At 37.2% G+C, this 72,089-nt stretch overlaps 2 protein-coding genes across 3 annotated transcripts; both read right to left on the reverse strand.

The window, feature by feature from the left end:
• Positions 1–17,075: 17,075 nt before the first annotated feature.
• Positions 17,076–40,192, reverse strand: LOC131434560 (nonsense-mediated mRNA decay factor SMG9). Of its 2 annotated transcripts, XM_058601385.1 has the most exons (6): positions 40,074–40,150; positions 35,853–35,960; positions 17,964–18,426; positions 17,713–17,899; positions 17,415–17,644; positions 17,076–17,359 (listed from the first exon to the last, which is right to left on the reverse strand). In XM_058601385.1, exons 2-6 carry the CDS (start codon positions 35,859–35,861, stop codon positions 17,100–17,102), a joined length of 1,149 nt encoding a protein of 382 aa, XP_058457368.1. In that variant the 5' UTR covers positions 35,862–35,960; positions 40,074–40,150; the 3' UTR covers positions 17,076–17,099. The 2 variants fall into 2 exon arrangements, with proteins under 2 accessions (XP_058457368.1, XP_058457367.1); XM_058601384.1 differs by lacking the exon at positions 35,853–35,960 and having other exon boundaries at positions 40,074–40,192.
• A 10,019-nt stretch (positions 40,193–50,211) lies between these two features.
• On the reverse strand, positions 50,212–50,742 carry LOC131433988 (uncharacterized). The gene has a single exon (XM_058600608.1). The coding sequence runs from the start codon at positions 50,740–50,742 to the stop codon at positions 50,212–50,214; it is 531 nt and encodes a 176-aa protein (XP_058456591.1).
• Positions 50,743–72,089: the final 21,347 nt, after the last annotated feature.

Below are 72,089 nucleotides of genomic sequence, written 5' to 3' on the forward strand. Positions count from 1 at the left end.
TTGTTCGGACCGAATCTCACAATTTCTACAAATCCTGTTCAACCTGTAGTTTCGGAACCGAAAGTAATATCCACAACAAATTAAAGAATTCAGTATGAAACTGTAAGACTTTTCTTTTGAACCTATAAGTTTGTGAAAATCGATTTGGCCATCTCCAAGATAAGTAAGTGAGATCCTTTTTGCAGTTTTTGATCAGTATTTCCAATTCCTCCGAAACCGGATTCAAATAAACGGAATAGCCGAAGTTGGTTCGTTTACTATGACTTACTATGACCTACAAATTGGAACAGTTTTGAACGTAGTTAAACCTATATTTACTATCTCATACTCTATTTCGATTAAACCAATTAAACGAAATCTAACAAACGAAACGAACCTGCGTTTCTGTTACTTCTGCATATGTAAGTCAAGCTAAACAGCATAAAACATGTGTTAAAAGGATTATTATTATTATTATTATTATTATCATTATTATCATCATTATTATTATAATTATAATTATAATTATTAGTATAATTATTATTATTACTATTATTATTATTATTCTTATTCTAATCCTTATTCTTATTCTTATTATTATTATTATTATTATTTTCCCTTTATGGGCTACTCTGGCCGAGGGGGGTGGTTACAACGATCCGCACTTTCCATACCGGACGAACTAGGCTATGGTGCCCAAATAAACACTAGTAACGAAGGAGGAAACCGGCCTATCATTGATAGGTTCCCTCCAGCATGTAACCCAAGCGACAGATTCCTTTACGGTTATCAATTTGCAACGAAAGATACGAATATCTTCTATTGCAAGTTCACCAGAGAATTTGTCATTTGGGCAGGAAGTGTGTGCTTCACCCTGTAACCAGTCAATCATTGAGTCGTGGGTCTGAATCGTGTTGGTATTTTGTCATCCTATCAACTGCTTTTGTGACTTAAATGTCCTTGTCGATGGAACTTTGCAAAATTTTGCATTGTATCCGCTTCGGTCTTGGCCCTGCTTTCATATATAGTCTTTTATGTCTGAAGCGGTACTTACGATTATTACTTTAAATTTCCCAAATAGGTGTAGATAAGTTTGGTCTTCTAACACTATCCAATCTAATTTATTCTGATTGTTTCTATCTTTGTCGATGATACCTAACCTTTCCTTTTCTTCAACGCATTTTTTTTGGCTCTCGCGATTTATGACTATGCCGGATACCTGCTAATATCTCAATGTAATAAACTATAAGTGGTATCCGTATTATTTGCACGACTAAAAATGACCCAACATTTTGAAGTATTTCTGTACTCAAACACTTACACATATAAACACATACACACACCAAGAAGTGCGATTAAAATCTTTTTGTTAAAGACAATTGATTACCTGTTTCATGTATAATCCATCATTTTCATAAATTCCTAATAATTCATTTCCTTTTTTTTTATTCTAAGTTTATTTTGATTAGTGATTTTTGTTCTTTTTTTCTTGTAACATCAACTTAAATGTTGGTTGTTATTAGTTCTCCCAATCTTCTGCGATTAAGCTGCTCCCTGAACTGTCTTGGTCAGAATCACTGGTCATTTCATATTCAGATTCTACAATTTTGTCATATAGTGTTTTCGATAATGTTTTTAATCTTGATTTGTTTTGCGCTGCTTCCTGCCATTCAACAATAGATATAGAACTTCGTTCGATGTCTTGACGGATGCATGTACGCCATGTATAGGCAGGTCTACCTCTTTTTTTACCCAACGGAATTTTATGCTCTAATGCAGTTTTTAGAATGCTATCGTTTTCACTTCTGAGTATGTGACCGTAGAAATTTATGCGCGCAATTCTCATTTTATTATTTATGGTATGACCTTTCAACCAATTAGGTGCAATGTTTGGATTTTCTGATTGGTCTTCATTGCTTTCTGATCGGGATTCCTGCTCCTCAATTCCATCCTCATTTATTCCATCAGTACTCATGCTGCGTAGCGTGAGAAGCATTTCATTTTCCATCCGTCTAAGTGAATTACGGTTTATTTTCAGAATTGTTGCTACCTCCATCGAGTAAGTAGCCACTGGTGTGATTAGTGAGTGGTATAATTGTTTTACTGTCGTCCATTTTAGAGTATGCCGTTTCAAGAAGGAGCAAAGGTGAAAGAATGCTTTGTAGGCCTTTTTTATTCTTTCCGAAGTAGTGGCATTTCTGGTCAAACTACTGGTGATATAAGCGCCCAAATGACGTAGTATGGTGACTACTGGTAATTCGTATTTTCCAAATTTTTTCCAGTTTTTCATGCGCAATATTGTTTACAACAAATGGATCCCTATATAAAACCTTAGTTTTTTTAACGTTGATTTCTAGTCCGATTGATAATAGTAGCGGTTCCAAAATTTCCAGCAGTCGTTCGACATCTTCATCATTATTGCAAATGAAAATAAGGTCGTCCGCATACCCCATTATGCATGGTATTTTAATTCGATGACCTTGTTTTAGCTTTACTTCAGGCATAAATTCTTGAACCGATAATAAAACATGATGGAGCATGTAGACATCCTTGTTTGATTCCTCTTGTTTTAATCCTTGTTGTTCTTTGATTGAACCATTGCAACGTTGTTGTCTCATTGATACATGCGGAGATGATACGGTTAATGAGTGCCTTTGAAACTCCCATGGACATCATTATTGCTGCTGCTTTAGATGTATCTATCTGATCAAACGCTTGTTTCAGGTCCAAAGATACTAATACTGTTTTGCATCCTTTCCTCCACCTCTCGTCTAAGATGCGACGTATAACGAAAATTTTATCTGTAGCACTCCTCTTGTGTTGGAAAGCCATTTGGTAACCAGGAATTGGATCTACTTGACTCTCTAGACGTGTTAATAAGATTTTCGCGTATATTTTGTAGGCGATGGAACATAAAGTTATACGTCTGTAATCATTAGTGTTTTTTGGATTTGGAATTTTCGGAATTGGGATTTGCATAGTTTCAGTCCAAGATTTAGGTACTGCGTTTGTTCTGAAAACTGCATTTATTATTTCTGTCAACTCGTGTGTGAGTGACTCGGATCCATATTTTAAAAATTCACTATGAATTGCATCTATCCCTGGGGCGCTGTTGTTTTTCATTGACCATATAATTCTGTTAATTTCTTCTGAGGATGGATTCGGTCCAGCGTTTCTTCCGTCGTCTTCGTTTAATAGATATTTGTTTGGCTGGTGAGCCTGTGCTGGTTAGATGAGATGCCGCAGCTTCTAATATGGCGCTTTTGACATTGTTCCATTTTTCATCAATCCCAGAAATCTCTTTTACACTATTGTTAGTAAGCCTTTGGTCCAATTCGTTCTGAAATTATTTTCGATCAGCTTCATTCATTTTCAAAGCATTTAAGTCAAATCTTAGTCTTTTGGAGGGGTTGCCAATTTTTTGTGTCTGACTGATGGGTATTGTTTTACTTTTTAATGTACATGAAATCATTTTGTGATCACTTTTCAACATAGGTAGGAAGTATGCCCTAATTATTGGAATCATAAGGAAATCCATTTTTGACATTAGTACGTGGTCTAATAGTGATGTTGTTTTTCCGTTTGTCCATGTGTATTGAACAGATTGTGATTTGCTGAATGTTAGGTAGTTTTGTAATTGCAATCCGTGCATAAAATGTTTTAGACTTATTCCATTCTGGTTGCAATAGTCATGCATCAAACTCCTACCCACAATTTTAGTATCATCATCGATCAGGTCTTTTGACCCAATATGAGCATTGAAGTCCCCCATGATTATAGTGTTTCTGTTCGAGTCCGCTTGCGTGTTGAGGAGGAATCTTGAAATGATTCCGAATTCATGTTGTGTGTCACTTCTCATGTATGTTGATATAAACATAATATTTTTACCAAATATATTCACTATATATGAACATGAGTTATCACTAATTTTGAAGAATTTACTTTGTTTATACACCGTTTTCGCCACTACGACAGCTGTTCCACCACCAATTCTGGCTTGGCCTTCGTGAGCTGTGTTCACATTGAACCAGTAGTAATTGTTGGTTTCAATGCAGCATTCTGCCATTCTTGTCTCTTGCAGAGCGATTAGTAAAAACCCTTCTTTAGCAAAATGTTCGTCCATGTCTCTACGCTTTGATTCTACTGAAGATCCCCTTGAGTTCCAGCTAAGTATTTTGAATTCTTTGTTGTTATCGTTCATTTGTACAGAAATATGTTGTCTCTCAGAGCAGTTACTTAGTTGTGATGAATTTACAACTATTTTATTTTGCAAGTCTATAATTCTTTCAACCGGTGGGAGAAATTTTTGCGTGTAATTCTCAGGATTGCCTTTATCAGAAAGGATGACGTGCATATTTGGCGTGCTCATTCTTTGAATGACACTGTAATAATGGTTTCGTAATGAATTTCTGGTATCTCTTCCGTAGCTTCTGTATGCAATTCTCAGGACTCTGATTCGTTAAATGAGATAGTTGAGGCGTTTTCATTATATACAATAATCTTTCTGTTCAGTGTTTTTGCTGCTGCTGATATCGTTTCCTCTCCACCCCATTCGTTAGTTTATCCTAGTCGGTTCAAAAACCAGGCCTTCCGAATGCTCATGCGTGCAAAAATGCGACAGCGAGAGCGCACCGATAATGTGTGTGTCGCATATTTATCCTGTGAGCGTGAGCACTGACTCAAAGAGCAAACCAAAAGCAAGTAAGAGACGCGTAGCGGGCACATAGAAACGGGATGTGCTGCTTGAAATTTCAGAGCATCGCATTTTCTTCTGCGCGCGACTCGTGCGCTTTGGTCTCACGAGACAGCGCACGAGATTTTTTATGAGCGCAGCTTGTGTGCTATGTGAGCCACAGTAAAAGCTGCTGTTATTATTATTTGTTCGTGCCTAGAGCGGTTCGTGCGACTTGTGTCCTATCCTAAAGGAAGAGATGAAGAGGATGAAAATAACGTACAAACCACTCGTAGATCGCATGAAGCGAGCGCGCCGCGCTATCTCATGCGACGAGAGCGCTTGAGCCTCGCTCTTGGCAGAATGCGATGAGACTTTACAACGAAGCGTGCATCAGTTTCTGGTGCGGTATGTAAATGTGCCAAAGAGTTCTCTTGAGAGCGGCAAAAGTACGTCGCATGCGCGTGGTTGTCTTATGAGAATGAGAATTTATTTGTCTCAGCGCAAAATAAAGAGCGCGCGTGCATAAGGCCTGTCAAAAACTCGTGAATCTTGTGATCAATGTCTATTATTGAATTTGATTACCGATTCTCGCATATACTGTTCGTTAAAGATATTTTATAGTCATCAATATTATTTTTAATATGTTCAACAACTTGTCTACGTAACTTCTTTATTTTGGAATGGTCCTTGGATCCAATTTCTGTTTTGTACATTTGGTGTACTATTGCAGCGAATAGACAGTGACCATCTCCAGATATTTTTTTAATTAACACTACTCCTCCACTTCATGTGCTCCATTTTTTGTAATTATTATATAGTTTCCCTTTTATTATGTTATCGCTAATTTGGATGTATAGAGATTTGAAATTCATTAGCTTAATCTTAAAAGTCTCTTGATTATGGACATATTTAATTTCACCTCTCCACAAAGCGGGAGGTTACAATAGTGGAGAGATAATAGCAATAAAAATAACGCTCATGATGATAATAATAATAATAATAATAATAATAATATCAATAATTATAATAAAAGTCATAACAATAATAATAATAAAAGTGATTTAAAAAAATAGTGTTGCACTCACCTTTCTCCTTCAGCACACCACAACTTACCGAAAGTTAGGTTGTTACCTAACATATTCATCCTTCATCACTATTGTGGTACATTCTAGGGGTCTTCCTTCTCACATCTTCTTGGCCTTGAATCCTCGATGACAATCCTCTGCTTCAGCAGTCTCATTTAATTTAGTTTTTCATGATGCACATAAAATAAAATCAGATGTTAGTGCTTTCGTTAAATTATATAATGTAAGGGTGCGCATTTAACACTAGCTTGCTCAATAAAGTCACACTATGTACACAATGGATGGATTGCTTAAAATTCTGTGATCTTTATTTAACTCTATAAGTACTAAGGCACTCTGCACCAGCTTTTAGTTATTCTGTCAGTTTTTTTGTTTTGACTTTCTTTCATTCAATCATTTTGAATGCTTTTGAGCAATTTAGGTTTATACTAATTTTTGGGCCTTCTTGTGTTGAGCACGCATCCAGGAAACAAGAACTACATGTATTTTGTGAAGAAATACTAGGTGTGATTGGATGAAATGGTCCACGTGAACCGTTCTCTTCCAGAAACACACATCTCACACTCTTAGTTAGAAGGTGACATCTGTGTCCAAGTTGGAGAAATCTAAGTACATTCAAACATTTCCCGATTTGAGAGTGTATTTACACCTAATTAATCAGTTACGCCGTCGTGACAATTTGTAAGCATTACCGATACCAAACCGGATCGGAAAGGTTTGAAAGTTCCTAAACGGTTCATAAGATATCAATTTACTCCTATTCCTGATAACAATAGTCCTCCTTTTAGAATTAAATTCACCAAGTTCAGAACGAATATGATATATTAACATTAATCCCAACTGGATCAAGATAATTCAAATTGGTGACCAATTCCAGGCATAAGAATGCTCGAAACCACCTAATGACCTATTGTCAATTTCAAGCAGTATTAGTCCTGTCCACTCCGAGATCGATCCAGATAACATAACAATTTTCATCTTTTTACATTTATAAGCGAACGATCGATCAATCTCGGTATGGTCCGACTTTGTCAATACGAAGTATAAATTGACTCCCACCCCCATCCACCAAAGGGGGGTACGCGCCCTGTAGCTCATCATCCAAAGCCTAGGGATTATTATTATTATTACTATTATTATTATTATTACTATTATTATTATTATCATTATTATTATTATTATTATTATTAATATTATAATATACACTTTCGGTGCTCTCGGAACAGGAAAAGCGGGGACCAGTTGTGCCGAATTAAGTTTTCATGCCCACAAACTAACAAGCTCTGCAAACTAGAAGAATTTATCGGACAGTTTTATGGGATTTTTACCTGTTTTTAACCATCGTTCGTGCAAAAATACTAATAAAATTGGTAATTTTCCACTTATCACGCTTTAGTTCCGAAACCGGAAGTCGGATCCTGATAAAATGTTCCACAAATGTTTAGGATATTATAAGACCTTTCATTCGAATCTTAGTTTGCAAAAATCGGTTGAGTTGTTCCGGAGATAATTGAGTGTAAACTTTTTCTCAAATTTTCACATATTACCATATAACTCCGGAACCGGAAGTCACATTCAAATGAAATTCAATAGCGCTCCGCTTTCTCACTTTCTCCGGGAGGACACACTTACCCTTTTGTTTTTTTTTCGACGAAATAGATTCAAAATAGACCAACCAGAAGGAAAACCAAGGCTCTCGTAGTATGAAAAGTGGCACAAACACAAGAAAATCCAGTTTACGTTTTTATTAACAATAGTTTACATAATCGGGAAAGGGAGAGGGGAAGGAATTCGTTGCGGCCGTGCAGCAACAATGAAGAGTCCTTCAACTCCATGCGAGGGGTAAGAGTAAATCTCGTCCTTTACCTGTAGTATTGTAGTGGTACAACTTCGTAATCGGATGCGATCCTATCTGGCCAGCAGTGGTTCGTGGACTTACAAACATCCTTCGAGAATCTTTCCTTTTCGTCATGATTAGTACCGACGTCTTTCGTGCTGGCTACCGGAGCGGCAACACATCGGATTTTGGAGCTCAAGCAAGCGGGGGTGAACCCGCCGGACCTCACCCGAATCCTCACCTCCAAAACTTTGGTTACCTTCCTGCCGGTGCATGTGGTGCGGCGATAGCGTGAACTCGGCGACCACCAGCACGGAGCTTCGTCAACTCCGATATCTTTACTTTCCGGACAAGTGCGGATCTTCCGTAAGTGCAGTTTCCACTGATTATTTCTTCCAAAAGAAGAACGGAATGATTTTGCCCACGCGGTATTTTTTTGTCTTTTTATCACGCATTTTTCACGACTGCCCGATGATATCTCCTCTTACTCTCCTAATCGCCATGCTCTCCCTTTCGCATTTTTTTTTCTCTCTTTTCCAGAACTCGAAAAGGTTCGGCCATCATTTTAGATTGATTTCGTATGACGTAGAGATGTGTATCGTGTGAAGGATGTGGATTAAGTTAAATTGTACAAGGGAGCGTAAAAAGAAGGGGAGGATGTTTGGATGATATCAGTCATATAATTCTTTTTATTTTTGGTAAAGCTCTAATGGCCACATTATATAAGTTTAACGTTATTTATTCTAGTAGAACTTAATAATTTATTCTGAAAGTTTGGCTTCCATAACTGGGTTTGCAGGTAATTTATAATTCAATTACTCAATGGTTTCCGCTTGGTCGGTAACAATTTAAAAGCATGATAATTTTCTGAATGTCTTCCAATTCACTGACGATAAAATCCTTATGTCCTCGATTTTAAAGGACGAATATCTCACCTTTTTCCACTATTGTCTGAGCAACGCTTATCGAATCGAGACATACGGCTTACGGGAGAGAAACATCGAAATATTTTTCAACGATGTTGCATTACTCTTGGGATCTATGTGTTAATGATTCTACGCAGATGATTATCTAGCCATTCGTAGTGTCGAGGATTGCCAACGACTGCAAGATTTGCTAACAAGGTTCGCAAATTGGTGCAAGGAAAATAAACTTATTATCAATGTAACCAAATGCCAAGTTATAACATTCCATCGGATTCTACGTCCTAACATTTTCGACTATAACATTGAAGGAACAATTTTGTCTAGAGTGACTCAGGTGAGTGATCTTGGTGTACAACTGGATGCCAAACTGACGTTTGATATCCAACGGTCGCTACTTATTTCGAAAGCTTCCCGACGGCTGGGATTCATCTCTAAGATTGCCAAAGACTTCAAAGATCCGCTATGCTTAAAGGCTTTATATTGCTCACTCGTCCGTCCGATTCTGGAAAATGCTTCAGTAATGTGGTGTCCGTATCAAATATCGTGGAGCCTTAGACTTGAACGTGTTCAGAAACGCTTTGTTTGCAGGCATTACGACATTGGCCTTGGAGAGATCCAGTAAATCCACCATATCCGAACAGATGCCAATTATTGGAAATCGATAATTTACAGCGCCGGAGAAACATTCAAAAAGCATTGACCACTGCCAAAATAATAAACGGGGAGATTGATGCTCCAAATTGCGCAGCAAAATTAGTTTTCGAGTACCAAGCAGATCATTGCGATATACGACTCTACTTTTTTTAAATAACTATTCATTGGAATATGAGTTAAAATTAAATAATTAAGATTGGGAATTAAGGGTGTTCAGCCACAAGTGGTGACTTTTCAGCCCTATTCTATATATGATTTGGTTATTACCATGAGGACATTATTTGCTTCCGCAATTCTGAGATTTTTGTATAGGGAAATTCTAAACCTACTTGTATTGTGTAATGGGGAAAAGGAACTTATATACTAACTTACTAACTAATACAGAGAGCGAATCGATTCAATTGAAGATTGCATCGATTGTTGTCGGAATTTGCTTATAATATTATGTGACATTACATCTAATGGTTCTATATTTGTGAGTCTGTGTACCTCATTTGTACTAAACCAGGGAGGACGCTTCAAAATCATTTTCAGAATTTTATTCTGAATCATAACACTTGGGTTGAAATATGATCATATTTCAGTAAGACTTCATTTTCAATGGGACTCACAACGTTCAAATTAAATTGTGGACACTCTCGAACTGCTGAGCAAGTTTTTGAGCTTTTTCGCCATTCGTAAGAAGTATTTGATTTCCTTCCTTGAGAGCAGGAATTGGTTTCTGAGGTTTCTTAAGAACCTTAGAAAGTTTCCAGAAAGGTTTAGAATAAGGTTTAATTTGTTCAACTTCTTTAGAGAAATTTTCATTTCGCAAAAAAGTAAATCTATGTTTAATTTCTTTTTGTAAATCCTTAACTATGTTTTTCATAGCAGGATCACGAGAACGTTGATATTGTCGTCGACGAACATTCTTCAACCGAATGAGCAGTTGAAGATTGTCATCGATGATAGGAGAATTTAATTTAGTTGGAGCTTTGGGAACTGAAAGATTTCTAGCTTCGATAATGTAATGATTCAAATTATCAATTGCTGTGTCGATGTCCGCAGAATTTTCTAAGATAGTTTCATGATCCACATGATTTTCAATGTGAGATCTGTAATCCAACCAATTAGCTCTATGATAGTTGAATATAGAACTAATTGGATTAATTATAGCTTCGTTGGAAAGTCTGAATGTTACATGAAGATGATCTGAGTCAAAGTCAGCATGTGTAATCGGTTCACTACAAATGTGACTTTGATCCGTTAGAACCAGATCAATTGTAGACGGGTTTTTCACGGAAGGGAAACAAGTAGGATTACTGGGATGAAGGACTGTGAAGTAACCAGCTGAGAGTTGATTATGAAGTATTTTACCATTACTGTTATTTTGCCTACAATTCCACTGGACATGCTTAGCATTTAAGTCCCCTATTACGAAAAATTTCGATCGATATCTTGTAAGTTTTTGCAAATCGCCTTTAAAGAAATTTAATTGTTCGCCGGTGCATTGGAATGGCAAATATGCTCCAGCGATGAAATAAATTCCTTGAATGGTTTCAACTTCGATTCCCAAGCTTTCAATAACTTTAGTATTGAAAGAAGGTAAAATTCGATGTTTAATTTGCCGTTGGACAAAAATGGCAACTCCACCTCCCATTCCAGTAAACCTGTCAAATCGATGAACCACATAATGTGGATTACTTTTCAATTTGACATTTGGTTTAATAAAAGTTTCTGTCACAATGGCAATATGGATTTTGTGAACTTCGAGAAAATTATAAAATTCATCTTCACTTGATTTCAAAGATCGAGCATTCCAATTCAAAATATTCAAATATTTATTTAACATCACTGTTAAATTTCAAATTTATAAAATATTATTTGCAAATTGCCATCCGATTTGAAATGCTTCAAAAAGTGATGAAGTCGAATTCATTTGGATGATCATTTGAAAAAGTTGATCTTGTAGGTAGATCATTTTATTTTCAGTTATATCGCCTAAATCGACTTCATTTAAAGAAGCGAATGGCATTGAAGGAATATTTATAGGTAGACTGCCATTAGAAGAAGATGATTTAACCGGTCTACATATTAATAAATTGTTTTCGTTAGAAGATGAACTGCAAGGCGGTCCTGTTTTGATTATTTACCTTAGAAGAAATAGGTGCTAGATTTCTACCTAATATACCAGCATAACTGACATTAGAAGAAGATGATGACGAGATCGATCTACCTGTCAATAAATTGTTTTCGTTAGAAGACGAATTGGCAGGCGTACCTGTTTTTTGTGGCATTCGTAACGGTTTTTCGATTTTCAGGTATGTTCTGTAAATTTAAGGTCGTTGATTTGACTTGTTGTCTAAGCGAACGAGCGTTTAAATTTTTTTCCATGACAGGACATTTCAAATAATTGGATTTATGATTTCCATTGCAATTTGAACATGAAATTTTATCAGTGGTTTCATTCATTGGACAAACGTCTTTCGAATGCGATTTACCACAATTCAAACACCGTATATCCATATGACAATTTTTGGTTCCATGACCGAAGCCTTGGCAACGACGATATTGCGTTGGCTTCCATAACTGGGTTAGCAGGTAATTTATAATTCAATTACTCAATGGTTTCCGCTTGGTCGGTAACAATTTAAAAGCATGATAATTTTCTGAATGTCTTCCAATTCACTGACGATAAAATCCTTATGTCCTCGATTTTAAAGGACGAATATCTCACCTTTTTCCACTATTGTCTGAGCAACGCTTATCGAAGCGAGACATACGGCTTACGGGAGAGAAACATCGAAATATTTTTCAACGATGTTGCATTACTCTTGCGATCTGGGTGTTAATGATTCTACGCAGATGATTATCTAGCCATTCGTAGTGTCGAGGATTGCCAACGACTGCAAGATTTGCTAACAAGGTTCGCAAATTGGTGCAAGGAAAATAAACTTATTATCAATGTAACCAAATGCCAAAATGCTTCAGTAATCTGGTGTCCGTATCAAATATCGTGGAGCCTTAGACTTGAACGTGTTCAGAAACGCTTTGTTTGCAGGCATTACGACATTTGCCTTGGAGAGATCCAGTAAATCCACCATATCCGAACAGATGCCAATTATTGGAAATCGATAATTTACAGCGCCGGAGAAACATTCAAAAAGCATTGACCACTGCCAAAATTATAAACGGGGAGATTGATGCTCCAAATTGCGCAGCAAAATTAGTTTTCGAGTACCAAGCAGATCATTGCGATATACGACTCTACTTTTTTTTTAATAACTATTTATTGGAATATGAGTTAAAATTAAATTATGAAGATTTAAATTGGGTGTTCAGCCACAAGTGGTGACTTTTCAGCCATATTCTATATATGATTTGGTTATTACCATGAGGACATTATTTGCTTATATCCGCAATTCTGAGATTTTTGTATAGGGAAATTCTAAACCTACTTCTATTGTGTAATGGGGAAAAGGAACTTATATACTAACTTACTAACTAATACAGAGAGCGAATCGATTCAATTGAAGATTGCATCGATTTTTGTCGGAATTTGCTTATAATATTATGTGACATTACATCTAATGGTTCTATATTTGTGAGTCTGTGTACCTCATTTGTACTAAACCAGGGAGGACGCTTCAAAATCATTTTCAGAATTTTATTCTGAATCCTTTGAAGCGTTTTCTTCCTGGTGGAACAACAACTTGACCAAATTAGTACTGCATAAAGCATGGCTGGTCTGAAAATTTGTTTATAAATTAACAATTTGTTTTTTAGACAAAGCTTAGAATTTCTGTTTATAAGAGAATATAAGCATTTAATATATTTATTACACTTTGCCTGGATTCCTTCAATGTGATCCTTGAAAGTGAGTTTTATGTCATACGTTAAACCTAAGTATTTAGCTTGATCAGACCATGTCAATTCCAATCCATTCAATTTGAGAATGTGATTATTGTTTGGTTTAAGAAAAGAAGCTCTTGGCTTGTGAGGAAAGATAATTAATTGCGTTTTTGCTGCATTTGGTTTAATTTTCCATTTTGACAGGAAATATTTAAACTTCTTTGTAGGCGACTGCAGATCACTCTTAGATTTCTACCTGTGGCAAACAGACTTGTGTCGTCACAGAATAGCAATTTCTGACAACCAACGGGTAGATTTGGAAGATCAGAAGTGAAAATATTATACAAGATTGGAGCTACGCTCGAACGCTGCGGAACACCGGCTCGTACGGGTAGCAATTCAAATTTACACTTCTGATAGCTAAACTGAAGAGTACGATCAGTTAAATAATTTTGAATCATTTTGATCAAATAAATAGGAAACTGAAAATCAGACATTTTTGCTATTAAACCTTTGTGCCAAACACTGTCGAATGCTTTTTCTATGTGAACTCCAGTGGATAACACAGAAGATTTATTTGATTTTATCATGTTCGTTACTCTGACAAGTTGATGAGTAGTTGAATGTTCATGACGAAATCCAAACTGCTCTGGTAAAAAAATTGAATTCTTATTTATATGAGACATCATTCTCAACAAGACAATTTTTTCGAAAAGTTTACTGATAGAAGAAAGTAAGCTAATTGGTCGATAACTTGATGTTTCTGCTGGGTTTTTATCAGGTTTGAGGCTAGGAATTACTTTAGCGTTTTTCCATCTTTTTGGGAAGTAAGCTAATGAAAAACACTTGTTGAAAATTTTAACCAGGAGTCTCAAGGCAACATCGGGAAGATTTTTAATAAGAATATTAAAAATTCCATCATTACCAGGAGCCTTCATGTTTTTGAGTTTCCTAATAATTGATTTAATTTCATCAAAATTCGTCTCAATAATGTCATCGTGTGATAACACTTGGGTTGAAATATGATCATATTTCAGTGAGACTTCATTTTCAATAGGACTCACAACGTTCAAATTAAAATTGTGGACACTCTCGAACTGCTGAGCAAGTTTTTGAGCTTTTTCGCCATTCGTAAGAAGTATTTGATTTCCTTCCTTGAGAGCAGGAATTGGTTTCTGAGGTTTCTTAAGAACCTTAGAAAGTTTCCAGAAAGGTTTAGAATAATGTTTATTTGTTCAACTTCTTTAGAGAAATTTTCATTTCGCAAAAAAGTAAATCTATGTTTAATTTCTTTTTGTAAATCCTTAACTATGTTTTTCATAGCAGGATCACGAGAACGTTGATATTGTCGTCGACGAACATTCTTCAACCGAATGAGCAGTTGAAGATTGTCATCGATGATAGGAGAATTTAATTTAGTTGGAGCTTTGGGAACTGAAAGATTTCTAGCTTCGATAATGTAATGATTCAAATTATCAATTGCTGTGTCGATGTCCGCAGAATTTTCTAGAATAGTTTCATGATCCACATGATTTTCAATGTGAGATCTGTAATCCAACCAATTAGCTCTATGATAGTTGAATATAGAACTAATTGGATTAATTATAGCTTCGTTGGAAAGTCTGAATGTTACAGGAAGATGATCTGAGTCAAAGTCAGCATGTGTAATCGGTTCACTACAAATGTGACTTTGATCCGTTAGAACCAGATCAATTGTAGACGGGTTTTTCACGGAAGGGAAACAAGTAGGATTACTGGGATGAAGGACTGTGAAGTAACCAGCTGAGAGTTGATTATGAAGTATTTTACCATTACTGTTATTTTGCCTACAATTCCACTGGACATGCTTAGCATTTAAGTCCCCTATTACGAAAAATTTCGATCGATATCTTGTAAGTTTTTGCAAATCGCCTTTAAAGAAATTTAATTGTTCGCCGGTGCATTGGAATGGCAAATATGCTCCAGCGATGAAATAAATTCCTCGAATGGTTTCAACCTCGATTCCCAAGCTTTCAATAACTTTAGTATTGAAAGAAGGTAAAATTCGATGTTTAATTTGCCGTTGGACAAAAATGGCAAATCCACCACCCATTCCAGTAAACTTGTCAAATCGATGAACCACATAATGTGTATAACTTTTCAATTTGACATTTGGTTTAATAAAAGTTTCTGTTACAATGGCAATATGGATTTTGTGAACTTCGAGAAAATTATAAAATTCATCTTCACTCGATTTCAAAGATCGAGCATTCCAATTCAAAATATTCAAATAATTATTTAACATCACTGTTAAACTTCAAATTCATTAAAATATTATTTGCAAATTGCCATCCGATTTGAAGAAGATGATTTAACCGGTCTACCTATTAATAAATTGTTTTCGTTAGAAGACGAATTGGCAGGCGTACCTGTTTTTTGTTTTAAATTCGAAGAAATAGGTGCCTTAGAAGAATTAGGCGTGGCATTCGTAACGGTTTTTTGATTTTCAGGTATGTTCTGTAAATTTAAGGTCGTTGATTTGACTTGTTGTCTAAGCGAACGAGCGTTTAAAATTTTTTCCATGACAGGACATTTCAAATAATTGGATTTATGATTTCCATTGCAATGTGAACATGAAAATTTATCAGTGGTTTCATTCATTGGACAAACTTCTTTTGAATGCGATTTACCACAATTCAAACACCGTATATCCATATGACAATTTTTGGTTCCATGACCGAAGCCTTGGCAACGACGACATTGCGTTAAGTTTGCAATACGATTATGCCGTTTATAATGTTCCCAATGAATTTTAATGTGGGAAATGAAACGTTTTCTAAAGTTTTCAAATTGTTTACATCACTTCGATTGAAGTGTATAAGGTAAAGTTCATGGGAAATTCCAGAGCGTGGTTTAAAAGTACCATTCGCTCTTTTTTTCATAAGTATTACTTGGGAAGGGGCAAAACCAAGCAATTCTTTTATTTCATTTTTATTTTAATCAATACTTTGATCATTTGATAAGCCTTTCAAGACAGCCTTGAAGGGTCTTTCTGATTTTATATCATATGAATAAAATTTATGAAGTTTCTCGGACAAATATCGAATAAGTCGTTCGTAATCTTCCAATCCATCAACCAAGACTCGACATTCTCCTCTTCGTCCGATTTGAAATGAGACTTTTACTTCTGGGAGAAAAGTAGAAAGCTCAGTACGGAATGCTTTGAAGTCGGAAATCATCACCGTCAGTGGTGGCATAGATTGTTGTTTCTTCCCAGAACGACAAGTGTCCATTTTGGGAATTTTTGAAGAATTTTCTTCTATGTCGCTACAATCGGATTCAGGAAGAATCTCGTAAATATTGGTAGACGGCATAGGATCAACGGAAGGGAAATCCGTCCGTTGTCTTTTATTTTTACATTCAGATTCTATAAGATCGTGAATGTTATTAGAAAAATGTTGAATAACGGATTGTGATTTATTCCGTGTTGAATTATTTTTAGCCTTAGGCTTGTTGCCTTTCCGATTGGACGCAGAAATTTTTGAAATGAATGGAATTTTGAATAATAGTTCTTTGAATAGCTAGCCTTCAAAAAGGCTGATTAATTTCTTAGTCACTCTAATATCACTCTTTGTATCACTTAGTCACTCTAATATCACTCTTTGTATAGCCTTGAGAAAGGCTGACTAATTGTTAGTCTTTAAAAAGACTGTTAGTGATTCAGGTAGCCTTGAAAAAGACTGAAGCCTTGAATCAATGAAACTCTAGGTAGCCAGAAAAAAATTCCAGGAGCCAAGAGCTATATGCGTGTGGTGCGAACGACTGTTCAACACCGACTGATACGACTCTACTTCAAAACGTATTTCACAGGACTATATTTGAAAGTAACGAACCTATAACTGCGTGCACACGAGCTTTGACTTCTGTTGAAACAATTTTTGAGTTTTATGAGGATATAAGATATACCACTAGAAATATTCATGTCAATCTTTAGAAAAATCGTAATTTTGTGATATTTATAGTTCGCTTTTTGATAAGAGAATCGTCTGTCATAATTCAAATCTATGAGATCGAAGAGAAAATCTTGACAAAAAATCAAAACATACAAATGAAAAATAGTACGTAACACTTTACTAGAAATCTATGAAATTCATATGTTTTTCTTTAGCTGCATTTTCAACCACGTTGACGTGATTATGTAAATTGTATTTTTCTTTTAAGTTGTCATACTTTCTTATGAAATAGTTGTTGCTGTAACTTTCCAATATTTTGGTTACTATTTGAAACCATACTTTCTCATTAAATGTTTCCTGGCCTCTGACAGTGTCATGTATTGGTGCAAGGAATACACACTCACGCAATTTCTGCACATTTGTAGTAACATATAAATTATCTGTAAAACGAAATGTTTGAGATTTTTACGAAAATAAACGAAATTATGGTTATACCAGGGTTTAATTTTGGAATTTGTAGAATATTAACTTGTGAATCACACATGTTACTAAAAATTTGAAGTTTAGAATCTTTGAAAAGAGTTTTGTAATATATTTCAAATAGCTCATTTCTTTCGGTTGTAATATCCTTTCGATTACACTTGTTGTTTATAAAGATAATACTCGGTTTCAAGTAAGACTCATATTTGTTTTTTTGGATCATCATCTCTGCACTGAGAAGCAACCTGAATAAAAAAATATAACATGAAAAATGATTGGTGTCTTTTGTTTATCGCCGGCTTTGTTTCTATACCTTATGAAGTTAATGTTTAAAAAATCTTCCTGCAGCACCAGCACAATGTGACAGACATTTAAAAGCATGATAATTTTCTGAATGTCTTCCAATTCACTGACGATAAAATCCTTATGTCCTCGATTTGAAAGCACAGGTGAACTGTCCAATAAGATAACTCTATCTTCGGTTATGTGCATACGAATTGCTGATAACAAATGATGTAGGCAATGTAAAATTGTATATTTGTAAGCTCTTTTTAAAAAATTTACCAAAATCATCCGGATCTTGTGTTAATATACTGTTCACAGAGAATACTTCGTCTGAGACATTGGAAGTACCTGCAGCTAGCATATTTAAAATGCTAGACTTTCCTGTAGATTGCATACCAATTGAACCAATAACGATAAAATCTGAGTTCGTCTCTTGTAAATAGTCTAGTGCCCGTACATTTAATGTAAGACTATCTGTTATAATAGCGATACATTTCATCATGTCATTGTGCATCGAATGTGAACTTTCATGTGTTCGCCAATGTGGTAGTTGCTCTTTTTGTTGGCGTGATACTGTCTTTGGAAGATATGTTTTAGCGGCTATAGTGAAGACCGGTTCAGATTTAGATGGAATATCTTCTTTCTTCTTTACTTTCAGTAGAATTCTAGGTTGGGAGTCGTAATTTTCCTTGCTCGACTTGTAATGGGTCTCATTAGTACTGGGGACTGTTCCTCTCTGCAACTGATAAAATAAATGGTATTTAAAAAAATCTGCCGAATCTAAAAATGTTTACTATCTATATAAGATTGAATTCAAACTTTAAGCGACCCATACACGTTCAGTTTTCCGGACAGTATGTGACGTCGTGAACGATATTAAATAAAGTGACTGAAGAGTTCATCCGGCCAAACGAGCGGTTTTTTGACAGAAGCTTGCATATTTGTTTCGTCCGATCAACTGATCAGTTCTTCAGGTTTCACACGAACATGCCATAACCTTGTCTAATTCACTGAATGAACATTATTTGATGACTAGCGGTCCTTTGTTCATGCTAATTTGAAATGTAAACAAACCACAGGTACATGTAAAACATGAACTTTATTAATCACGAGTTCATTTATGCCGTCATCCTGTAAAACCTGATTAAGTTTTGCACGAACATGACGTAACCTTACAAAAATGAACAAAATTAACTAATTTCTACAGCTATAAGTGGTTTATTTATGTGATCATTCTAATTTGAATACGTATTAATAGATATATAAACAAACCACTAATAGCTGTCAAAAGATGAACTTGATTCATCGACAGTTCATTCGTGCCGTCATCTTGCCAAACCTAACTGGAAATGTCAACAAATCCCCGTTACATGTCAAACATGTTTTTTATTCATCACGAGTTCATTTGTGATGCCATCTTGCAAAACCTAATTGGGTTTTGCACGAACATAACATAACCTCACAAAAATGAACAAAATGAATCAATTTTAACAGCTATCAGTGGTTTGTTTATGTGTTCATTGCGTTCATTCTAATTTGAATACGTGTTAATAGATACGTAAACAAACCACTGATAGCTGTCAAAAGATGAACTTGATTCATCGACAGTTCTTTGGTAGTTTATTCGAGTGGTCATCGTGCAAAACCTAATTAGATTTTTTATCGTGACGTCACAAATGAACAAGAATTCATCCTTGACAGTTCAGCGGTACTGTACAAACAAGTTTAAACAAAACCGAGGAACACATCTCAAACAATCATCTTTACACTGCACAACTAGCCACTTTTATTCAATAAATATCTGAAACGAATCGTTTACAAATGATATGAAACTTTTTTCAGGCGATATGGACCGTGAACGTTCTCATCCGTTTGTCAACAGACAAACAAAAAAGTCTGTTTACAAACAGTACCGCTGAATTGTCAAAATGTGTTCATCAGATTGAGGTTAGCAGTGACGGTAAAAAACCTAATTAGATTTTTCATCGCGACGTCACATATGAACAAGCATTTATCCTTGCCAGTTCAGCGGTACTGTTTACAAACAAGCTTAAAAAAAACATTCAAACAATCAATCACATCTAGCCACTTTTATTTAATAAATCCCTGAAACGAGCCATATCGAATTGTTTGCAAATGTTTTGAAACTATATTTAGGCGATATGGATCGTAAACGGTCGCATCCGTTTGTCAACAGACAAACAAAAAAACGTCTGTTTACAAACAGTACCGCTGAGTGACAGTAAAAGTGACGGTAAAAAACCTAATAAAAACTATGTAAAAGTTAGTAACGTCTTCATGCTCAACACGGAAATCTGAATTGTGTTTGCATTACACATTTTTAGAAATGTCACATGTCAAACAAACGCTTAAAAAATATGTGTGCGGCCCGGCAGAATTTCGCTAGGTCCGGCAGTCCGCCAAGTAGCTCTAGGCCCGTCTAGGTATCCCTATAGTCACCAATAAAGTTCTTATTTGACAGCTGACGGTGGTTTGTTTATATTCCCAATATGATTTTGCACGAGAATGACAACCTCACAAAATGTTATCCTTGTATAATTCCGTTGTGTTCCGTCATTCCAGTGAAAACAAACCACCGACAGCTGTCAAAGATGAATTTAATTCATCGACAGTTCATTTGTGTCATCACCGTGCAAAACCTAATGGAATGATACAACAATAAAAAGGAACATGATCAATTTTTGCACGAACATGACCTAACCTCACAAAATACAATTAATCGACATAAATCGACAGCTAACGGTTGTTTGTTTACGTTTTCATTATTATTTGAATTAGACTTTTTATCGTGACGTGGCAAATTAACAAGCATTCATCCTTGACAATCCAGTGGTTCTGTTTACGAACAAGTATAAAATAATTCGAGGAACACATCTCAATCACCTTTACGCTTCGCAAATAGCTACTTGTATATAATAAATCTTTAAAACAAACCGAATTGAATCATCAACAAATATTTTTAAACTCTATTTAAGCGAATGGACCGTGAGCAATTCCATCCGTCTGTCAACAAACAAAAAAAAACCTGTTTTAATCCACCTAGTGGTGTAATGATGCCTTTCTCATTTATATAATACTGTGGTATTTTTTTCAAATGTTTCGCTTCGATTTTTGAAAGAAACCAAGAGATTGTTTGTGCATTAACTAGTATAACATACAGAATGAGTGTGCTTTGCTCGCCTAGGTCTTCCTTAAGAAAACGAAGTGGGTTTCCTATTATATGCACAAGTAAAAATCCATTGTCGATACCATGATTAAAAATCATGAAATCATGAATGATGTCTATCATGAATAATAGTCATGATTTCATGAGCAAAATGGTTGGTATCATGCACAATAACACATCTTTCTTGAAAAATTTCATGGTATCAATCATATTGCTTATGAAATTTCATGAGAAGGCATGGTTCATGACTTCATGATTAAAAAATCATGGTACCGGTAATAGATTTTTATCCGTGTGTAATTCCTGCACCGGAACCCGAGAACCAGTATCGAAGTCGGTTTGTACGGCCACCAACTAACATGACGTACAAACTCTACTAATTTTTATTCAAATTTTGAAGTTTTTTATACGATTTCGACACCGTACTCTAAACGACATTTTAAATTTTTATTGAACCCGAAAATATGCTGTAATTTTTGGTAGGACTATAAGACGTAACTTTTCATTTGATCCTAAGATTGGAAATATCGGTTCTGCAAACTCTGAGAAAAGTGAGTGAGATCCAATTTTGAGCATATGACTATCTTCTCCCGCCGTTAACCGAAAACCGGGAACCCGTATAGCCAGAATTGGTTTGTTTAGCTGCTTACTGATAATGGCTATCAATTTGTGAAGTTTTGAGTCCAGTGTAGAATGTTTTTTGCGTATTTTGTTTCACCGGTTTAAGTGACGGTGTAGAACATTGAACATACCTTACCCTATAGCTCCAGAACCGGAAATCGGATACGGATGAAATTCAGGAACTCCGTATAGCACCGTAAGACCTTTAATTTGAATTTAAGTTTGTGGAAATCGGTCAAATCATCGCTGAAAAAAAGTGAGTGAGAATCACTTTAGAATATATGACCACTATTTCCGGTGCTTCCGGATCCGAAGACCGGGAACCAGGATAGCCGAAATCGGTTTGTTTAGTTGCCTACTGATAATGGCTATCGATTTGTGGAGTTTTGAGTCCAGTTTAAAAAAAAAATTGCGGATTTTGTTTCGTCGGTTTAAGTGAACGGTGAGCAATATTGAGCAAACTTTACCCTATAACTCTGGAACCGGTTTTTGTTTCGCCGGTTTAAGTGACGGTGTACAATATTGAACACTTTACCCTATAACTCCGGAACCGGAATTCGGATCCGAAAGAAATTCAGGAACTCCGTATGGCACCGTAAGATCTTTCATTTAAGTTTAAATTTGTGGAAATCGGTCAAACCATCACTGCAAAAAGTGAGTGAGATTCACTTTAGAATATATGACCACTATTTCCGGTGCTTCCGAAACCGAAGACCGGGAACCAGGATAGCCGAAATCGATTTGTTTAGTTGCCTACTGACAATGGCTATCGATTTGTGGAGTTTTGAGTCGTTTAGAAAAAAATTTGCGGTTTTTGTTTCGCCGGTTTAAGTGAACGGTGTACAATATTGAACACACTTTACCCTATAACTCTGGAACCGGAAATCACATCCGGAAGAAATACAGGAATTCTGTATGGCACCATGAGACCTTTCATTTGAATCTGAGAAAAGTGAGTGAAATCCACTTTGGAATATATGACCACTATTTTCCAAGGCACCATGAGACCTTTCATTTGAATCTGAGAAAAGTGAGTGAAATCCACTTTGGAATATATGACTACTATTTTCCAAGGCACCGTGAAACCTTTCATTTGAATTTGAGAAAAGAGAGTGAAATTAACTTTGGAATATATGACCACTATTTTCGGTGCATCCGAAACCGGAACCGGGAACCAGGATAGCCGAAATCGGTGTGTTTAGTTGCCTACTGATAGTGGCTATCGGTTAGTGGAGTTTTGAGTCTAGTTTAAAATTTTTTTTGCGGTTTTTGTTTCGCTGGTTTAAGTGACGGTGTACAGTTTTGAAGACACTTTACCCTATAACTCCGGAACCGGAAGTAGGATCCGGATGAAATTCAGGAACTGCGTGTGGTACGTGGGACCTTTCATATGAATCTAAGTTTGTGGAAATCGGTCAAACCATCGCTGAAAAAAGTGAGTGAGATCCACTTTAGAATATATGACCACTATATCCGGTGCTTCCGGAACAAAAGATCGGGAACCAGGATAGCCGGAATCGGTTTGTTCAGTTGCCTACTGATAATGGTTATCGATTTGTGGAGTTTTGAGTCCAGTTTAAAGAAAAATTTGCGATTTTTGTTTCGCCGGTTTAAGGAAGGGTAAGGTCTAAATGATGAAAAAAAGGTGGGTGGGTAAAGTCAGAGACATAACTGGTTGTCGTGTATACGAGAACAACTGACATGTTCCTTAACACTTCCAAATATCAATTAGTTGATCAATTGTATGAATTATGCAAGCATTCCCCTTTTTCACATTTTTTGCAAAAACAAAGAAGGCTTCACTTGATCTCGATTACTTTGAATTTCACACAGCGAAAAGTGCACAAATCTAATCAAACAGTTCTAGATTTGCACTAAACTGAGGATTTTTACCTTCGATTTGCGAAGAAATCCTAATAGTTCTTTAGAAAACTTTTAGAGCCATTGGAACGACTGATTTTGTATGATGCTCTCCTAACGGCTTTAAAAATAGCAGCATATAAAATTTTATAGTCGATTATTTCATTTCGTATTTGCATTTCATTGAAAGAAACTATCAGGATGCTGTACGGGATTCATTCATGCCTTTCAGAAGGACCAAATTGTGGAACTCACTATGATATTAAGCACTGTTCGGAACATTTTTCTCGAACGAATTGTTGTACAGCAGCAGATATTTTGTTCTCTTCCTCAGAACGCGTTCTGATTGGCTGATGTTGACATGGGTCAAATGAGACAGGTTTTTCAATAATGTACTATTGAAATACTTCAATGCTATTGCTATACAAGTTTAAGTTGAAAAATTTCAATTCTATTGGTGATTAGATTATATAAATCCTTTCACAGATCACTGAGCTATGAGCTTTCAAAATACTATTGTGATCATATTTTCGATAGCATGTAGCAAAAATTATGTTGATTAGTTAGATACAACAAGAGATATTCACGATCAAAAACTTATCACTCTCTCAGAGGGTACTTTTTGAAAAGGCGCCCCATAGTAAAGTAAGTCGTATTCACGACAAAATCATCATTTTTGCGATTTTTTTCCAGAATTATCGTTCAACAAAATAAATTCAAATGTTTTGCATGATAAAAAGCATCATTCGAACAACATTTTGTAATATTTTTGTGGAAAAGTACTGAGAAATAAGTCAGTGAAGAGGTATTTTCGAGAAGGCTTCTTAAAAATCATGGTTTGCGGTGTCCACTGTATCTCAACGAGGACTAATCAGAAGTGAACGAATGAATGCAGCATAGTTAGAGTAGAAGTTTTTCTAGACCCCAACGTTTCTGTTTGATTTTGTTTTATTTTTTAAATTTGTGGGTGTTGTTCAAAGTGAAAACTACTATTTTTCACGTTAAAATCCACCATTTTGTAGCTGTAAAACCCCGCATAGTAACAAAAAACGAAAAGGAAAACGTTGGAGTCTGGTTTTTTATATGTAGAAAGTGTGTGCAAAATTTGAAAAAAATTGGTGCAGCAGTTTTGGAATGACGATGGACACGGACTTTCAAAACCTGCTGTGCAGGAAAACGCGTTTAAAGATTTTTGTCTATAAAATCAATGGAAACATTTAATTACTCCAGGGAGCTCGATCATATTTTCAATAGATCATATTTTTTATTTTATAATTTATTACAACGAAACATTTCAAGAATGAGCTCTTGCTTCTTCGTAGAATAAGATAGCCATAGATGAAGGTCCATAACTTCCAGAGTTTCGTTCCAATAGGCTTGAAAATTTCACAGAATATGACCACTATTTCTGGTGCTTCCGGATCCGAAGACCGGGAACCAGGATAGCCGAAATTGGTTTGTTTAGTTGCCTACTGACAATGGCTATCGATTTGTGGAGTTTTGAGTCCAGTTTAGAAAAAATTTTGCGGTATTTGTTTCGCCGGTTTGTGACGGTGTACAATATTGAACACTCTTTACCCTATAACTCCGGAACCCGGAATCGGATCCGGATGAAATTCGGGAACTACGTATGGCACCGTAAGATCTTTCATTTAAATTTAAGTTTGTGGAAATCGGTCAAAACCATCGCTGAAAAAAGTGAGTGAGATTCACTTTAGAATATATGACCACTATTTCCGGTGGCCGATAGCCGAAATCAATTTGTTTAGTTGCTTACTGACAATGGTTATCGATTTGTGGAATTTTGAATCCAGTTTAAAAAAGGCGGGTGGGTAATGTCAGAGACATAACTGAATGTCGTGAATACGAAAACAACTGACATGTTCCTTAACACTTCCGAATATCAATTAGTTGATCAATTGTATGAATTATGCAAGCATTCCCCTTTTTCACATTTTTCGCAAAAACAAAGAAGGCTTCACTTGATCTAGATTACTGTGAATTTGACACAGCGAAAAGTGCAAAAATCAAACCAAACAGTTCTAGATTTGTACTAAACTGAGGATATTTCCCTTCGATTTGCGAGCAAGAAATCCTAACAGTTCTTTAGAAAACTTTTAGAGCCATTAGAACGACTGATTTTGTGTAATGCTCTCCACCGTTGCTTTTTCACCAATGCAAATGATGCAGCTGTGACGTAATCGCTCTTGTCGGAAGCGAAACTAGTTTTACAAACGACACAAAATACATTTGCTCGCAGTGGCGATAGAATTCAAACTGATCCAATTTTTGTTCTGAGGCTTGTTTTTACCTGATTTCGTTTGTAGCTTTTTCCTAATGGCTATAAGAATAGCCGCATACAGAATTTTAATGTCGATTATTTCATTTCGGATTTGCATAATTTTGTTTTATTTTTTTTATTCATTTGCATAATTTATAGAAAGAAACTATTAATATGCTGTAGGGATACGTTTCTAGCATTCAGAAGGACCAAATTGAGGAACTCACTACGATATTCAACACTTTTCGGAACATTTTTCTCGAACGATTTGTTGTACAGCAGCAGATATTTTGTTCTCTTCCTCAGAACGCGTTCTGATTGGCTGGTGTTGACATGGGTCAAATGAGACAGGTTTTTCAATAGTGTACTATTGAAATACTTCAATGCTTTTGCAATACGCGTTTAGGTTGAAAAATTTCGATTCTATAGGTGGTTAGATTAAATAAATCCTTTCACAGATCACTGAACTATGAGCTTTAAAAATACGAGCGAGGCAAACGCGCCTTATGGATTATCCCTTTTGATACTCGTTTATACCACAGTTTTTCAGAAAAGTTTAATTTTGAATTATTTGATTATTTGTGTCACACAACTGAAAATTTTATCATAAAATTGTGATCATATTTCCGATGGGGTGTAGCAAAAATAATGTTGATTCGTATATTCACGATCAAAAACTTATCACTCTCTCAGAGGGTACATTTTGAAAAGGCGCCCCAAGTCGTATTCACGACAAAAAAGTACGAGTGTGTAATGTCAGAGACATAACTGGATGTCGTGAATACGAATAAAACTGACACTCTTTCTTTATACTTTCGAATATTAATTAGTAGCAATTCTAGAACTACCATTTCGAAACTGAAATCAGTTCCGGAATATAGTTCCAGAACCCAGTTTCAGAATGCGAATGGGAGTTGCTACCTGAGTGTTTGAGGTTTTCACCACGCAAAAGGTGCACTCTCCGTCGCTGCTGGTTGATGACATCACTCCCTCGATGACCGGAAAGCGAATGAGAGTTGTTACCTGTGCGTTTGAGGTTTTAACCACGCAGAAGGTGCACTCTCCGTCGCTGCTGGTTGATGACATCACTCCCTCGACAACCGGAAAGCAAATGAGAACTGCGACCTGAGCGTTTGAGGTTTTAACCACGCAGAACGTGCATTCTCCGTCGCTGTTGGTTGATGATATCGCTCCCTCGACGGCCGGAAAGCAAATGATAAATCATTCTGCGACGTCTGGCTCCATCGAACGCACAAGAAGAAATGATCGATTTTCGACCACGGCTCCCCTTTTATACGCATTCCGATGAGGATATTTTCCTGACTACCTCAAAATCGTCGTCCTTGCACGAAAAAACCAAGCAAAAGTAAAGAGTTTTCCGCGTTGTTTTCAAATTTTGAGAAAACCTAATTTTTGAGTTGTTTGTGGTTATCTCACACTGTTCAAAATATTATCCTAAATTCCTGATCATATTTTTGATGAAATAGTGAAAGAATTATGTTGCTGCCGTCAATACAAGTCGAGATATTCACGATTAAGTTCTGCCCATTCTTCCATAAGGCTAATTTTGAAAAGGCACCCCATAGTAAAGTAAGTCATGTTCACGACAAAACTTTATTATCAATTTACTAAAGTGACTTTTGGCCATTTCAAAAAATGTGTTCGGTTACCGGCATCTCAAGAAAATTCGCTAAAATGGATAAATATAAGTAAAGATTGCAATTGTTCAAAGAAAATAACGAAATTTATTCTTTTCGGAGGCGTTTTGGACAAAAGTCATTGTCTGATGGTGACTGCACCTAGGCTTTTTTTGGCCGATGATTTGGATGGTGGCAGCTTTGGAGTTGATTTGGGCGGTCTTTCATGTTAGTCGGATCATCTGCTGTATGAGTATCTAGATGTTTTGTCAAAACTTTGGCTTGCTTTGTCTCTGTGCAACTATGCATACCACTGACAAAATTTTCACGATTTGTCGAAAAAATAGGGTACCGGTAACTGAAATCAGTAGACATTTTGAAAATGCAAAAAAAACTTTGGTTACGAAAATTTTGATAGCATCCGGTATTAAATCACGAAATAGATCAATCTCATCTCAAAAATATTCAATTCAGTCATCTTTTCGATTGATGCTCTTCAATTTATGATGCCATAAAAAAGTCAGAAAAAAAACTTTTGAGTTGATTTTCACGCAATTAAAATTTGTCTTGAGCGCGGCGGAAAGTACAAGCGTCTGTTTACTTTGGTATTCGGCACATAAAGAACGTGCTGCTATTACTCACACATGACATTTGTTGGAGTGACGCTATCTGCTTTCTGTCAGAAGTTACGGTGGGGTGCCGGCAACCGAACATCTTACCCTACTTTCTGATGTACGGAAAATGTTACAGTGAAAATTAAATTGCTTACAATTTTGTGATTTTGAAAGAAGTTAAACAGATTTCAGCAAAAACATTTTTTTTGGCTTCATCATCTTTTTGCTCGTCAAGCTTTCCATTCTCGGATATAAGAGTTTTAAGTTAGATCACAGGATGATCTGATTTAATCTTTTTAATTTCAGTTTCAATACAATTTATCGCCTCCTGTTTTCCTTTTGTTTATTCTGAATGTTTTTCTTTTCCTCCTCATTTTTATTCTTTTATTTGGAGCAGGGAAAAGCCCACTGGAGTAAGTTCTGCAGCCGTAAAACCTCGTCATCTCTTACATCAATATATTACAATCATCCAAACGATACATTTCCTCAAATCTAGTTCTTCTACAGCAACTAAATCTAATGAGACAATAACAAGAGGAACGATTTCTTGATAATAATACGTGATAAATGGAAGTCACAAAAATTGAAACATTTCTTAAACATGCGGCACATGCTAGCAATGCAATGCGCTCGTTATATCCATAATTAGTTAAAGCATAGGGAATCCGCAAAAAAAAATAGGATCAAAGACTACGACGGCAAATGTCTAATTACAGTAGCTCGGAGTAATCGATTCGCGACTGGAGTAGGTCTGCCACAAAACTAACCTTACAAACACCGCGACTGACAGATAATAAATGGAGACCAATCAGTTTGCAGCGGTCGTGGCCACTCGGTAAGTTTAACGGATATCTCTATGGAAGACGTCGGACGGATTTGCGTTAAATCGCATCAATGCGTTTGATAGCGTTCTGGTAATAAGATGTCCAGATAACAGCAGTATATTCGAGAGTTGAGTGAACGCAATACGGAGCTTCAAGCAATGTACATCAGAGAATTCTTTAGTAACGCGGAAAATAAATCCTATCAGCTTAGAGTCTTTCAAAATAGTAAAATCTATGTGCTCAGTGAAATTTAACTTGGAATCTAGGGGAACACCCAGGTCCTTAACAGACCATGCGCATCCGAGAACAGTTAATGAAATATTATAGTAGAACTTGAATACTTTTTGCGACTAAAAGAGATGACGCAGCATTTAGAGGCAATTAAAATCATTTTGTTGATTTTACACCAATTAATTAAATTATCTAACTGTTCTTGTAGGCAGTGTTGATGATTGCCGATTATTTTTACAGAAGCTGCTCGATATTTTTCTATATTGTACATAATATTTTCAATCCGATAAAAGATGCTACAAGAACTCGTGTTTTTCAATGCATGAACCGTGAGAGAATTTTTCTACATTTCTTCACTCCACTTCATACTCTGAGTATTTCACGGCCCTTAAAAATTTACAGTCTGATGATGATGAATATACTAGGTTGCAATATTTCAAAACCCTTGTGTGGAGCATTTACTACATTTTCATAAACACAACTTATACAAAGGTTATATGCACATAGTTAGAATAAGCGGATATATTAAAATGATACTATCGCAATCATCAACTCGCTCTGTATTGGTTGGCTTCCTATATATTTCGAGTTTTTGGCTCCGGTATAATAAGAACATCTAAGAAATGTAAACTGTTGTTTGTCTCCCTCTCGCAGGTGAATTTTATGTTCCTATGTAAATTGTTGATTGTATCCAACAAATTTTCCAAGTCGATTATGATTAGATCCAAAAAATTAATGACGGACCTTATAGGAAACAAAGATCCGACCCCCTTCCAGAAATTATCAAAAAAATAGATAAAACTCTCATGGAATGTAACCCTAACTTCGATATCAATCTCAGCCGCCTCAAAGTTCCTAACCCTTCATTACCATAAATCGAAGGATTACCTAAAGTCCATAAACCTAGGAATAAAATAAGGGAAATCATCTCTTCAGTAGGAGCCTCTACCCAAAAAATCTCCAAATGGCTAGTGGAAGAATTCAAAAATATGCCGAAAAAGTTTTTTAGTAGATCCATTCCCAATACACAAGAATTCGCTACTCAACTTCTGAACTCAGGTGAAATCGAAGATGACAAAATAATGGTATCTTTCGATGTAGCCTCCTTATTCCCAAGTGTCCTGGTGAAGGACTCAATCAATCTGTTGGAAGATTGGTTAGTTAAACAAAAGAGTAGTAGTTTATGGAAATGCAAAGTAAGGTCTTACCTTACTCTAACCCGGCTTTGCATGGATGTAAATTATTTCAAATTCAGAGGGGAATTTTATAAACAATTACAAGGGGCCCTAATGGGTAATCCGCTCTCCCCATTTTTATGCGAATTATTTATGGCAAACATATCCACTTAAATCAAAATTAAAACCCTTTGGCTTGGGTTTAGTGTTCAGTAGCTCTAGCAACCAGTTGAAAACTGTACTAGGATCTACTAAAGATCCTACTGACAAATTGAAAAAATCGGGGGTATACAAAATTTCATGTTCTCATTGTGATAAATTATACATTGGACAAGGAGATAATTAGATATCCGTTTCAAGGAACACATAGCGGAAATAGGGAAAGCATCCAAGGATCTGGAACGGGGTTTATCACACCATTTCAAGCCGAAAGTAGCTGAGCATGCCTTTTCCGAAAACCATGATTTCACTACAAATGACATAAAAATTTTAAGACAAATTTCCAACCCATGGAAATTAGATTCGGCAGAAAGTCTAGAAATGTTCAAACATAATTCCACTTCTTTACTAAACAGAGACCAAGGAAATAGGTCTTCCTGGCTCTTTAAGTTACTACCTACACACAGGGGACCAGGCGCGAAGCCAGAGAAAATTTTCGGGGGGGGGGGGGGGGGGGGTTTTAGAACATGGTGATAAATCAACACATGTATAATTTATATCACAATGTTTCCCATGGGTTATAATTTTTTGTTTCGGGGGGGGGGGGGGGTTTGAACCCCTAAAACCCCCCCCCCTGTATACGCGCTTGCAGGGGACAGACAAACATAGAAAACACTTAACCTCACTTAGGGTAGGGCCTAAACAAATTAGATAAATTTTTTCGAGGTATTTATACCTGTTGTAGGAATCTACCTACTTTCGTTTCATATAAAAGGAACAACATTGCAGCATTCTTTCAATAACTAAACAAAACTATCACACTGAAGAAGAATATAAATTGTATTCGAAATGCGCATATGTGATGTGACGTTTATTATACAAGATTTATAGTGTCGTGAGATACATAGTGAATTTGTATAGTGACGTGATATACTTATAACAGAATTAAATGGTAATATTTAAAAAAATTATCCTTGTAAAATCATTCTGTTCAAACACTCAAACGAAAAGGTAATGAAATAATATTTATTAACGTAACAAAAAGGCAAATAATTTACAACAAAGTGTGTCTGCAGCACTATAAGAAATTTTCAGATTCGCAGGCAAATCTACAGACCTGATGCATACACCAATCATTGATGTACTGAATGGACTAAAGACGCCAGGTTCACTGACATCTTCAAATTGCTAGGGGTAACGCAGTGCAAATGCATTCGTGACAAAGCGCTTGGAAGTGGCCAGACCCTTATTTTTAGCTCGCAAAAATGAAAAATGATTCCGATCTGCTGTGTTGTTATGAAAAGTGTAAACAGTTTTTGCACAGACAGATTTGTATTTCGATCAGATTTTTGAAAAAATGACCTGGCATGTTGGAACGTGATACTTGAGCCAATTAGTTATGAAGCCCACAGCACTCAATCATTGAAAATATACCGTATTTCTATGTGTCGATTTAGCACGATACGCTTTGTACGACAATTTGTTCAATTCATGTGTTTGGGATTTTGGCACTGAATTACACCGACGACTTACACCTTATTCAACTTTGAGTTATTGTTTGATATCACATACAAAAGAAAATTTTGTCATAAATTGCTGAACATATTTCCCATAATACGCAGCAGAAATTTTGTTGCTGCCTTAAATATAATAAGATATTCACGATTCTACCCATTCTTGTACAAAGTAAATTTAGAAAAGACGCCCCATAGTAAAGTAAGTCGTATTCAAAAATTATCAACTGGAATTCAGTTTACTTTCAAGCTTATTTGGGAGAGATGCTTTGTTATTTTTTGGTTGGTAAACGACTGGACAATGCGCAATTCAGGCCCTAATGTGGTTCTTAGCCTCTTGTCCAGTAACTCCTATCCCTACCTCCCCGGCTACCTTCTACCAGAGCTGTAGCACAACCAACGTTCTAGGAACGAGATTTGTAGCGTTGGGCAAGATGCGCCAGTGCGTGATTGTGTGGCAGCCAATCAGTGATAGAATGTGCGTATTGAAGATCAAGGGCCGTTTCTTCAATTACAGCATCATCAACGTGCACTGCCCACATGAGACGAGACCCGATGACGAGAAGGAAGCATTCTACGCGCAGCTGGAACGAACCTACAACAGTCATCGGCGACATGAGTGCTCAGGTAGGCCGGGAGACAATGTACAGGCCCGTGATCAGGCTGGAGAGCCTGCACGCGGTAACAAACGACAACGGTCAACGATGCGTAAACTTTGCAGCCTCCCGAGGAATGGTAGTTCGAAGCACCTTCTTCCTCCGCAAAGATATCCACAAAGCCACCTGGAGATCACCTGATCAACATACGGAAAATCAAATCGACAACGTTCTCATCGACGGGCGATTCCTCTCCGACGTCATCAATGTCCGCACTTACCGCAGTGCCAACATTGATTCTGACCACTACCTTGTCGCGGTTTGTATGCGCTCAAAACTATCGACGGTGCACAATACTCGTCGCACAGGAACGCTGAGACTCAATCTCGAGCAGCTTCGTAGCATTCATACTGCAGAGGAAGACGCGCAACAACTGGAGCTAATGCTACCAACGGAAGAGCAGCTTGGCGCGGCGACTCTTGAAGACGGCTGGATGAACATAAGGTCCGCCGTGAGTAGCACTGCTGCAACCGTTCTAAGTACGAGGTTATCGAATCAAGGAAATGACTGGTTTGACGGCGAATGTCAGCAGTTGGTTGAAGAGAAGAATGCAGCAAAGGCGATGATGCTACAACGCCGCACTAGAGCGAACGAGGAACGATAGACAGGCGCGGAACAGACAGAACACTGTTTTCCGGAAGAAAAAGCGCGACCAGGAAGACCAAGATCGCGATGGAACAGCTGTACCGCGCAAATGACACACGGAGGTTCTATGAGAAGGTGAACCGCTCACGTAGAGTCTACACGCCACAGGTCGAAATGTGTAAAGATACCAGTGGTAACCTTCTCACGAACGAACGTGAGGTGATCGACAGGTGGAAGCAGTACTATGACGAGCATCTGAATGGCGAAGCACAAGATGCAGAGTACGGTACAGGAATTAATCTGTGTGCACGCTCAGCCGACGACAGATTCCCAGTCCCTGATCTGTCGGAGATAAGTGAGGAAATCGACAAGCTGAGGAACAACAAAGCCGCGGGCAATGACCAGTTGCCGGGCGAGCTGCTCAAACATGGAGGAGAGACACTGGCTAGAGCGCTGCACTGGATGATTTCTAGGATTTGGGAGGAGGAGATTCTACCGCAGGAATGGATGGATTGAGTGGTATATCCCGTCTACAAAAAAGGCGAGAAGCTAGACTGTTGCAATTACCGCGCAATCACATTGCTGAACGCCGCCTACAAGGTACTCTCCCAAATCCTTTGCCATCGTCTATCACCAATAGCTAAGGAATTCGTAGGACCGTACCAAGCGGGATTTACTGGAGCCCGCGCCACTACGGATCACATATTCGCGATAAGACAAGTCTCAAGTCCCTTCGAATCTCGGAGAGGGCTACATCAAGGTGATGGACTTTCTTGTATCTTGTTCAATATTGCCCTGGAAGGTGTGATTCGAAGAGCGAGGATCGACACGAGTGGCACGATCTTCCGAAAGTCCTTACAAATTGTGACACGTAACCTTGAGAAGATGACGGAAACCTACATCGGACTGAAAGCTGAAGCTAGACGTATCGGACTGGCCATAAATGCGTCAAAAACAAAGTACATGAGAGGAACAGGCTCTAGAAAAAAAACACAACGCCTCCTACCACGAATATTGATAGACGATGACGATATCGAGGTGGTTGGCGAGTTCGTGTATTTGAGCTCACTGGTGACCGCCGATAATGACACTAGCAGAGAAATTCATAGACGCATTTTGGCAGGGAATCGTGCGTACTTTGGACTTAGAGAAACCCTTCGATCGAGAAAAGTACGCCAACGCACGAAATTGACCATCTACAAAATGCTCATTAGACCGGTTGTTCTCTATTACCACGAGACCTGGACATTGTTGGCAGAGGACCAACGCGCCCTCAGTGTTTGCGAAAAAAAGGTACTGAGGACCATCTATGGCGGAGTGCAGATGGAAGACGGAACGTGGAGACGGCGTATGAATCACGAATTGCAACAGCTGCTACGGACGTCTACGTCCGTGCCTTGAGTGGCTGGCGACGAACAGCCATGGACCGAGTTATGTGGAGACGTATGCTTGATACAGCAAACGACACCCCTGGCCTATAGCTGTTAGGTAAGGTAAGTAAGCTTTGTTATTTTCATATTAGCTTAGCGAAGTAAAAAAAAAATAAGTAAAACGAGAACGCATGGCTTCTCATATGAATTTTACTGTGCAAATCGGTTCAGCCATCTCCGGAGAAATTAAGTGCATATTTTGACGCCATTTTTCGCACGTATCAGCATTTAATTCCGGGAACGGAAATCCGGCCAGAATAAAACAATAGCGTTCTATAAGACCTTTCGCATGAATCGAAGTTTATGAAAATCGGACCAGCCAACTCGGAGAAACTCAAGAGCATATTTTTTGCACATACAAACACACCCACACATATTTTGCGATCTTGACAAGCTGAGTCGAATGGGGTGGACCTCTGTTCAAAAGTCGGTTTTCACGGTGTTTGCATAACCTTTCTACACGAAAAAGGCAATGTTAAAAAATACCGTAACTAATTAGCGACAAATTATTCACTGTGCTTCAATTTGTTTTGGAGCATATTTGGAAGGGGGGCTTCGCTAACTTCATATGAACTTAGCGAAATATTCAAAAAAGAAAAAAAATGAGTAACAAATTCAAAATTACCGTAACAAACAAGCAACAAATTAGTAACAAATTACTCACTCTGCTTCGAATTGTTTTGAAGCATATTTGGGATTTGTTAATCTCATATAAACTCAAAGTACTCAAAAAAAGAACAACAAATTCAAAATTACCGTAACAAATAGGCAACTAATTGGCAACAAATTATTCACTGGGCTTCGATTTGTTTTGAATTTAAAACAAATTTGAATTTAAAACAAATTAGTTACCATAGCTAATTAGCATTAAATTATTCACTGGGCTTTGATTTGTTTTGAAGCTTATTTGGAAGCGGTGCTTTGCAAACTTCAACAAAGTACTCAAAAAATAAAAAATAAATTGAGTAACAAATTCAAAATTACCGTAACTAATTGGCAACAAATTATTCACCTATTTGCGTTATCATGGGCGAGAAGTGCTTCGCTGAGTTTATGCTCCTGTACTAAACCCAACAACAGATTTTTTTTCTTCATGAGATAAAAATATGATTAGCATTTTGTGATGAAATTTTCAGTAGCATTAAATAACCAATCATAGTTTTCTAAAATGTTTGGTATCAACGAGTATCAAAGAGAAAAACTCATGGCGCTTGTTTGTTCTTTCTCGTGGTACCTACTGGATAGGTATAAAATGTAAAAATTGACACGTTTCATTCATTCAAGCCAGCAACGTTGACCTAGTAACACAGACTAACAGACAGGACACTCAAATTAGATTCTTCAATCATTTCAACGGTCATTTCGAATATTTTTTTATTTGGGACAGTACTCACATGTGTCATGATGGCGCCACGTTACCCTATCAAAAACATCCTGTCTGTCATCTAGACTGAGTTTATTTTTTTCATTTACCAACAGGGTTGCCATTCATACAGAATTACCTGTAATGTATTGATTTGTATACGTCCATGCGAATTTCATGCAGGATACAGATTTAATACACATTGCCAAAACTATATACATAATTGTGCCTACTTCTCATTCTCCAACGCAATACAAAATCGAACCCGTTTTGTTACAATATTTACTTGCTTCTGGTCTGCCGCCACTTAATTTCGGGTGAAAACTACCAACACAATAAAAAATAGTCTAGATGAACAAATAAATGGTTACCTTAAAACATCGCGAAAAAGTTAAACATATTATCAACGTAATCCAATAATTTATTGTGACGATTCATTTTGAAATATTTTGCTAAAATCAGGCATCCCTGCAAGCAGCTGATCGGTGTTGACAAACGAGGGGAAACCAACTAGTAAAAAAACTTTTGCATAACACAAGGGGCGTACAGATAGTAAATAGTTCGCGCAGTACAATATAGGTGGCACTAGTGCATCACGAAAAGTTATTTTTATAAGAATTTACTCATACTGTCATGTCTGTTAGTCTGTGCCAGTAAATTAATCATTCAATTAATAAATTAATAAACTTTTTGATACTTCTTCCATTGATATTCTTGTTCTGGAAATTAAGAAATGGAAGTATGCAAAATTCACACAATATATCATCTTCCATTTAAGATATCCAGAAGTGTGAAGAAACACTACGTCATTTCGTATCGACGTCATTCAGTTATATTTCTGACATAACCCACCCACTTTTGTAAACCGGAAAAACATAGGATTTCTTCATCACCACGGATGGAATCCTGTCGAATCCAGCACTAGATGAACATTTTAACTTTTTCTTCTCCGCTTCTTTTCTTGTCAAACTTTGCTCCGTAAGTTTTTGTAATTCCTGGTAACAGCTCTGCTGAAATAGCGATATGTACAACTCGTGGTTGGAGAGTATAAAATCGAAATTTTGTTAAATGAAGAAAACATTTGCTAGAGCCGCATTCTTATAAACTTTGGTTTTATCAAGGTGGAAATTCACCATTTCGGTCAGTTCGACCTGCTGGCCCGATTGCTTTTTTTTCTCTAACAAATGATTCACCAACCTGAAATAATGTTTTGAAACCGCGCGACCGTAACAACCCTGTACCCTCCTCACCGGAACGTTCACACGTTCCGTCCGTCAAGACGTTCTGTGACGGTGACGTTATGTGTGAATAAGAATACATGTAATTAATTTTGACGGTGAAAGAGGTTGACTATGACGGAAGGTGACGGACCGTCTAAATCGTATCTTATCGTTTTCACTTGATACCAAACCTAACCCAGTTTCCGCCCTAACTGCTCGAACCTAGTTTCAACGTTGTTGAACTAAAAATCGAGTCGGTTTCAAACCTGTTTTTATATCAGGTTTGCTCAAACCCCCGTTACTAAGTGCGAAGCCAACAAAGTTTCGTGAAAAGTGTTTGTTTGATGAAACTACCCACTTTTAAGTTTTCTCAAGCAAAAACGACATAATTTTGACGGAAGCTGACGTTCCGGTGACGGACCGTCTGAATCCTACCTTAAGTACGATATAGACGGTTCGTTATCTTCCGTCACCGTCACTGTTGAAATCAGTTGAGTGCATTCTTAAGGGCACTCCGCATTCGGCCGATCCGAGCTCGCCGGCGTTGACTTTTTTCTCTCTTCGGCTATGGCTGAGCACGGGCGAGCGCATGTATAGGTACGCCGGACCCGACACAGTTGCTACGGTGCGAAAAGCTCGGTGAGGAATATCGTTGCCAAAGATATGAGTTTTATATCTGGTCCGGCGTACCTATACATGCGCACGCCGGCAGCTCAGTCATAACCGAAGAGCGAAAAAAAGATCGGCGATGGAAATGTCGGCCGAATGCGGTTTGACCTTTATTGAGACATTCACACACAACGTCACCGTCACGGAACGTCTTAACAGTCGGAATGTGTGAACGTTCCGGTAAAGAAAGTATTAAACTAATTTTGACGGTAGCTGACGTTCCGGTGACGGTGACGGAAGATGACGGACTGTCTGAATCGTTAATTAAAGTTATAAATCTCAATAAACATTAGAAAAGGTCCGAAATGCAGATGACAGTTGCTATTTGTTTACTTTCTCTTTCAATTATTACGGCATATTCTTGTATTTTCCGACAATTTTTTAAGTGCAGATCGAAAGTTGACGGTTTGTCATTATTCTATGTAAAGTGTTAGAGCGATTGCCGTAGAACAGTAAAATACTCGAATAAGAAAGTAAACAAAGGAAAACTGTTTTCTGCACTTGGGACCTTTTCTAGTGTTCGTCTTCAAACATATTTAAAGCTATAAGGGCATATTCAGGAGTGTTCTAGTTCTAGATGCATAATTTATGTCAGTTTTAAAATTTAAATCTAGAAATTATAACAAAATAAACTGGCAGCCCCAGCAGCGTTTCATCTGTGTTTCGAATATAGAAAAAATAAGAACGGCAGTGTATACCAGTCTTAAATTTGACAGTAGAACTGGTCGAATAAATAAAACTAAAACGAATTGCTGGGGATACGTTTGTTTCAGTTTCATTTACATTATAGACCACCATATGAATCTTGCAGCTGCTGAAAGGGCATATTCAGTAGTGTTTTAGTTCTAGATGCATAATTTATGTCAGTTACAAAATTTAAATCTGGATTTTATAACAAGAAAAACTGGCAGCCCCAGCAGTGGTTTACTCGTGTTTCAAATATAGTGGGTTTCAGCTGGACATAGAATGCGACGGAATCGTCGCAGGATAGCGAAATAATGAGCGTCAGAACCACTGATGCCAGGTTTGCAGATTGGTATGTGAATTTGCAATTTCGTTTTTTAGCAGACTTTGCAATTAAGCTGACTTTTTTGCGGATTTTCGAAATTTTTATAAACAATCGTCCATTTTAATGACGTTTGCTATTACTGTAGGGGTTTCGTTTGGTTTTTTCGTCATACTTCTAAATATTGAGGTCGCTTAGAACTATTTCCAATACGGAGACGCCTAAAATTTCACCTGGCATCGCTGCCAGAAAATTGGACAGTTGTTTTAACCCCTTCGCTGTCTGTTGTATTGAAATTAACTAGCATTAGAGCCAAAAGAAAAATTAATCGGCTGTTGGAATGAGGCCAATTGCATTTTCAACTGGTTAAATTCCTTAGCGACAGTTGTTATTTCATTGTTCATCGAAAGCATCAACAAATGTATATCTGTCAAAGACGAACAACATTTTAGAGTGTACAAATAGCACAATCGAATAAAGCACGAGGTTTTGAAAACCAAGGCGTCGATTAATACAAAATATAAATGAAAAGGGAACATACTAAGCACAAAATAACCATTATGTACGATTCAGACGATCCGTCTTCTTTTGTCACAGTCAATCTCCATCACCGGCACCGTCAACAATAATTACATGCATTTTTATGGAGCCATTCACACGTATCGTCACCGTCACGGTACGTCTTGACGGACGGAGCGTGTGAACGTTCCGGTAAAGAAAGTATTAAACTAATTTTGACGGAAGCTGACGTTCCGGTGACGGTGACGGAAGGAGGCGGATCGTCTGAATCGTACATTATGTCAAATAAATAGCACACGCTTAAAAAACCCGTGCAAGTTGTAGCCGTAATCTGTCACATACGCATTATCAATATGAATTCATTGTGACTGAAGTTCTCTTAATAATAAATAAATAATCAGTCATTGTAACGGTCAATTTAAAAACTATTTTTTTCTGGCTTGTGGTCTCGAAGGGGTTGAATCGATACGAATGACAGTTTCGCTATCTTTGCGGCATTTTGCGCTATCTTATCGCAATCTTTTCTAGCCGACAGTGAAAATCACTATATACAAAAAAATAGAACGGCATCGAAGACCCGCTTTAAATTTGACAGAAAAATAAAAAAATCTTCCATATAGAACTTCTAGCTGCTGAATTTGCTCTAAACATGATTCTATTTTTAAATTTGAACACAAGCTATCGAGCCAATTGAATTGACAACACTTAGGATTAACAATTATTGTCTCGAGTAAGGACCGCTAATACATGAACGATAGCCGATTTTTGGTTGAAACATTAAACTCAATCAAAATACTTCAAATGTAGATTTCAAATGATTGACATATTTGTAACATACCTTTTTTTTAATTCTTTTGAATTCCATTTATTTGATTACTATCTGAAAAAATATCTTATAGAGACAAAGGAAACTATATAATGATACACATACAGCCCTCTTATTAGACAAGACCAGGGATGCCAGGACAGTTTTTTAAAAATCTATGATCAAGACGAAAACTTGTCTGTGAAAATCTGTGCCCGTTTACCGTACGATATATAGCAGATCAAAACCAATTTGGTGAGCAAAACAAAAGGTCTCAATACCAACACGCTCTGTACCTTTGTCCTCAACCGCTCTGTACTTTTTGGTGATCTGTGATTTATTCCAGAATCTGTGAAAATCTGTAGCAGCCCTTACACGTAACAATATTATTGTCAATCCAAAGTATTGTCAATACCGTCAATCCAATTGGTTTGATAACTTGAGTTCGCGTTTTTCGAAAAAATCAAGCGTTTGGAGCTTTAAATATTGCAACTGAATATTGTAACATTGAGAGAAAAGGTCATTGTACATATTTAACTGTTTCCTCTCTGGAGATAAAGTATTGTAGGATTGATGAGCAGTTTTGATTTTTTGACAATATTTTCGTCAATCCAATGAAGTTTCCACTACACGATCAAAAGTATTGTCAATACTCCTTGTATTGACAATAATATTGTCTCGTGTAAGGGCAGCTTGTGATCATTTTCAAATATCTGTGTCATTTTTAAAATCTGTGCAGAAAGTTGAAAATCTGTGAAACACAATCTATGAACCTGGCATCCATGGACAAGCCTACACGGAACCGAAAAACAACCTAATTTGAAGTACTTTCCACCCAATTTGGGGGTTCCGTTCAATAACCTATTTTTTGGTAAAGTGGCTCTAGGTAGTTTCCGTAGGGCACGTGGAAAAAAAATACTTAAAGATTAGTTATATCTACTCAATGGTAAGTTATATTTACTCTACAGTTGAGTCGTATTGACTCAATTTCAAGTTGGTACGGTTTAATTAATTTTACACGGAATCGCAAATCAACCTAATTTTAAGTACATTCCACCCAATTTTGGGGTTTCGTTCAATAACCTAATTTTAGATAAAGTGGCAGTAGGTAGTTTTCGTAAGACACGTGCAAAATACACTCAAAGATGAGTTATATTTACTCTATAGTTGAATTGACTATTGACTCAATTTCAAGTTAATACGGTTTACTTAATTTTAGCTTATTGAACGAAACTCTCGCTGTTGGGTGGTTTTGCTCTTTGTATTTTGACAACAATTGAAGGAGCGAATGAAAGGTAGTACTCAAAATTAAGTAAAATGAAGTCAAATAATAGGTAGTTTTTATTTTCCGTGTAGCTTATTGAACGAAACTCTCGCTGTTGGGTGGTTTTGCTCTTTGTATTTTGGCAACAATGGATGGAGCGAACGAAAGAAAAGATTCAAAAGAACTCAAAATTAAGTAAAAAGAACTCAAATAATTGGTAGTTTTTATTTTCCGTGTAGGCATGTCGTAATATCGATAGATTAATCGAGTAATCGATTAATAACCCAGATAATCGAGTAATATTAAATCGAATCAGAGATGCCAGATATTTTCAGAGAAAATCTGAATTACCATGTAAAAAAATCTGTATTTATCTCTGTACTCACAAATAAAATGAAATTTCTAGAATAAAATGATGTTGAACGCTATCTCAACAGATTAATGTTATAGAATGAGAGTTTCTATGAGTATTAATTTTTTATTTTCGTAGTTTACAAAAACAATCAAATTTCAATTCCATATACTTTTAAAGATTTAAAAGTTGATTTAATATGACAGTCAGATCATACAATTCTCAGGCCGCAGACAGAATAAACACGAAATGCTGAACCGAGCTGGTGGATGGCATTAGCAGACCAAAAAAGGGAAGCTTTCTTTCAGCAAGCCAAAGGGGCACTGTTAGAGTGCAAGCGATAAATTTACTCAGCTTTCCCTCTGACAAGGTACTTTCAATTTACTGTAAGTACATTACTCGCTTTGGTCAGTACCAAGTTTGGCTCCGCTTTCTCGTGCTCTTACGGCCTTAGCATAACAATAAAGCTTCAAATTGTAATCTAAATTTGTTTTTATGTTGATCATAAAACATATGCACACAAATTTTTACTTTAATTTGTGATTTGTCCGTTGTTTAATAAACTTTCATCTCGTCACTGCAATCAAATACTAAAAGATAGCTCAGACGAAAACAGATTATTTTTTCTTCATTACTTCTTACGAAATCTGTATAAATCTGTATTAAATTTAGGGAATCTGTAAAAAATCTGTATTCTGTATTAGATCCGTATGAGGATGTACACTGAAAACCATTTCTACCTATTATTTGAGGAGAAATCACTCATTGTCGAGTTCTTCTATAAGCTACCCAAAATTAGGTCGTAATCTACTCAAACTTTGAGTTGATGGGTAAAAATGGGTAGCGTGCTTTGTTATGGCATAATATTTGTACTAAACTTACAGTTACCTAAATTTTGAGGTCATCACTCGTTACCCAAAATTGGGGAGATGCACTTTAGTTCATTTTGGGTAGGTTTTGACCCAAAATTAGGTAGCGGCTGGTAAGAGTGTAAAAATCTGTATAGTACAGATAAATCTGTATAAATGGCATCTCTGAATCGAATAGCTTAAAACAAATATTCGATTATTGAGCTAATCGATAATTTAAAAAATCCTATTGAGCAATTTGACGTCTCAGTTACTCACACCGATGCAGAGTGCGCAGATCTATTCATATACGAAATTGGAATGTGTGCGAGCCGAAGTCAAAGTTTGTTGTGGGTTCAATTTTACACTGAGGAAAAACATTTTTGACTCATAATCATACACTGCGAAAAATGCATATAGAATTTCGTAAGCTATGGACTAATGAACCAAGTAGAAGACAGTACCATTACGTGGTATAGAGTTTCATGAACGATTTTATGTCTTTCTCAACTGTTCTCTTGGCATTGCAGTGTTTTTTATTGCATATATGTCTTTAAAAATTGGCACGATGCGGCTCGACAAAATTCACTGGGTTATTTCGACACACTCACACTAGCATTACCCTTTCAACTGCTGAGAATAGCCACACCAACACATTCGCACGTGGATTGGACTATAGCAATAATCGATTGAATAATCGAGTAATCGATTAATAGCCCAGATAATCGAATAAAATTTCAATCGATTAGTTTCAAAATTATACTCGATTATTAAATGATCGAGTAATTCGAAATTCCCGACATCTCCAGACCAGAGATGCCAGCTATTTTCAGAGAAAAACTGTGTTACCCTGTATAAAAAATGTTTTTATCTGTATTCACTAATAAAATTAAATTTCTACAATGAAATGATGTTGAACACTATCTCAACAGATTATGGTTAAATAATGAGTTTATCAATGAGCATTTATTTTTCATATCTTCTTAGTTCACAAAAATATGTAAAGACGAAATTTAATATGAATGTTTTTTCAACCACAATCAAATTTCAATTCCATACACTCTTCTAAATATACAAGTTGACATAATATGCAACTTCAAATCAGATCATAGAACTCTCAGGCCGCAGACAGAATAAAAACGAAAAGCTGAATCGAGCTGGTAGATGGCATTTGCAGACCAAAAGAGGGGTATGCTTCCCTCTTTTGGTCTGCTAATGTCACCAAGCTAAAGGGCCCTGCTAATTCAGCCAAAGGGGCCCTGTTAGAGTGCAAGCGATAAATCTGCTCAGCTTTCCATCTGACAAGGTCCTTTAATTTACTGTAAGTGCATTACTTGCTTTGGTCAGTACCAAAGTTGGCTCTGCTTTCTCGTGCTTACTCTGTCTAAATGTTTTTTTTTGTGTTGATCATCAAATATCTGCACACCAATTTTTACTTCAATTTGTGATTTGTCCGTTGATTAATACACTTTCATCTCGTCATTGCAATCAAATACTAAAAGATAGATCAGACAAAAACAGTTTAATTTTTCTAACTTCTTGTGAAATCTGTACAAATCTGTATTAAATTTAGGGAATCTGTATTCTGTAGAGTGACTATAATCAGAGTGGCGACAGCTGTTCGTTTGGAATGACAGCTCCCAGTTCCAAACGAGCAAACGACCTGTCAATTCTGTGTAAAGCTAATGGAATGTTTTGAATTGTTCCCAAAATTACGGATGAGATGTCGTCACTCTGGTTATAGGCACTCTAGTATTCTGTATTAGATCTGTATGAGGTTGTAAAAATCTGTATAATACAGATAAATCTGTATGAATGGCATCTCTGCTCCAGACAAGACCTGACACCCATCTGACACCGGTATGTGAGCACCAGCCATTTGAAAGTATACCGATTACGTCGAGCCCCTCGCGTTTCGAGCCCCAAACATTGCGATGTTTTGATATTCATCGCGACTCTCAAATTGTGAAAATTATCTCCGCTTGATGTCCCAAAACACTGTCTGCTGTATTTTAGGTAAACCGACCAGTTATTGTGAGAGAGTCGACCCAAAACTTACTAATTTTCGTGCACTAAACAAGGTAAACGCGTAAAACAAAAGTATTACTGTTTGTTTGTTTACGTTGCTATCAGCTGATTTTGAAGTTCCGATTTTGTTCTCATCAAGATGGCGTCGTGACAGGGGACCGAGACCTGACAACTGGCTTCTTATTCTTCCTTCCGGATAGCGGCCCTTATGTAGCGTTTACACCAGAGATGCCATTTATAGCTGTACTATACAGATTTTGACATGCGCATACAGATTTAATTCAGAGTACATATTTTATACAGATTTCGTCAATTTAATACAGATTTCTACTGACTGCTCGAAAAGTAAGAAAAAAAAAAACACTTTTTTGTATTTTTTACGGAGAAACAGCTTAAGCAAATTTGTTCAAACTTTTTTTACATTGTAAAGCATCATTTAAAGAATATTTAGCTTAATTTCCGTATATTAATATTGAATATAAGGCGGTAGCAGATAATTCCCCAAAACCTCTTTTGAGAATCATGTTGCGCGATGAACACGATAACTTGGCGTAGAGTTATCAGATATAAAAAATGTTCTTAAATTACCTAAAGTACGAATTATTTCTTCCCCCAGCGTCGTTCTGAAGTTATTACACAGATTAACAGATATGACAGTATGAGTAAATTCTTATGAAAATTATTTTTCGTGATGCACTAGTTCCACCTATATTGTACTGCGCGAACTATTTACTATCTGTACACTCCTTGTGTTATGTAAAAGTTTTTTTACTAGTTGGTTTCCCCTCGTTTGTCAACACCGATCAGCTGCTCGCAGAGATGCCTGATTTCATCAAAATATTTGGAAATGAATCTTCACAATAAATTATTGGATTACGGTGATAATATATTTAACTTTTCCGCGATGTTGGAAAGTAACCATTTATTCGACTCAAAGTTGTTCATCTAGACTATTTTTTATTGTGTTGGTAGTTTTCCCCCGAAATTAAGTGACGGCAGTCCAGAAGTAAGTAAATATTGTAACAAAACGGGTTCGATTTTGTATTGCGTTGGAGGATGAGAAGTAGGCACAATTATGTATATAGTTTAGGCAATATATATTAAATCTGTATCCTGCATGAAATTCGCATGGACGTATACAAATCAATACATTACAGGTAATTCTGCATGAATGGCAACTCTGTTGGTAAATAAAAAAAATAAACACAGTCTAGATGACAGACAGGGTGTTTTTGATAGGGTAACGTGGCGCCATCATGACACATGTGAGTACTGTCTCAAATAAAGGAATATTCGAAATGACCGTTAAAATTATTGAAGAATCTAATTTGAGTGTCCTGTCTGTTAGTCTGTGGTTATTATTTCGATTTTTTAACAGTTCGTGCATATTTAAGCAAAAAACGCCATTTCCGCCAATTTTGAGGTGAAAAACTACCTTATATGAAAATGGAAAAACTTCACGAACGTAGGGAATGGCATTTTATACCAAAATGTTCCAAGTTTGAAAAGAATTGGTTCAGTAGATTTTGCAGGATCGTGTTCACGGACTTCGAAAAATCATCGTCTCGGAGATAACAAAGGCACCACTCTTTGGCGCAGTATTTTGACTGTGTTATTCCGATTGATTTGAAATTTTGACACAATAATTTTAAAATGTTAAATTAAAAGAAAACGAAAAAAATACGATTTTCCGAAACTGTTTATCCTCTTCATCATAATGACGTTCAAACGTCAATATACTTTTGAAAATAAATTTTGACATCGCAGTGTTTTTTAATTGGACCATGTTCCAACTAACGAATACCCAATTAACGAATACTCCAACAAACGGGGCACCAACTAGCAAACGCCGACTGTGCGCACGACAAGGGCTTACGAGGATATGAAGAATGAATACTCATTGAATGATTGTGTAAAGCGGCCTTTACACGAGACAATATTATTGCCAATACAAGGAGGAGACAATACTTTTGATCGTGTCTGGAAACATCATTGGATTGACGAAAATATTGTCAAAAAATCAAATTTGCTCATCAATCCGACAATACTTTCTCTCCAGAGAGAAGCTGTTAAATATATGCAATGACCTCTTCTCTCAATATTTCAATGTTCAGTTGCAATATTTAAAGCGCCAAACGCTTGAATTTTTTGAAAAACTCGGACTCAATTTATGAAACCAATTGGATTGATGGTATTGACAATACTTTGGATTGACAATAATATTGTCACGTGTTTGGGCCGCTTAAGGTCCTCTAATCATCCTTCTCATCATTTGCGCCCTGTGGAATTAATTAGATTCTTTATCGTGACGTCACAAATGAACAAGTATTCATCCTTGACAGTTCAGCGGTACTGTTTACAAACAAGCGTAAACAAAAATCGAAGAACACATCTCAAACAATCATCTTTACATCTTGCAACTAGTGTCTTTCATTTAATAAATCTCAACAACCCGTATCCAATAGTGAAAAATTGTTTTAAAACTCTAATTAGGCGATATGGACTGAAAATGTTCTCATCCGATTTGTCAACAGACAAACAAAAAAATCTATGTTTACAAACAGTACTGCTGAACTGTCAAAATGTGTTCATTTGATTGAGGTAAGCAGTGACGGTAAAAAACCAAATTAGGTTTTGCACGAACATGACATAACCTCACAAACATTAACAAAATGAACTTTTTTTGACAGTCGACGTGTACTTGTTTACAGTTTAAAAGTTCATCGTTCGAATGTAAAAATTGCAAGTCGCCTCACACTCAACAGATTCATGCATATCTCGCTCCTTGATGAAGCGGGCAATCTTCCGAGCTCACGCAGGCACTCAGTCCAGTCTAACACATGGAAACTTTCATACTGGAATGGTCCGGTCGATGTAGTGAAAAATTGTAATTAAATAACATTTCTCGCAAATATTTACACTACTTATACTTTGAGGGCCACTGTTCGCCATTTTCAAAATCGAGTTTTTCACAATGGAAATTCACGTAGATTATTTGACGTTTGGTCAATTCACGTAAACCTTATGTGATGACTTTATTCATTTTAGGGGATGTTCGTATAACATTCATTTTCGTCACGTAAAATATACAATTTGACATTTGAAACCATTTCACGTGATTTTTCAAGTGAATCGAACGTGAATTTTTATTTGAGTGTATACGGATCGGCTACAGTGTTGCTATATTTCCAGATTTTCGAATTAATTTATGCTGAGAAAAAAATATTTACTTAATCTACACGCCACCAAAAAAATTAAAGATATGGTTAAATTTACCTAGCATTGAGTCGACGACACAGCCTGCCACTCGGCTATCAAAACTGTATCGTAAATTTAACTACCCCTGAGCAAATTCAGCAGTTAAAAGTTCTATATGAAAGATCTATAATAGAACAGAAACTGGAACAAAAGTGTCCCCAGAAATCCGTTCTAGTTTTATTTATTCGACCAGCTCTTCTGTCAAATTTAAAACGGGTCTACGATGCCGTTCTATTTTTTGTATATTTGAAACACGAGTGAAAGTTTTTTTCTTATTTTGAGTAAAAATTACTCAAGTTTTGACAATTTCGTCCCTTAACGCAAAACTGAGTAGATAGGTGGTAACTCAAGTTTAGAGTACGTGCACTTTTTATAAATTTGAGTGATGTGTCACTCAATTTTGAGTTATGTTCAATGAGGGTGCAGGAACTGTTTTCTTGACCTGTCGAGACTATTAATTGAATCTCAATATTATCCATTGTCTCAAAATAAGAAACAGGATGAATTAAATAAAATTTTTAACGTTATAGTACAAAGATACTTACGTTACAAATAACGACAGATTATCGTGCATAATTATATCAAAAACCTGTTTTAATTCACCTAGTGGTGTAATTATGCCTTTCTCATATCAATCATACTATCATATAAAATACTGTGGTATTCTTCAAAATAATTTTCTTCGATTCTTAAAACAAAAACCGCCATCTATGAGAAAAGATAGAACACATATTTTCATTTTTTTGCACATTTTACCCCATAATTCCGGAACCGTAAGTCGGATTCAAATAATATTCAGGAATTTTGTATCGGACCACAAGACCTTTCATTTGAATCTAAGTTTGTGAAAATCAGTTCAGCCATCTCCGAGAAAAGTGCAAAAAGACGTTACATACACCAGACCCTGTCAGCTTGGAGCGAAGTCAATCTTCAGTTCAGCAACGCCATCGCACGGCATCACATTCAACATATCATGTCAATTGTATGGGTGCGCAACCCTGCTATTTTGGCGCGCACGAATTTGACATCTTTCTCTTCTACTTCTATATATAAGATTCGATGCGGTCTCGTCTGGGGGCGACATGTTCGCAAAAAAGGATGTTGCCAATGATTTGTTCGGGAAATGTGAGAGCTGGATATCTTGTTAATATGATGTCTTTGCATACACACATACGCACATACACACACAGACATTTTGCGTACTCGACGAACTGAGTCGAATGGTATATGACACTCGGCTCTCCGGGCCTTGATTCAAAAGTCGGTTTTCACAGTGATGGCATAACCTTTCTATATGAGAAAGACAAAAATCGTATAAAATGTTACTTTGATTATAAACAGTTGTTACTTTTCTGCTGCTTACCAAAATATTGTGATGCAACACACACAAAATTTTCACCCAACTGTAGCTTCTTTGAATAAACTCAAATGTTGAGTAAAAAATACTCATTTATTAAGGTACTTTTCACACAACATAAAAAAAAACAATCGTGATTACTTAATGCTTGGTAAATTTAACTCTACCGTTGGGTTTTGTTTTGGCAACTTGTGGATTTATCTGGGTCTTCTATTGAGGTTTCTATGCCCAGTGAAAAATGAACGGCGGCACTACTGAAAACTGGGTGGCCAACACGTTTCCTGATGAAAACAAAACAATATGTAAAAGCGATTCACACGCAGCATCAAGCGACTATTGCCTGAATGGAACGATTACGGTACAACAACATTAATTGTAAGCAATTCGTATGAAAGGACACTACGTCAAGTTTACGGAACATTTTAACGTCGGCAATACGTGAGCAATATTCGGATAAAAGAATAAATAAATCTGGACGTCGACCGAAGATGATTGATCGTCTGAATCGTGCTTAAAGCATGCGTTTCCTGATGAAAACAAACCAATCTCATTTGCATTTATGGTTGTAAGTGAGCTGTCAGAAAGCCTAATTGGCAATCTAACGCAAATCTCAATGCTGTGGGTGGACAGAGATCTCACAGAGCGCAAGCGGACACGAGCGTACGGATTTCGGAAGAATGAACAAATCGGACACGAGTTTAACAAAGCACAAAACAGAGAAACTGTATTTATTGCACGCGGTGTGCGATGAATGTTGTAAGTGTTTTTAGTTGTCAGTAGAACTTAAAAAAGCACTGTGTTGCCAGAAGGGCTGAATGAACGAAGGGATAGCAATCATCTATTATGGTGAGGGGTAAGACATTGGAAATTCCATCACTCCTCCTCAATCGTTAGACACCTTACCGCGATTCAGTCCCTTACCAATTAATCTCAATTGTTCCGCAAACTGTTGATGTTTTACGAAACCAAACGGCTTCGTAAGTATATCTGCAGGCATATGATTCGTAGGACAGTACTGAAGGTTTACCTCGTTTCTATTGCACAGATCTCGTACAAAATTATGTTTAGTTTCGATATGCTTCGAACGCTTGCTGCTCATACACAACTGTAGGTCTAACTTGTTTTTCTCCAATATCCTCGAGTAAACGTCTTAGCCACACGACTTCTTGACAAGTTTCAGCCAACGCAACGTACTCAGCTTCCATCGTTGATAGCGTAACACAATTCTGCCGACAACTCGCCCAGCAAATAGCTCCTCCGCAGTAAAACACAACGTAACCCGTAGTCGATTTTCTCGTACCTATATCTCCTGCCCAGTCGGAATCCGAATAAGCCACCAACTCATCAGTCTCCTTATCTCCAAGCTTCAATCGCCAATCTTTGGTACCTTTCAGGTATCGCACCACACGTTTCGCTGCAATCCAATCAGCATTCGTCGGGGCACTCAGCTTTCTACCAAGAATTCCAACACTCGTAGCAATATCCGTTCGTGCACACACCGCCACATAGAGAAGCGCGCCAACCACGCTCCTGTAATTAGTACCATCTTCGAACGGTTTACTATCAACCTCGTTTCTCAGATAGCCCTGGTCCATAGGAGTTCTTGTTGATTTCGAATCGCTTAGGTTTGTTTTCGACACTAATTTTTCAATGTAACTGGTCAAAATAAGACTGAAGACGTTGTTTTCCTTTCGAACTTCTAATCCTAGAAAATGCTTGAAATCGCCGAGATCAACGACTTCGAAATGTTCACTTATCTGCTTCAGAACGCGAGTTATTTCAGTCTCGCTCTCACATCCTATTAGAAAATCATCCACGTATACGATCAGGTATACTTTCTTACCATTCCTGTTAGCTACAAATAGACATGGATCTGCAGAACTTGCTTGAAACCCCAATTGTTTCAGCCAAAGCCAATAGAACTCTGAGCGTAGCGCGTTTAGTGACAGGAGCAAACACTTCGTCGTAATCGACGCCATAACACTGGGTAAAACCCTGAGCGACGATTCGAGCTTTATAACGAACAACTTCATTAGATTCATTCCGTTTTAGTTTGTAAATCCAACGACAGCCTATAACTTTCTTGTCCTTCGGAAGCGGAACTAAATCCCAAGTTCCATTCTGCTTGTGTGTCATGATTTCACTTTACATCGCTGCGGTCCATGAAAAACGGTCTGGACCAGAAACTGCTTGCTGGAACGATACTGGCTCTTGCACTTCCTGTGCTGCAATCCCTATTACGAAATCGGACAGTCGACTTGGTAGGACGTTCCGAGTGCGTCGGTTTGGTTGATTTACATTTCTAGATTCTTCACTGTGTGTCTCATTTTCTTCACTCTCTTCTTTCACAAAAAGTACGTGTGTGTAATGTCAGAGACATAACTGGATGTCGTGAATACGAATATGACACGCTTTATTTATTCCGAATTCGAATTGGTAGTTCATCGATTGTTTGAATTGTGCAACTTTCCCCTCTTTCATTACTAGACTAAATTACAGATTAGTTACATTAAACATTCTGAAACGCAATTAAATATTATGAAATAAGCAGTATAATTCTTTATAATAAAAAAAACGGTGGCTCTGAAAAGAAATTTTTATGAAAGCGTTCGTGATGAAGAGTGACGATTTGAGTTAGTTCAGCACGCAGACTCTGAATTCTAAACCCATATTCCAGAACTAAGCTCTAAAACTTGAATACGATTTTTCGCCATGACTACCAGAATGGGTTTTATAGAGTACAGTAAAGTAAATTTCCGCATAATTCTTTAGGGGTATTATTATGGTTCTAAAAAGAACCGAATAGAAGAAGTCTGGAATAAAGAACTGGTGCTCTCTCCGTCGCTACTGGTTTAACTTCCGCGATGGCAGTCTGTTCGCCTTGAAGGCCAGCAAGCGAATGAAAGTTGCGACCTGAGCGTTTGAGGTTTTAACCACGCAGAAGGTGCTCTTTCCGTCGCTGCTGGTTGATGGTTTAACTCTCGCGATGGCAGTCTGCTCGCCTTGATGGCCAGCAAGCGAATGAGAGTTGCTACCTGAGCGTTTGAGGTTTTAACCACGCAGAAGGTGCACTCTCCGTCGCTGCTGGTTGATGGTTTAACTCCCGCGATGGCAGTCTGCTCGCCTTGATGGCCAGCAAGCGAATGGGAGTTGCTACCTGAGCGTTTGAGGTTTTAACCACGCAGAAGGTGCACTCTCCGTCGCTGCTGGTTGATGGTTTAACTCCCGCGATGGCAGTCTGCTCGCCTTGATGGTCAGCAAGCGAATGAGGGTTGCTACCTGAGCGTTTGGGGTTTAAACAACGCAGAAGGCGCTCTCTCCGTCGCTGCTGATTGATGGTATAGCTCTCGCGATGGCAGCCTTCTCGCCTTGATGGCCAGCAAGCGAATGAGAGTTGCGACCTGAGCGTTTGAGGTTTTAACCACGCAGAAGGTGCTCTCTCTGTCGCTGCTGGTTGATGGTTTATTCTCGCGATGGCAGCCTTCTCGCCTTGAAGGCCAGCAAGCGAATGAGAGTTGCGACCTGAGCGTTTGATGTTTTAACCACGCAGAAGGTGCACTTTCCGTCGCTGCTGGTTGAAGGTTTAACTCCCACGACGTCTGCTTCCATCGAACGCACGAAAAGAAATGATCGATTTTCACCACGGTTCCCCTTTTATACGCATTCAGTTGAAGATATGTGCCTGACTACCTCAAAATCGTCGTCCTTGCGCGGAAAACCCAAGCGAAAGTAAAGAGTTTTCGCATTATTTTGAAATTTTGAGAAAACTTAATTTTTGAGTTGTTTGTGGTTATCTCACACTGTTCAAAATATTATCCTAAATTCCTAATCATATTTTTAATGAAATGGTGAAAGAATTATGTTGCTACCATTAATACAAGTCGAGATATTCACGATTAAGTTCTGCCCATTCTTCCATATGGCTAATTTTGAAAAGGCACCCCATAGTAAAGTAAGTCGTATTCACGACAAAAGAGGGTCTTCATCTGGACCATGATCGTTCACGTCAAAGTAATCTTCTTTTTCACTTTCAGCACTCACTGGTTCTTCATTTTCTTCATCAGTATCGGGCACATTATCTTCCATCATCTGCTGCTTTGTGTTTACTACCGAAAGTGGCCACTCAATCCAATTACTTGAAGAAGTATCACCAGTCGGTGTTGAACAGTCGTTCGCACCGCACGCGTATAGCTCTTGGCTCCTGGAATTTTTTTCTGGCTACCTAGAGTTTCATTGATTCAAGGCTTCAGTCTTTTTCAAGGCTACCTGAATCACTAACTAAGTGACTAAGTGATACAAAGAGTGATATTAGAGTGACTAAGTGATACAAAGAGTGATATTAGAGTGACTAAGAAATTAATCAGCCTTTTTTAAGGCTAGCTAGGAGTCTAATCGAAGACTAATTTAGCCTAGTTAATTTAATTTAAAATTTCAAAAATGCCTGCGTCCAACCGGAAAGGCAACAAGCCTAAGGCTAAAAATAATTCAATACGGAATAAATCACAATCCGTTATTCAACATTTATCTAATAACATTCACGATCTTATAGAATCTGAATGTAAAAATAAAAGACAACGGACGGATTTCCCTTCCGTTGATCCTATGCCGTCTAACGATATTTACGAGATTCTTCCTGAATCCGATTGTAGCGACATAGAAGAAAGTTCTTCAAAAATTCCCAAAATGGACGCTTGTCGTTCTGGGAAGAAACATCAATCTATGCCACCAGTGACGGTGATGATTTCCGACTTCAAAGCATTCCGTACTGAGCTTTCTACTTTTCTCCCGGAAGTAAAAGTCTCATTTCAAATCGGACGAAGAGGAGAATGTCGAGTCTTGGTGGATGGATTGGAAGATTACGAACGTCTTATTCGATATTTGTCCGAGAAACTTCATAAATTTTATTCATATGATATAAAATCAGACAGACCCTTCAAGGCTGTCTTGAAAGGATTATCAAATGATCAAAGTATTGATGAAATTAAAAATGAACTAAAAGAACTGCTTGGTTTTGCCCCTTCCCAAGTAATACTTATGAAAAAAAGAGCGAATGGTACTTCTAAACCACGCTCTGGAATTTCCCATGAACTTTACCTAATACACTTCAATCGAAGTGATGTAAACAATTTGAAAATTTTAGAAAAAGTACGTTTCATTTCCCACATTAAAATTCATTGGGAACATTATAAACGGCATAATCGTATTGCAAACTTAACGCAATGTCGTCGTTGCCAAGGCTTCGGTCATGGAACCAAAAATTGTCATATGGATATACGGTGTTTGAATTGTGGTAAATCGCATTCGAAAGACGTTTGTCCAATGAATGAAACCACTGATGAATTTTCATGTTCAAATTGCAAAGGAAATCATAAATACAATTTTTTGAAATGTCCTGTCAGGGAAAAAATTTTAAACGCTCGTTCGCTTCGACAACAAGTTAAATCAACGACCTTAAATTTACAGAACATACCTGAAAATCAGAAAACCGTTACAGGTGCCACGCCTAATTCTTTTAAGGCACTGATTTCTTCGAAACAAAAAACAGGTACGCCTGCCAATTCGTCTTCTAACGAAAACAATTTACTGACAGGTAGATCGACCTCGTCATCATCTTCTTCTAATGTCAGTTATGCTGGTATATTAGGTAGAAATCTATCACCTATTTCTTCTAATGTAAATAATCAAAACACAGGACCGCCTTGCAGTTCTTCTTCTAACGAAAACAATTTATTAATAGGTAGACCGGCCAAATCATCTTCTTCTAATGGCAGTCTACCTACAAATATTCCTTCAATACCATTCGCTTCTTTAAATGAAGTCGATTTAGGCGATATAACTGAAAATAAAATGATCTACCTACAAGATCAACTTTTTCAAATGATCATCCAAATGAATTCGACTTCATCACTTTTTGAAGCATTTCAAATCGGATGGAAATTTGCAAATAATATTATAATGAATTTAAAATTTACCAGTGATGTTAAATAATTATTTGAATATTTTAAATTGGAATGCTCGATCTTTGAAATCGAGTGAAGATGAATTTTATAATTTTCTCAAAGTTCACAAAATTCATATTGCCATTGTGACAGAAACTTTTCTTAAACCAAATGTAAAATTGAAAAGTAATCCACATTATGTGGTTCATCGATTTGACAGGTTTACTGGAATGGGTGGTGGAGTTGCCATTTTTGTCCAACGGCAAATTAAACATCGAATTTTACCTTCTTGCAATACTAAAGTTATTGAAAGCTTGGGAATCGAAGTTGAAACCATTCATGGAATTTATTTCATCGCTGGAGCATATTTGCCATTCCAATGCACCGGCGAACAATTAAATTTCTTTAAAGGCGATTTGCAAAAACTTACAAGATATCGATCGAAATTTTTCGTAATAGGGGACTTAAATGCTAAGCATGTCCAGTGGAATTGTAGGCAAAATAACAGTAATGGTAAAATACTTCATAATCAACTCTCAGCTGGTTACTTCACAGTTCTTCATCCCAGTAATCCTACTTGTTTCTCTTCCGTGAAAAACCCGTCTACAATTGATCTGGTTCTAACGGATCAAAGTCACATTTGTAGTGAACCGATTACTCATGCTGACTTTGACTCAGATCATCTTCCTGTAACATTCAGACTTTCCAACGAAGCTATAATTAATCCAATTAGTTCTATTTTCAACTATCATAGAGCTAATTGGTTGGATTACAGATCTCACATTGAAAATCATGTGGATGATGAAACTATTTTAGAAAATTCTGCGGACATCGACACAGCAATTGATAATTTGAATCATTATATTATCGAAGCTAGAAATCTTTCAGTTCCCAAAGCTCAAACTAAATTAAATTCTCCTATCATCGATGACAATCTTCAACTGCTCATTCGGTTGAAGAATTTTCGTCGACGACAATATCAACGTTCTCGTGATCCTGTTATGAAAAACATAGTTAAGGATTTACAAAAAGAAATTAAACATAGATTTACTCTTTTGCGAAATGAAAATTTCGCTAAAGAAGTTGAACAAATTAAACCATATTCTAAACCTTTCTGGAAACTTTCTAAGGTTCTTAAGAAACCTCAGAAACCAATTCCTGCTCTCAAGGAAGGAAATCAAATACTTCTTACAAATGGTGAAAAAGCTCAAAAACTAGCTCAGCAGTTCGAGAGTGTCCACAATTTTAATTTAAACGTTGTGAGTCCTATTGAAAATGAAGTCTCACTGAAATATGATCATATTTCAACATAAGTGTTATCACACGATGACATTATTGAGACGAATTTTGATGAAATTAAATCAATTATTAGGAAACTCAAAAACATGAAGGCTCCTGGTAATGATGGAATTTTTAATATTCTTATTAAAAATCTTCCCGATGTTGCCTTGAGACTCCTGGTTAAAATTTTCAACAAGTGTTTTTCATTAGCTTACTTCCCAAAAAGATGGAAAAACGCTAAAGTAATTCCTATCCTAAAACCTGATAAAAACCCAGCAGAAACATCAAGCTATCGACCAATTAGCTTACTTTCTTCTATCAGTAAACTTTTTGAAAAAATTATCTTGTTGAGAATGATGACTCATATAAATGAGAATTCAATTTTTTTACCAGAGCAGTTTGGATTTCGTCATGAACATTCAACTACTCATCAACTTGTAAGAGTTACGAACATGATAAAAACAAATAAATCTTCTGGGTTATCCACTGGAGTTGCTCTTCTAGACATAGAAAAAGCATTCGACAGTGTTTGGCACAAAGGTTTAATAGCAAAAATGTCTGATTTCCAGTTTCCTATTTATTTGATCAAAATGATTCAAAATTATTTAACTGATCGTACTCTTCAGGTTAGCTATCAGAATTGTAAATCTGAATTGCTACCCGTACGAGCCGGTGTTCCACAGGGTTCGAGTGTAGCTCCAATCTTGTATAATATTTTCACTTCTGATCTTCCAAATCTACCCGTTGGTTGTCAGAAATCGCTATTCTGTGACGACACAAGTCTGTTAGCCACAGGTAGAAATCTAAGAGTGATCTGCAGTCGCCTACAAAGAAGTTTAAATATTTTCAGTGATTATCTGTCAAAATGGAAAATTAAACCAAATGCAGCAAAAACGCAATTAATTATCTTTCCTCACAAGCCAAGAGCTTCTTTTCTTAAACCAAACAATAATCACATTCTCAAATTGAATGGCTTGGAATTGACATGGTCTGATCAAGCTAAATACTTAGGTTTAACGTATGACAAAAAACTCACTTTCAAGGATCACATTGAAGGAATCCAGGCAAAGTGTAATGAATATATTAAATGTTTATATCCTCTTATAAACAGAAATTCTAAGCTCTGTCTAAAAAACAAATTGTTAATTTATAAACAAATTTTCAGACCAGCCATGCTTTATGCGGTACCAATTTGGTCAAGCTGTTGTTCCACCAGGAAGAAAACGCTTCAAAGGATTCAGAATAAAATTCTGAAAATGATTCTGAAGCGTCCTCCCTGGTTTAGTACAAATGAGTTACACAGACTCACAAATATAGAATCATTAGATGTAATGTCACATAATATTATAAGCAAATTCCGACAAAAATCGATGCAATCTTCAATTGAATCGATTCGCTCTCTGTATTAGTTAGTAAGTTAGTATATAAGTTCCTTTTCCCCATTACACAATACAAGTAGGTTTAGAATTTTCCCTACACAAAAATCTCAGAATTGCGGAAGCAAATGATGTCTTCATGGTAATAACCAAATCATATATATATATATATATATATATATATATATATATATATATATATATATATATATATATATATATATATATATATATATATATATATATATATATATATATATATATATATATATATATATATATATATATATATATATATATATATATATATATATATATATATATATATATATATATATATAACAGGGCTGAAAAGTCACCACTTGTGGCTGAACACCCAATTTAAATCTTAATAATTTAATTTTAACTCATATTCCAATAAATAGTTATTTAAAAAAAAAAAAAAGAAGAAGTATCACCGACGACACGACCACTTGTCTATCGAAACTGTATCGCAAACGTAACTACCCCTTAGTAACTGGTAATGTCAAAACGAAATCGTCTGAAAAACTATTGAAACTGGCAACACAAGTTGATAGATTATTGATTTTAAATAACAGTTACCATAACCTTGGTTACTGCATATTGAAGACTTGGGAAATGTAAACAAAACAAAATGCCTTGAGTGGAATTATCATTTAGTTTAATCGAATAGAGGTCTTCGTTAAAGCTTGCTGGTGCTCATATTAAAAATGACTTCCAGACAATTCAATATTTATGGATGTTTGTTAAATAGTAACCATATTTAGATCTAAAATGACTATCTGCTATGTAAATAAGTTTCATTTCAATTCGCCACTTGTTTAAAATCGTTCAACCCTCGTTGCTAATCAGCATACATGATGTGAAACAATGCGCTGTCAATTTTTGGAAACTCCTCTACTTCTACTCTCAGTAATTTGAGATCTTCGAAAAGTGCGTGTATACTTTGATGAATATGAAAGACACTTGAACAGCACGAAAATCAAATTTCTCAGGATATTAGATCTGATTGAAATTATAGGTTTTGAAGTGCACATCGAAAGCCTCCAGTAAAAACAGGTCTCCTTCAATTAATTATTTGTGTCTCAAACAGACTGTAATCAAATACAAATAATACAAAGAATTTGTATTTGCTGTAACTACGGTCTACCGTAAGGCGGCAGACAATTGGTTGAAGTATTCGAATGTGAAGAGTGTCGGATACAATTTAACAATGAAGTCTCATTTTCGTTTCTTGAAGACTGGTATTAACTTCCAGGTTGGTTGACAGTATATTAAGCAAAAGTGATGTGTTTCGGAAACTCGACTGGATATTCCTAAAAAGAAAGACCATCAGCATGGATGAGTTAGATAAATACACTGCAGATGAAGCTAATGGGTAGTTTTGGATGATATAGGATGACGCCTTTCTGTCGCAACCCTACTTCTAGTATTAGATTTGGTTAATGTACTATTGTGGTCGGCGCAAATCTAGAAAGTACGTTGCAACAAAATTTACATTTATAGAAAAGTTTCACAACTTTCTCAAATAATTTGTTTATTTATTGTAGCGCTCCTTGGTAACTAGTTCATAGCAACTTAAAGAGTGTTGCTCAAGAAGATTATTTTCATGATTATCGAGGGGTCGCTATATTTATGGTAACTGGCGGTAAATCACTCTCGAACACTTTTTGTTCAGATTTTTGCTCGGTCGTGTCGTCGGTATCACCGTTCAGTAACTCCAAATCTGTCCTATGCGATGATCCTCTGTCCATTTCTAAAAACCTTGCATCTCGGCTGATAGTAACTTTGTCAGTTGATGTATCAAGAAATCGGTAACCCTTGTGAACTTCAGAGTATCCGATAAACCGTAACTTTAGAGCTTTCCTGTCAAACTTCCCTCGTTTAACATCTGGAATGTGTACGTACGCTGGACAACCGTATACTCTCAAATGATTGAGTACCGGCTTTCTATTGTACCATTTTTCGTACGGAGTATCGTTAATGGATCGCGAAGGCAGTCGATTTTGCAAATATGCAGCTGTCATGACTCCTTCGCCCCAGTACCGCTTGTGTAGATCTGCATCTAGACGCATTGTCGTTGCCATTTCCTGCAGAGATCGATTCTTCCGTTCGGCTACACCGTTTTGCTGTGGTGTATACGCTGTAGTGTACTGTGCTCTAATGTCTTCTTTAGCAAAGAGAATTTGGAGGTCTTTATTCGCGTACTCGCCTCCACCATCAGAGCGAATAAAACGCGGCATTCGATTAAATAGATTCTCAACATACCGAACGTACTCTATGACTTTCTGCACCGCATCTGATTTCTTTTCCAGCAGATAAACAACTATGTCCGAAACGACGATACCACTGATTCTGACAGTTTTGATTGTGTACCTTACCTTCTGCTTTCATTGACGAATTCGTTAATTTCAGTCGGTACAAACAACCAGAACGTTCTCCTACTACCACCAACGAGCCTGTAGCGTCACGAATTTCACATCCGCCTTCCTTGAAACCGGTAGTAAAACCTTTTGCAGTCAACTTATCGACCGACACAAGACCACTTGTCAACGATGGAACGTATAAAACATCAGTAACATTTACTTCGATTAATTCACCATCACCATTCACGCCAAGCAAAGTTCCATCGCCAAAACCTGCTGTTTGAGCAACTTTCCCATCGGCAAGATAAACATTCGGACCGAGTTATTTCTTCAACTTCGAGAAAAAACTTTCGTCACCAGTCATGTGACAACTGGCACCACTGTCAATAAACCACGACCCGCGTGGAGCACATCCGGCAAGAAAATACACACCACTGGAACTGTTATTTGCTTGCTTAGCACTTTTTTTTCATCGGGATTCTTCTTTACTTCGTCACTTTTCTTCTGCTTCGTGAGCAATCGGCAATCTCGCCGCAAGTGATCTATTTTTCCACATTGGAAACACTTTCGATCATGCACTGAACCATTTTGTTTCCCGTGCCTCGTTAAACTTTTCATTGCACTGATATCACTCTTCGAAACACAATTCTTCTCCTTTCGGCGCTCATATTCATCGCGCAGCTTTGACTTCACTAGCTCCATAGTCAAGTCAACATCCGGTCGATCCTCTAAAGCTGTTACTAACACACTGTAAGAGTCCGGTAAACTACGACGAATCATGGCGATTGGTAAAGATTCATCTAAATCTTGACCAACTAACGAATATCTATCATACAGCTCTTCGATTTCCAGGAGGTGTTTCACACAAGTTTAACGAGCACAATTTCTTAAAACAAAGAAATACGAGAAGTCATTGTGGTCTTTTCATGGTACGCGCGTAACAGATCCCAAAAAATTTTCGCGGTATTTGCACTTTTCACTAGACTTGACTGGCTGTCTTCTATGCACAAACCAATAGTAGCATGGGCTTTTTGTTCATCCTTATTCCAGGCAGCTGTCACCGGCTCCGGTCTCACGTCGACGATTACATACCAGAGCTCTTCGCGAATTAATAACATTTCCATACGGAATTTCCAGCTCTGCCAATTGCTGTTATTGAGCTTCGCAAACGAAAGTTTGCCTGAGTCCGCCATCTTGCAATGCACGAAATAAAGCACTCGCGACGTGAAATTTTAACCAGCAATTTATACAAACTATTTCATACTATTTACACAATCCGAAATTTCATCTGGGCCCATAACCTGTGGATGGACAGAGTTCTCACAGAGCGCAAGCGGACACGAGCGTACGGATTTCGGAAGAATGAACAAACCGGACAAGAGTTTAACAAATTACAAAACAGAGAAACTGTATTTATTGCACGCGGTGTGCGAAGAATGTTGTAAGTGTTTTTAGTTGTCGGTAGAACTTAAAAAAGCACTGTGTTGCCAGAAGGGCTGAATGAATGAACCCACTTGTACGCGGCGGGCAGATTTCCCCCCAGACGGCTGGCAAAAGTCTGGCAGCAATGCAACAACCGTTTCCGGCAGAGCATTTCGCCTAGCGGTTATTAACGGTTCTTTTCTGTCGGATTCTTGCCATACAAGATTGGCAGAACCGTTTTGAATCGGTTCTACATTTTAAGTTACTTGGTATAATTTTTTCAATAAAAGATACACATGAAAGGCAATAAGTTATTGCTCTTCATGTATACTAATCATGGAAAATGTTATTGCCAATAACATTACTTTCTCACAACCAAACATACCCATATTTCAATCTCATTTACCTCGTCTCAAGATTTGTTTTTTGTACGTGCATGCGGGATTGACGAATATCAAATGAAGTCGATTAAAAAAAAGGAAAAAAGAAAGAAGAGGGAAATAAACAAGACCCGTACGGCGAGATAATGACGCAATTTCGCCTGGACAATTTTGACAGCAGCCGGAATGCAGCCAGCCTTCTGACGGTTGCCAGAATTCCTCACAAGCGGGAAGGAATAGGAAACATCAATTATGGTGAGGGGTAAGACATTGGAAATTCCATCAAATGCACCTAGTATGCTACCTAGATTTCATAAATGGTATTAGTAAGAGAATTACGATATAATTTTTTCAATGTTTTAAATGAGTGGTTGTTTTTGTTTCGATTTTTAACAATATACTCTCATTGAACATATTGTCGCTGCAGCACTAATCTGCAATTCGCTGGACAGTCCAGCGCAGCGACGTTGCCGAGCGACGTCAGTTGAACTGCCGTTTCCTATACATCAACTGATAGAATCATGTTACTTTATACATATTTTGTTGTATTGTTTATGAACCACGTGCTTCAACATAAATAAATACATTGTCTTGCCTCCACTATCGAAGCACATAACGATGGAATATTACTTTCTGAATGCGCTTAAAGTTGATAATGTATGTTTGAGAACCAATGGGTTTGACACTGAACGTTACAAGGGAGTGAATTTTCGTACAATTATGAATGATTAATATATCGCATGACAGTCTACATACCATTGGTGCACAGTGAACTTCGCTGGAGCAGCATAATCAGGCGAGAGAGACGTCGCTTCCGATTTTTATCTGCATGCACAATAACTCAAAATTGAGTGACACACCACTCAAATTCATTAAAAAGTGCACGTACTCTGAACTTGAGTTACCACATATCCACTCATTTTGTCGTGAATACGACTTACTTTACTATGGGGCGCCTTTTCAAAATTTACCCTCTGAGAGAGTGATAAGTTTTTGATCGTGAATATCTTCTGTTGTATCTAATGAATCAACATAATTCTTGCAACATGCCATCGGAAATATGATCACAATCTTATGATAAAATTTTCAGTTGTGTGACATAATCTTAAATAGTTCAAAATTAAACTTTTCTTAAATGTTTGGTACAAACGAGTGTCAAAGAGGATAATTCATATGGCGCGTTTGCCTTTCTCGTATTTTGGAAGCTCATAGCTCAGTGATCTGTAGAAGGATTTATATAATCTAACTACCAATAGAATCGAAAATTTTCAACTTGAACGTGTATTGCAACAACATTGAAGTTTTTCAATAGTATACTATTGAAAAACCTGTTTGATTTAACCCATGACAGCACCAGCCAATCAGAACGCGAGATGTCTGCATCTATACAAGAGCATCCATATAAAAGTTGAGTGCTTCATTTTTCCTACCATTTGCTGAGCATCTGTTCCCGAAACAAGACACACGAGAGCAACATCGTGGACCTGTCGTCTCACTGTTTCCCGTTCTGCGTACAGGAAAGGAATTCTGAAAGGCAGCCGAAAACTCCAGCAAATTCAAATAGCACTTTTAAGTGCTAAAAATAATCATAAAGAATTAGTTGAATTTTATCGCTTTCCTACCATTTTCCGAGCAACTGTTGCCGAAACAAGGCACACACGAGAAGTTAAATTAATTTGCACCGTCACCAACACATTCAATTACGAACGGCAATGCGAAAGAGGAAGTGATGATGTTGAATACATCTTTATACTAGTACACAAATATGCCGTGCGAAAGAGTTGCCACGTACAGATCAATATGTATTTTTTTTGTCGTGAATTCTTTAGTATGGGGCGCTTTTTGATCATGATATCTAACACATTCAATTACGACAGGACAGTAACGCTGTCTCGCAATACGAAACAGAAAATTTTGATTTAGAAACATCTTTATACTAGTAAACTTTATACAAATTATTAGAACAAATGTTTTCACTTGATTTGCGCATTATACTTTCTAGGCGTTTCAGAACTGGCTAAATTTAAAGCAATCCTAAATATTTCTTTATCACAGTTATGTGGTCGTCCTGAAAAGGACGGGGTTTTCAACTCCTCGTCGTTACGGATGGACAGCTGCAGATGGCGAGGGATGATTTTCGTTTTCTTGTTGTCGCGGGCAGCATTACCAGCCAATTCCAACACTTCGGCAGCCAAGTACTCCATCACTGTCGCCAGATAGACCGGTGCACCGGCACCGACACGCTCTGCGTAGTTTCCCTTCCGGAGCAGACGATGGAGATTTTGCCAACTGGGAACTGCAGACCAGCACGGTTCGAGCGGGACTTTGCCTTGCCCTTAATTGTTCCTCCTGTGTGCGTGTTTCCGCGTGAAAATTCCACAAGAAGCTGTTAACCGTTAGACAGCCAGTTCAATATTACTGACTGCCGCTCTACTAACTCTCTCTTTTATATCGTCTCACTGTTTCCCGTTCTGTGAAGGGGAGGTCCGTACACCGCTACCAGTATAAATTGAAATGTGATGTGAGAAATTGAACAATCCAATCAGCGTGGTCACCACGAGATAGCGTTATGGTGATTGTTTTGACATATCCCATGTATTTAGAAAAATTTTTGACGAATTTTTCAATTTACTTGAGTTTGAAAGAATGCAGATGGCAAAACCTTACAAATATGGGTAAGAAAAACGATTATTCACGTGTTGTCATTAAACATATGATTTCAAATTGTCCTATACTCTTGACAATCTCGGATGAAATTTAAAATTTTCAGTTCACATACAGATTTGATTTAGATGATAAAACACTAGTAAATACACTAGTCATAAAACTTTTGATCATAATTTATCAATTAATCTCAAAATCCAACCCAAAAATCAAAGAATATCCCAGATATGAAAACAGAACCTAACCTCATTTCTTCCAATTTGGTATTTCATGTTACGATTTCTCCATAAATATCAATCAAACATACCACGGAAAGTTACTGAATCATAAATGATCGATTTTTTTACCAAATTTTCACACGTTTTGGTATGTTAGTATTCGAATCGTAAGAGAAAAAATACAAACCCTGCATTTTGTTCGAATCTTCAAGCAAAATCTGAAAATTATCACCATCGCTTAGTTCAAAGCTCGCCACTCGAGCAGCGCAGCGATCGCAAAAGAGTTGGTTGGATTCTTCAATAGCGTCATTTGAGTTAAAGCAGCTACTCTGTACGTACCGTCAGAACGATGGCACCGTAAACAGGTAGAAAAGCAGATTTGTACCGTCACTAACACATTCAATTACGAACGGCAATGCGAAAGCGAATGTTGAACACATTTTTATACTAGTATGGGACCGTGTAAAAATATGCCATGCGAAGCAGGGTTGCCATATAAACAGGTTAATCTCTTTTATTATTATTATTATTATTATGATTATTATTATTATTTTTATTATTATTATTATTATTATTATTATTATTACTATCATTATTATTATTAGAATAACTCTTGCATACCGAAGATCGTCGATACATTTCAGACCAGCCCATTGCAATTGTCTCGTACTGAAATTTCGAGAAGAATCAGATATCTTCGAACTTTGTAGCATCAATAAAAATAAACTACAAATTTGTCGTACCTAGCCTGCTATATTAGCAAATTATAAAAGAATTGTTTCAAGTTTGGAATATATAGTTGTAGAATAGTAGCTGTTTAATGTAACTAATCTGTATTTTAATGTAGGTGCATCGCTTCAAACTCTATTAGTGAAAAAGAGGAAAGCTTGCACAATTCATACAATCAATCAACTAACTGATATTCGGAAAAGTGATGGGAGCGTATCAGTTTTTTCGTATTCACGACATCCAGTTATGTCTCTGACATTACCCACCCACCTTTTTGAATAAGGAACGAGGCTGTCAAAATTTGAGTATAGGCTACCTGCGCAGCACCACCCGCGCGCATGGTACTTGGACGATGGCCTTAACGCTTTCTCTAATGTATGAATAAATGCGAGACCTCATGGCCTTAGTAAATTTTACTCAAATCCATACTCAAATTTTAACATATTGTTTCTGTTTATGAATTTTAGTAAACCCAACTCAAACCATGAGTTATGTTCAAAGATATATACCAACAGTTCAACGAATAAGGAGTATACAAATTGTAAGACAATTTGAATTCCTTCGTTTGACATCAAAACATTGTAAAGCAATTCACACCTTTTTTTGAGAACGGCCAATAAGCCATCCATCAACATTCACTTTGAAGAGTAATTTCGAATGACTCGGCACTCGCTGAGAGTAAGTCATAACAGTAAACGACAGAGAAAAGTTTTCTCTTTAGTCTGGTGTTAAATTTAATACTCTATCTTTCATAGCCTCTTTTTCAATTTTTTTCGAAAGTGGAAGTTGACAGGTGTTTTGTTGTAAAAGAGCGAGATCCGAATTTATGTACACTACATAACCTGTTGTTTTTTGTCTAGTTGCGAAGAATGAACATCCTGATGTTGATGTAAATATTAGCATAATTGATATCCTTGATTATGTTGAAGATTATGTTGTCCCCTATAGGAAGCAAAACGTATCACCGAGTTATGTTGCGTTAATTAATCGAAGTCTTTGAAAACAACTGATAGAACAACTGAAAAACAACTACTATCCACAAGCTTCAATCGTATTCTGTCGGGTAAAAATAACAAATTTCCAATTATATCAATGATATATAATAATATTATTCCATTTTCTAGAAAATGTGCCATTAGCAAACATATGGAAGGAAGGCTTCTTAACATTCCTAGCACATATGCGAATCGAGCAATTTAAAGTACCTCTGAGATCAGCAATGTTACTCAAAACATGAATGCTATTGAATTTACCACCTGTTTAAGGCGATCAACATCCGGAGTAGTTATTAGACCACATGAAATGAGTACAATGAATTCGAATGTCACAATATAAAATATGTTTATTCGTTAGATACAACAAGAGATATTCACGATCAAAAACTTATCACCCTATCAGAGGGTAAATTTTGAAAAGGCACCCCATAGTAAAGTAAGTCGTATTCACGACAAAAACCGTTACAAATGCCACGCCTAATTCTTCTAAGGCACTTCTTTCTTCGAATTTAAAACAACATCTTTTTCTTATGACAGTTATGCTTTAGTAACAGATAGAAAACGACCACTTAATTCTTCTAATGTAAATAATCAAAACACAGGAACGCCTTCCAGTTCATCTTATAACGAACACAATTTACTAATAGGTTGATCGGGAAAATCATCTTCTTCTAATGGCAGTTACACTAGTCTACCTACCAATATTCCTTCAATGCCATACGTTTCTTCAAACGAAGTCGATTTAGGCGATATAGCTGAAAATAGAATGATCTACCTACAAGATAAACTTTTTCAAATGATCATCCGAATGAATTCGACTTCATCACTTTTTGAAGCATTTCAAATCGGATGGCAATTTGCAAATAATATTATAATGAATGTTTGATGTTAACGCACTGTTTCTAGGGCGGTGGAATGCTCCGATGGTCAAACCATAGATTTGTGATCTTTTCCGAATAATATCAACTCACGACATACCGAAAACACCAAATACTTAAAATAATTTGTTCATTACTCGCATTCTTAACTAGTCGATTAACAATAAAATGTACGTAAACTCTTCGCTTTCATACAGCACACTCGCTCTTATCACATGAAATTCTTCTTTTTGTCATCGCCGCTGCTCTTTTTTACTGCCTGAAGTGAGACGCCGATCAAGCGCGGGAAAAATGAACAATAGTGAAATAGTCTTTGTTGATCGCTTGTGGATGTTATCAGTAGATGATAACGAGGGCTACATCGATGCCGGATTACAATCCAACATCCCGACCTCCGCTGGAATAAGACAATTTGTGAAAAACTTGTAGTTAAACCGCCGACACTCCGTTCTCCACTGTATTCTCCTCGTTTGTAGCTTTTGGTAGGAGACAAATTTTCTCAACAGGTCGCTGTATAACATCATTTTCCGTTTTCAGTCTCACTACTCTGACTACTCCATCCGCACCCGGGTGGGTTTCCACAATTCGTCCCATGCGCCAGCGGAAGGGTGGTAAGTTATCATCGCGAATAACTACCAGTTTACCTGTTCCGACAGGAACTGGTGGTTGCCAGCGTTTTGTTCGTCCCTGGAGTTGGGTGAGGTATTCAAAACGCCATCTCCTCCAGAAATCTTGCACTCTTTTTTGAACAGCTTGCCAATGGTTAAGACGGTTAATATGTACTTGCCCCCAAATCAGCATCCGGTAAAGCCTGTAGTGATCTGGGGTTAATGGTTCCATATCGTTAGGATCGTTTGTCATTTGAGTCAAAGGACGAGAATTTAAACAACATTCTATTTGAGTTAAAATAGTGAGGGTGTCTTCATACGATGCTGGAGTATCTCCCATAACCCGTAACAGATGATGTTTGGCCGAACGCACAGCTGCCTCCCACAACCTGCCAAAGTGGGGTGCACCTGGAGGGTTGAAGTGCCATTTGATGCTGTCTTTGGCGCATTCCCTTGCGATTTCCTCGTGGTGCTTCTTGTTTTTAAGATTGTGTATAAGCTCCAATAATTGATTTTTTGCGCCAACAAAATTTGTCCCGTTATCCGAATAAATGCATGCACACCTTCCTCGCCTAGACACGAATCTTGGTAGTGCTTGAATGAAACAGGTTGTAGTCAAATCACTAGCCAGTTCCAAGTGTACCGCCTTCGTCGTGAAGCACACGAAAACGCAAACATATGCTCTTATCGCTGCTCGACGATATCCTGGCCGAATGTAGATTGGACCAAAATAATCCACGCCTGTTGTAGTGAACGGTCGATCAGCAACGACCCTTCGAGCGGGTAGTTCGGCCATAAATTGTCGAATGGTGGTCGGTTTGGTTCTGTAGCACCTCAAACACCTATGGACGATCTGTCTCGCAACATCACGACCGCCTAGTGGCCAAATCTCTGCCTAACTCCACTTAACAATAATTGTGGTCCAGCATGAAGCATCTTCTCATGATAATGTCTCAACAGTAACTTGGTGACATGATGACGTGCTAGAAGTATCATTGGATGTTTAGCTTCTTCCGTTTCGTGTGATTTCCCAAGCCTACCACCAACGCAAATGATGTTATTGGCAGATAAGTAAGGATGAAACCAGCGCAAAGGTGATTGGTTTGGTATTGTTCGTCCATTAGATAATGCCCTATATTCCTTCGCAAAGGTTTCTTGTTGAACACGATAGACAATTGTTCGCTCTGCACTGTGTTGCTCCTCTGTCGTTAGAGCACCATTAATTGGTTTTATTGATGAACCCCTTTGATACCTTATTTGAAAATTCCGGATGAAACGCTGACAGTATGCCGTTTGCCGAATCAGTTTCATATAACTAGAGAACCGTGCAAAATACCAGTTATTGAATTGCGTACTGCAAGATACAGCTGATCCGATCACCGATCGTTTGCGCTCTTGCTCAGCTTCTGTAGTAGAATGGTTTTTGTGTTAAGAAGGCCAGTTCTCTGGGTCATTAGTAAACCATGCCGGTCCTTCTCACCAAAATTTGTTATCTATAATATCTTCTGGTAATATACCTCGCGAAATCAAATCCGCTGGATTTTGAGAGCCTGGCACGTGTTTCCAGTTGCAGCTAGTTGTTATGTTTTGGATCTTCGCCACCCTGTTGGCGATATAAGTCGTCCACACCGTAGGTACTGCTCTCAACCACTGCAGGACTGTCGTAGAGTCCGTCCAGAAATAAGCTTCGCCAGCGAAGTGTATGGCTTCTTTGACCTTGGCGTATAGTTCCGCTGACATCAAGGCACCACAGAGCTCTAAGCGTGGAATGGATTGACTTCTTAACGGTGCCACCTTAGATTTAGAGCAGACCCTGTCAGCTTGGAGCGACATCAATCTTCAGTTCAGCAACGCCATCCCCCGACATCACATTCAATATATCATGTCAATTGTATGGGTGTGCAGCCCTGCTATTTTGGCGCGCACGAATTTGACATTTCTCTCCCCTACTTCTATGTATGAGATTCGATGCGAACTCACCTGAGGGCGACATGCTCGCAAAAAAGGATGTTGCCAATGATTTGTTCGAGAAATGTGAGAGCTGGATATCTTGTTAATATGATGTCTTTGTTTAGAGGCAAACAAAGCAGTTTTGACTCGCCCTTCCGAGTCCCAAGACCGAACGTAAAGATTGGTCCCATATGCTTTCTGTGATGCATCAGAAAAACAGTGTATTTCCATATTAACCATACTGTCGTGATTTTCGGTTGAAGGTTGACTGCGTTGTTCCGCCATACTGACACTGGACTGGGGACTCGCGACTACCGTTGCCAAGGTTACTGTGGCCCACCGAAAGTTTCGATTTCAGAGCAGAAGATTTTGCTACTGAAGTTGATGTCCGTCCGTTGAGCCGTTCGTTAATGGAATGAATCGTATGTGCGAGCCACTAGTAGTTTTATAGAACATTGATGTTTGATGAGAGCTCCATCCGGCAAGTTTGACGATTGGTTTAAGCCACACCTCCCATAGTAAACTTGTTAAACTTGCAGTTTACATTGAACAGGCATCGTTCAGGCATTTCAAGCCCAATTATTATACTTGGAGGATAGTGCTTTATAACAAAAGTATTCATAATGGTTTTTCTTTTGATGTCTGAATAAAATATGTATTGTATTAATAAAGATTTGATGTATTAATTTATTTTTTCTGTTATATGTTATTGTTGGTTGGAAGACTCTCATGAAATATTCAATTCACCGGCCGATCACCACATGAAGGCTGGATCTGCCAAAGTCAACCACTGCGACCCAAATATGACATTACTTAATGATACAACCCTAGTTTTAAGTTAGTCGTAAATTTTAAATTAGTAAAAGCCCTTGGCATCTTAGAGCTTAAGCAGTGTGCCTTAAACATTATATTCTTGAATAAAAAAATATGTTATTGTTGTTGCTTCTTTGATGCTTACTTCTACATTCGTCTTCTATTCTCTTTTAATTTGTTTTGAAACACATGAGATATTTATTTGCTATTTGGTTGATTTACAATGTAATGTATATTTACTCTGATTTTATTCATAAATTGTATAAAGAATCATATCTCGAAATCTATTCGGTTTTCTAATTAATCTCTCAGGACGCTGATATTTATCTAGATTAAGGTTTAAAGTCTCATTAAGCGGAATATTTGGATCTATTTCTGAGTTATTTCGTCTCACAATATGCTCCTTTTGGGTGTTTGTATCTACTGGGTCATCCGTTTCGACTTTTTTTACATCCTGGACATTCCGGGAATATTGAACACCACATTTGCTTCGAATAACAACTTTAGCTCCTTCTCGGGCTATTACCATGAATCTTTCAGCTGAAAACGTTGGGCTTGATTTTTGTTTTTTCTGTATCGCCACAAGAACTTTATCTCCTACTTGGATGTCAGAAAGTTTTGCTCCTCTGCTCTTATCGGCGTACATCTTACTCTGAAATTTAGATAATGTGTCTTTTTCTACTATGTCCGTTCGATCTATGGAATCGCACGATTTTGGTTCCCAGTCTTTGTCTGTGAAAAATTCAATTTGCAGAATTTCCCACGAACCTTGCGGTAACTCCCTACTTGTGAGAGGTAGTGGAGCGTTTTTTTTTTGGAAAGTCTCAAACACGTTTCGCACTTATCGACGTATTTCTGAACATCCTTGTTAAGACGAGGCCACCAGAAATGGTTACGTAGAATGCGCTTCATAGATGCTGCTCCCATGTGCCCTTGGTGCGATGACTTTATAGCTCTGATTCGTAGTTTCTGAGGTAATACAACACGATCTTCCTTAAAAATTAATGCACCTAACGTCCTCAAGTATTTGGCATGACATTCATACGCATTTAATTTCTCATTCCATTTTCCTGATTTTATTGATTCACGAATTTCGATTTGTTCTTCGTCGATTTCAGCATCTAATTCAATTTCCATCCAATTCATTTCCATATTTCCTGCTTCCAGGACAAATAAAAAATGCTCATCGGCTGAATCGTCAACGGATTCAGTCATTTGACAGTCAGTCAGGGGTGTGTCCGACTACTAGTCTTGAAAGTGCATCTGCAATGTTCAGATTCCCCGGGATACTTTCAACTGAGA

This window comes from Malaya genurostris, chromosome 3 (genome assembly GCF_030247185.1).
Source record: "Malaya genurostris strain Urasoe2022 chromosome 3, Malgen_1.1, whole genome shotgun sequence".
NCBI classification, from domain to species: Eukaryota; Metazoa; Arthropoda; class Insecta; order Diptera; family Culicidae; genus Malaya; species Malaya genurostris.

Coding starts and splice junctions, on each gene's coding strand:
- LOC131433988 (XM_058600608.1), bottom strand. CDS start 50,742: ATGGACCAGGGCTATCTGAGAAACGAGGTTGATAGTAAACCGTTCGAA.
- LOC131434560 (XM_058601384.1), bottom strand. CDS start 40,100: ATGGAATTCAAAAGAATTAAAAAAAAG. Junction 17,645..17,712: donor TTAAACATTAACTTCATAAG/GTATAGAAACAA, acceptor TTTTTTATTCAG/GTTGCTTCTCAGTGCAGAGA. Junction 17,360..17,414: donor AATTCCAAAATTAAACCCTG/GTATAACCATAA, acceptor TTCGTTTTACAG/ATAATTTATATGTTACTACA.